Genomic DNA, 72,089 nt, shown 5'->3' on the forward strand with positions numbered 1-72,089 from the left:
TTGATTCTCTATGTATATCATTATAGCTTCTGAAATGAGTGATCATTTGGTTTCCTCATTATCTACTCTTAATTCCTTTAGTCTCTTTTTCTTCTCTTATTGGTAAAATTTACACTACTAATTCAGTATTGAATAATAATGGTGATAGTGGGAAACCTTGTTTCAGCCCTGACCTTATTGGGCATTGTTCTAGTTTATATGCATTACATATGATGATTGCTGATAGTTTTAAATAAATGCTACTGATCACTTTAAGCAAAGTTCCATTTATTCCTATATTCTCTAGTATTTTCAGTAGGAATGGGTGTTGGATTTTGTCAAATGGTTTTTCTGCATCTATCCAGATAATCATATGATTTCTCTTAGTTTGGTTATTGATGTAGTCAATTATGCTAATAGTTTTATAATGTTAAATCAACTCTGAATTCCTGTTATAAATCCTACTTGGTCATGATGTATTATCCTGGAGATGACTCTCTGCTAATATTTACTTGAGATTTTTGCAACAATATTCATTAGAGAAATTGGTCTATAATTTTCTTTCCTATTTTTACCTTACCTAGTTTATGTGTCAAAACCATATCTGTGTCATAAAAGGATTTGGTACATCATTTTATAAATATGTATACATATATTGAATTTAATATATATTTTAACATATTTAACATACATTGAATTACTTGCCTTTTAGAGGAGTGGGTGGGAGGAATGGGGGAAAATTTGGAACACAAGGTTTTGTCAATGTTGAAAAGTGTCAATGCTGAAAAATTATCCATGAATATGTTTTGAAAACAAAAAGCTTTAATAAAAAAGAATTAAGATAACTTCCCATATAGAAATGTGAACTTTTTCACTTTTAAAAGAAACAATTATCCTTTTTCTTTCCTTTTTACCTTTTTATGCTTCTCGAGTTCTGTATTTGAAGTTCAAATTTTCTGTTTAGTTCTGATCTTTTCATCAGATAGAAATGAAATTCATCTGTTTCCTTGAATGTTTATCTTTTTCTTTGAAATATAATGCTTAATTTTGCTTGATAGTTGATTCTTAATGGTAATCCAAGGTCCTTTGCCTCTCAGAATATCATATTCTTGGCTCTTTGATCCTTTAAACTGTAAGCTACTAAATCCTAGATAGTCCTGATTGTGACTCCTCAATATTTGAATTTTTTTTCTGGCTGCTTATATATTTTCTCCTTGATCTCATAATTTTGAAATTGAGCTATGATATTCCTTGGAGTTTTTATTTTGTAATCTTTTCCAGGAGATGATTGGTGAATTCTTCAAATGGCTATTTTACACTCTGGTTCTAGGACCTTGATGTTTTCCTGAAAGATTATATCTAGACTCTTTTTTTCACCATGGTTTTTAGGAAGTCCAATAATTCTTAGATCTCTCCTAGATCTATTTTTCCAGGTCAATTGTTTTTCCAATGAGATATTTTGCCTTTTTTCTATTTTTTCATTTTTTGTTTTGTTGGACTGATTCTTGATGTCATTGAGTCATTCACTTCTATTTGTTCAATTCTAATTTTTATTGAATTATTTTTTTCAGTTAACTTTTTTATCTTCTTTTGCCTTTGGACAATTGACCTTTTAAATGAGTTGCTTTATTTATTTATTTATTTTTTATATTTCATAAATTCTGTTTTTCAATGAGTTGATTTCTTTTTCCATTTCATCAAATCTATTTTGTAAGGGAGTTATATGCTTTTTTTCCATTTCTATTTTTAAATATTTTAAAGGATTTTTCTTCAGATAACATAGTTTCCAGTTCTTTGTTATCAGAAAAGAACAACTATAAATATCTTCATTTATATAAATCTCTTTTCCTTCTTTTTAATCACTTTTAGGATACAGACCTAGTAATGATATTGCTAGGTCAAAGGGTATGGATGGTTTTATAGTCCATTGGACTTATTTCAAATTGTTCTCCAGAATGGTTGAATCATTTCACAACTCCACTGGCAATGCTTTTGATGTCTTATTTTCCCCAATTGCCTACCTTCCTTCCTTCCTTTCTTCCTCCCTTTCTTTTTTCCTTCCTTCCTTCCTTCCTTTTTTTGTTTCTGTTCACATCATAGAATTCTCTATTAAGGACCATGCCTTAAACCCAAATCATTTTTACTCTCATGACCCTGTAGACCATAGCATTCTATTTCTCTTTTAGAAGATAGTTAATAAGATAATTTTAAAAATATATATATTGTATTCTAAGATTAAAACATTGTATGTCTCTAACTCTTATTATGAAATGTTTGAACATAAAGTGTTTCACAAGTCTTTGTTTAAATAGGTATTTTCAATACACATTTTAATATAGATTATAAAAAAGCTATGATTCCAAGAACATTCACATTTATATGACTAAAAACAGTCCTTGTGGAAAATCAAAAAGAATTTTTATCTTAGACAATTTTCCCTTTCAATACATTTTAGGGAAATCACATGTTTAGGATAATATTTCATATTTCAGAATAAAGAATCATCTAGGCTCAGGGTCAGGAATACCCATACTCCAATCTTGTTTCTGAAATATAATGACTGTCTGACTCTGAGAAAATTATTCACACTCTCCATGTCCTAGGCAATTCTCTAATCCTATATATTTCTATATAGTTACTGCCTTCACTGGTAGAGATAATTGCCTTACTAAGGAATGCCCTATGCCAGAGAAATTACAGGTGAAATCATTGTCCAGTTTGTTTGCTTTTTTTTTAATTAAATGAAATTTTATTAAATTTAAAATGTTAAGAAATCAAAACCAAGTTATTTTAGAGTTTGTATGGAGAGAAACAGGGTCAATATTGAAAAAGGAACAGGCAAACATTTCCAGAATTCAAGATTGGTGAACGCATGTCACAGCCAGAAAAATACAAAGTAAGAATAAAAGTAATTCAGGATAATTAAATAAAAATGTAAATTAGATTATTGGATTGGGTCCTGGTAGTAAGATAAATACTCTAGTAGACTCTCATGTCAACTTTGACAGTAATGGTGATTAGTGTGATTTGATAATTGAAGGGAGACAGCCAAGGCAAAATCTGAAATCTTCTACACCCAGGTCCTGTGACATATTGTTATTTGACTCAATTAACTTAAATTACTGAGACATAACTGAATAAAGTATAACATAAGCTATGACTCAACCAAGCACATGCCATTTGGTAGGGTAATTCAGAGTTTTGCTAACTATAAATTACAAGCTAATGGGAGTCTGTAAACAATTTTTGAGCCTAGGAAAACACATTTTTATTTTAAAGGAAGACTAATAGGCTTAAAACAGCACTCTCTTGTATTAAATATGCAGATACTAAGAGTTCTAATCCTGATAAATGTACCATGTCTATTTAGATAAAACAATTGACCTTGATTTCTTTAGATGAAAAATAGAACAAGTAATATATATCATGTATATACTGTGACAGTTTTTAAAATTATACACATATGTTACATCTAAAATAGTTGCAAATAATTTTTTGCATATAATTAATTGTAATCTATATTAGTTCCTTCATATTATCACATTAGAACAATTAAATACATGGAGATATCCTTATCTTTCTAGATAAGATGGATATTGTTGTTAATATTCAATCATTTCAGCCATATCCTACTCTTTGTGACTACATTTAGGGTTTTCTTGTCAAAAATATGAGAGTAGTTTGCCATTTTCTTCTCCAGCTCATATTACAGATAATGAAATAGAGGTAAGCTGGGTTAAATGACTTGCTGGGTCATACAGATAATAAGGCCAGATTTGTACTCAGTTTTCCCTGAGTCCAGATCTAATATGCTATTCACTGTGCCACATAGTTGCTCCAAGATGAATCTTGGACAACTAAAAATATTTTCTATTTTTTTATCTCAAAACCTTGACATCAGCATATTTTTAAAGGTTTTATTTACTTTTATGATTTTCTAATACTTATCCAAATATATTCTCCTATCCAACCTAACATACCCATCATTTCTTAAATTTGCTGTTAGTTTAGTCTTGCATCCACAAAGTACAGATTTAGTCAGTGTTGGGGAACTTTCATTATCCAGAAATATTCTGGATCTCTCTCTCTGCCAAAAGCAGAGCACTAATATTTATTTATTACAATAAGAGTTTCATCCTTCAGACATTAGAGGAATCCGTAAAGAAAATTATATTTTGGGATATAATGAGAATTCTAGGTTAGGGAGTTGGGGTTGGGGAGAGACTGCCTTTTGTGTTTTTAATTTTTGTTTTTTGTAAATTGAGAGTACAGCAGATCACAAAGGACTTAAAGGAAAGTTTTTGTGGCCTCAATTGCAAACAGAAGACTTTCAAAAGGGAAAGAATTAGTGGAAAGAGGTATATTAACATTTAATAGAAGTATAGTAATTGATCAATATAGATGAAATTAATGGAAAAAAACATAAACATTTAAGTAGAGAGAGAGATATCAATGGATTAGTATATTACCATATAAGTAACTGAGTATGTAATGCCAGAGAAACTGAGGCAAGATAAAGATTAGAGAGTATTTAATAATTTATTTAAAAATATATTTAAAATATTTACTGGAACCAAATGGATCCATGGTTTGGCCCCAGGCTGAATGAGACTATTGTCTCCAAGAATCCAGCAAACAATGTGACTTTTCAATGACATATATACACGTGGCTCAGCTACAGGGAGTATACTGAGGCAGGGGCGGAGTCAGGGTGCTGAGAGCAGGAATGGATCTCTGACAGGGTGGGGTGATCCACCAGAGAGGGGGATGACTTAATAAGGAGAGGCACCCTGGAGATGGGGAAAGGCATCTTGATAAGAGAGTATCCAATGTTCTGATAGCTTGGGATAGGGAGAGGCATTCTGATATTCTAAAACATAAGATCTTTTATCCTTATCAAATATTCTGATTAAGAGGGAGGGGTGATTTATCAGGATTGAGCAGAACAATTATAAACTGAGGCAGAACAATGAGGGAAACTGAGGCAGAGCAATTTAGGCAAACTGAGTCAGGACAATAAAAGAGAACTGTGGCATAAGTAAGGTAAATTTATTCCAATAGAAGTGTAAGATTCCCTGGAATGACAATGGAACAATTCAAAGAATTTCCTGAATTATTCAAAATGGGATTAATTGAAAATATTTTTTAAAAATGAAGTTATTTGAGCTCTTAAGAAATAAAGCATTGATAGAAGGGATGTAGAAAAAAATGAGACATTAATACATTGTTGGTGGAATTGTAAAGGGATTCACCCACTCTATAGAGCAATTTGAAACTATGCCCAAAAGAGCTAGAAAGCCAGCTCTGTATCCCAAAAGAGATAAAAACCAAAAAGCAAAAGGACCTATATATTTTAAAAAAATATTTATAGCACCTCTTTTCTGGGGGCAAAGAATTGGAAATTGAGGGGGTGCCCATCAATTGGGGAATGGCTGAATAAATTGTGGCATGTCATTTTGATAGAATACTATTGAGCTTTAAGAAATGATAAGCATCCTGCTCTCAGAAAAGCTTGGAAAGACTTCAGGGAGTTGATACTGAGGGAAATGTAACTGTGTACAAAATAACAGCAATCTTGAAAAATGACCAGCTATGAATGACATAACTATTCTCAGCAATCAATGATCCAAGACAAATCTGAAGAACTTATAGTGAAAAAAATGCTATCTGTTCCCAGAGAAACAACTAAGGATGTCTGAAAGCAAATGTAACCATATTGTTTTTTACTTTATTTTTCTTAAAGGCTTTTTATTTGTTTGTTTGTTTTGGGTTTTGTTCTTTTGTTTATTGTTGTTGTCTTTGCTTTTCTTTTTGGTCTATGTTTTCTTTTACAACATGACCATTATATGTATACTACATATACATACTACATGACCATTATATGTATACATATAGACTACATATGTATAACCTATTGAATTGTTTACATTCTAAGTGAGAGGGTGTGGGGAAAAAATTAGGGAAAGAATATTTAAAGTTTTAAAAATGAATGGTAAAATTTGTGATTACAAGTAATTGGAAGAAATTAAAATATTAAATAAAACAAATGCAAAAGGAATAAAACATTGCCTATCAAAAACTTAATTTGGGGGGGGGGATCTCCCTAACAATAGATTTTTTAAATAAAAAAATTAAAAGCTAAAATTTAGATGCAGAAAGGGAAAAAAAAAAACTTGTTTTTTAAAGTCCCCATGAAAGCAAAAAAACAAAAATGCAAACAAAACATTTAATTGCTTACTAATATTAAACATTATGATGTGTTCATTATATGAACATATGAATTATATGAATACAAAATCAAAGACATTCCTTATCCTAATTCTTGTTGTATAGCCATTTAGCCAGTCTGTCACGGCCAGCTCTTCACGACACTATTGAGTATAGCATTGCAGGCACTTCTATACTCCACTGCCTCTTGAAGTGTCTCCAAATTCATTTTCATTTTTTCCATGATACTTTCTATGAATCCCATCCTCTGCTGTCCCGGTCTCCTTTCATTTTCAACATCAGGGTCTTTCCCACTGAGTCCCATCTTTTTCATTAGCTGAGGAGTAGAGAATAAAGTAAAAAAGGGCCAGAGAATATCTGAAATAGTAGACCTTAAGTGGTAATCATCAATCAGGGCAGCAGTACAAGTCAAAATTTCCGAGAAGAAAGGATTAAATTTTCTAAGGCAATGTCTCCAATCTTGGAAGCAAAGGATGATATGCTCAACATGATATCTAGAATGTAGCAGGTCACTGGAAATAAAACCCACATCTGGACAGAGAACTCTGATACCTTCCTCTCAATTAGATAACCTTAATCAGTCTATAGCTGGTGTTATTTTGTAAAATGACAAAATTTTCCTTCTGTCAATGGGAAGGAAGAGGGTGCAGAAAATCTCAAAAGTGAGAATAGAACACATTTAGAAAGGAAGTATTACAACAGTATTGGAAGAAATTTGTAGAGATAATGATGACCAGCTGACACAGCAGCCAGAACAATTACCATGACAACCACTACCCACTATTGAAAGTTTACACCATGCAGAAGCTGATTAAGGAAAGAATCCGACTATTAAAGAAGAATAATCATGAAGTTTATCCTCCCATGTTCTCTTGCCCCTTATCGCCTCCCTCTGGGGAAAAGTGAGTTCCTGTTTTAAAATTCATCTCTATTTCTATAAAATTTATATTTTACACTGCTGTTCACCTATAAACCAGTGTTAAGATAGAAATTGGTAAACTAAGGATGCTTCTAGATTGTTTATATTTTAATTGTTCAAAGGAAGTAGTTGAGGGCAGATGGAGGAATATGTCAAGACTACTCACTACAAACCTGTCCCCTAAATACCATGAGCCTATGATCCACGATTTGAGGAAAATAGTCTTTGATAGAAAATGTCAAGAAAAATAAAATATGTTTTAGTTATTTGGCATTGTTTTAGAAAAGCTAGTTACAGCATGATGATGGGAGAACATACTCAATAATAATGATAATAACAATAATGATAGCTAGCATTATATAATATCTACTATGTGCCAGACACTGTTACACATTTTACAAATATCTTACCCTATCTTCCCAATTAAGGTATACATTATTACTATGCCCATTTTACTGTTGAACTGAGTCAAATACAAGTCATCTGCTCAAGGTCACATAGCTATTAAGTGTCTGAAATTGAAACTGAATTTGTCTTCCTAACTCCAAGTGGAGTATTCTGTTTACTCAACTACCTAGCTGCCCAATAGTATATAGAGGACATACTATATACTATATGCTATACATATACTATATACTATAGTATATGAAGGAAGGTGAAAATATAATTAACTCTATTTGTTCATAACAAATATACTTTTAAAAAACACCCAGAAAATTAGAGAAGTAATAGAAACAATTATTGCTTCAACTAGTAGTAAAATGCAAAATAAATCAACAAAAATAATTAACATTCTTACATAGCACTGGATAGTTACGTGATTCAGTGGATAGAATGCCAGTGGGCCTGGAATCAAAAAGATGGAAGTCCAAATCTGGATTTAGATTTTAGCTGCATGACTGAGCATTTAACACTGTTTGCTTCAATTATCTCATTTGTAAAATGAACTGGAGAGAGAAATGGCAAAAAAAATCCAGTATTTTTGTCAAGAAAACCTCAAATGGAGCCACAAAGACTCAGACACAACTACCACAACTGAAAAACAGAACATAGCATTAAAGAAAATCAGGAAGAAGCAATAATAAACATGGATAACTACAAAGTATGTGAAATACCTAAATATTCATCTAACAAGACACAAATAAGAGTTTACAGAAATAAAAGGAAAAAGCAAGTATTGTCTATATTTGGATTGTATCAATATAATAAGATTGTCAAAGATACCACCAAAAGTATTTTACAACTTTAGCATCAGAGTAATAAATTGCCAGAGAGATATGTGATCAGTCTACCCAATTACTAGTGCAATAGATATTTGACAAATGTTTATTTACTGATTCATTGATTGATAGAATCAGACTAATAATAAAATTCTTTTGTTTAAAGGATCAAGAATCTCAAGAAAATCATTTGGAAAAATAAAAGGGATGCAAGAACTGACCTCAACAACACTTTTCTCTTGTCACTATTTTCTGTGACATTTTAGACCTTTAGCTTTTCTACATGAATTATGTTATTAGTCTTATTTATCAATGAATAAATAAAAAAAAATTTATAAAATACTATACAACATGAAGTATACTGGGTCAAATATAGGATTAGTTATTTAGATACTACACACACATATACACATTCACACTATATATATATATATATATATATATATATATATATAAAATATGTATGTATATATTATACATGTTATATATAATGCACACACATATATATGCATGTATGCTTGAAAATGTATAGAATTGATGCATTATAGATGTTTTTTGTCTTTATGTCATATGCATGTTATTTCTTGCCATGGTCCATAAGGACTTCTATCACACAGGGTAGAGAAATAAGCAAAAAGATTTGATGTAGAGACCTTATCTGACAATGCACATAGTATTCTGTTCTAGTAGTTCCTAAACTTTCTTTGTCATAAAAATAAAGTATGTTTCATTATTCGAGTAACTTTACTGGTATTTCCATTACTCAGAATTTGGCTTTCTCTTAATATTTGCATTTGCCCTTCTATAATCATAGTGTATTTTTTTTCTTGGTTCAGATTAGCATATTTGATTGAAAACTATTTTGGCATGTATTTGAAAAAAATAAAAAGTACAAAAAAGAATTGTTGTAAAGGTTAAAAGAGATCTGTAGTAACAAAAAAAAATATGTATTTGATATCAGCTTATGTGAATCTTCCCATGTTTCTCAGATTTTTTTCTTATTTGGCATTTTTATTGTACAATAATATTCCACTACATTGTTTCATCATATCATGTTTAAGTATTTCTTGACTGATGGACATTCACTTTGTTTCTAGACTTTTGACAGAACAAAAAATGCTGCAATTAATATTTTGTGATATAATTGTCCTTTGTTTCTGCCTTTTACTTCCTTGCAAAAAGTCCTCAACAGTTACATTGCTAAATAAAATGATGTGGTTTCATCACATTTCTGAAATAGTTCCAAGTTCAAATTAAGAATTGTTAGGCTGACTCATAGCTCACCTAACAGTGCAATGATGTAACTGTCTTCTCCAAATTCCTCCAATATTAACTTTTCCCATCTTATCCCTATCTGCCTTCCCTCAATCTTGGCCAATTTGTAGTTTATATATTTCTTGGCGTGGAGGAATGATCAGGACTAAAAAAGCAATGAAACTGCTAGTGAAGATGAAGGTGATGATATATTAGCATATGACAGAGGGAATGTAGAGCCACTCCAAGGAAAACTTACTTTGTTTTCATTTTCTCAGGCAAGAAGAATGTTCTCTAGACTAGAATGGGCTAACAAAAATGATTAATAGGCACTTGATGCCCAGGATAAATGAGGTCACTGAAAAATGATGATGAAAGATGCTGCTGTCTTCCTAGTAAGAGGGACAAAGGATTTCCAAATTATCATATTTATATTGTCAAATCACTTCACCTGGATGAACTACAACTAAAGGTATTGAAAGAACTAGACAATGTGTTTGTTGGAATACATCATGGATCATGTGAAAGATCATAGTGAATTGGGGAGGCACTACAGGACTAGAAAAAGACAGAAAACCAAATTTTGAAAAATGGAAATGAGTGCTGGCAAATTTATCTTCTATTTCAAGCTAAACTCTAGGATGTGTTATTCAAGGAATTATTCATATGTATGACTTACCTCAAGAACTAGCCATGCTAAATTAAATTCATTTCCTTTTTTTAAAAGTGTTACTAGCCAAAGGGAATACTAGAACTACAGTTTTGCTAGTTTTTTAAATAAAGCATTTCACAAAGTTTTTAATGCTATTTTCATTAAAAAGATCAAAAGTTGTTAAATAGAAAAAAGCATGATCAAATGGGTTCAAAACTGGGAGGACAGCCAAATGGAAAAAATAGTCATTAATTGGTGATGTGGTGGAGCTTGGGGCTAGGAATCAGGACATCTCATCTGCCAGAATTCAAATCCAGCCTCAGGCACTTACTAAACCTGTGACCCAGGGGAAGTCACTTAATCCTGTTTGCCTCAATTCCACATTTGTAAAATAAACTGGAGAAAAAAATGACAAAACAGCATTTTTACCAAAAAAAATCCAAATGGGATCTATAGAGTTGAGCATGATTGAAAGCACAACCAGATCAATAGCAAAATGGCAAAAGATCTCTTATGAAGAGTACTAGGAACTTGTTCTTGGACATGTTTTCTGTTTAACAATTTAAATCAATAACTTGGAAAAACACATAGCTTGCCTACTTATCAAATTTGCAGATGACAAAGCTGAGAAGAATTAATAGAAGATTTGATAAGAATTAATATAAAGTCTCATGCTAGGTTCAAACACCAAATTCACCAGTAAAAGACTGAGATGGTATGCCTATTCACTCAATTTATCAACATATAAATAATAAATTCAAATTTAACAATAACAATAAAAATTTACTATTTTACCAAACTATAAACTCAATCTGATTTCAAGATTGTGATTTGAAATGAAAGCTAATTAAATAAGAAAGATAATCACTTACATTGGGATGAAAAGACATTATGATATAGTGGCTAGTGGCCTGATAATCAGGATGACCTGAAATCTAGATAGTCCTGCATTGAGTGAGAATTACCCATATAGCAATGATCATTTCACTTAACATTTTGATATCCTGCTATATAGATAAGTTGCTTAACATCATTATTAGAGTAAAGTGAACACTGGCTTCCACCAGAGGAATCTTTAATACTGATGAAATCACAGATATAGACTAAAACACAAACAAAACCAAAAAACAAAAAAAAAATTTTCTAGGATTAGAGCTTTTAGTCCTATTATACTTGGCCCTAATCAGAAATCCTAATACTGAGTTTAGTTCTATTAGGGGTATATATGGTAAAAGTATTACAGGCTAAATAACATTCATAGGGAGTTAATCAAGATATTAAAGGACCTTAAATTTCATGTCACATAATATCATTTGAAGGAATGTATGATCATTCTGAGAAAGAGAAAACTAAAGGTCATAATAGTTGTGCTCAAATATTTGAAATGGAAGGAGGAATATATTTATTTTCTTAATTCTCAGACAGTAGCTACAAAATAGAAAATTTAGACCTATCAGGAAAAAAAAAGCCAAACCTATAGGATTTGGAGCTGTTGAAAAGTAGAATGGACAGCCAAAGGAGTCAGTAGACTCCCTTGTATCAAAGGTCTTTGTATAAAAATTATATGAATGCCCATTGTGTTTAATGTATGTAAACAGAATGCTTGTTCAGCTCCAAGGTAGAATAAGTGGCCTCCAAAACAACTTCCAACTCTTGAGACTTTGTGAGATTTATTCATTGTGATTTTCTTTTGGACCAGATGAAATTACACTTATATAGGCAATATTAGTGAGATAACTACTTCTTATCAATGAAGATTGGTACTTGTTATGCAGTCTGTGCTTTCAAAAAGTGATCTAAGAATGCTTAGAAAAAATTCATATACTCAAGACCACAAGAAGTCAAGTGTGCAAAGTCAACTCAATGTATTACTCTGCTTTTTATAATTAAATGTATTGCTTCTTTTTCTGGTAGAAAAATCATATTTAATTCAAATTATCAAAACAATTCAAAACAGAAATGGATGTAGTGTTAAATTCTATTTCTTTTTGCATAATTAGTCCTAATATAATTTATCAGGCTAAGTGTTATAGCACTTTTTTAAAACTTTCATCTTTCTAATATTTTTGAAATGAGAATGTAAGGATTCTGGAACCCTTACAATGTCTCACTCCATCATGTTAGCTATTCCCCTATATCTTTTGTGTTTTATCAAGATTAACCAGTATTACTACATACTTTATAGTTCAAAAGAAAATAAATGATCTATAAAACAGCTTGGATTATAGGATTACATATTCAAAGCTAAAAAGGATCTTAGACATCACTAAGTCCAAACCCCTCTATTTTGTAAATTAGAAACTAAGAATAAAAGAGGTTATGACATGACCAAAGTTATGCTCTGGTTAAGTGTTTGAGGCACAGTTCAAACTCAAATCTTCCTAACTTGTGGTCTAGCACTTTCTTTATCACCTAGCATCTATAAAAATCCTTTCTTCATCAAGTCAAAATGATTAAGCCATTAACTATGTTCACTTGTCATTGAGAAACAGACTTGTTCATTTATCTGAGAATGTTTCAATGAAAATTTGCTTAAGTAAAATAATTTAAGGCTAAATAATGTGAGTAAAGAGTCCGCCACAAGCAATACATTGTAGTAGCATAAAATATATATGATTTGAGTATAATTTGTCTTTCACATAACATCTGTTGGGTCTTATGTATCTGAAAGCATATGATCTACATACTTATTCAGGACGATTTACACACTATTGCCATCTGAGCTGTTAGAGTAAGTCAGGATAGAAAGCCTTGAATTGCATATTTCTTCCTCAAACTTTATATTTCAAACTTCCACAGATAATTATACACCTGTAACAAAGTCATCAAATTATCATTTTAAAATATTAATATGTGCATAGAACTGTTTTGTTTCTTTCATACTAGAATAAGAGCTTTTCTTTTTCTAAGATGTCTATTTACAATTCTGTAAAGAGAACAACTTAATTCATAAAACTGAAATTTCTCAGATATAGAAGACTGGTTTATTTTTTGCATTACAAATCCCTTATCTAATATATATCTGAGAAGGCTGTTCTAATCAACTGCCAACTCCTTTCAATTATGCTTTTACTAGAATGGTCTAGGATCTGTTAGAGAGCTTTTTCATGGCATTCCAGACAAACATGGCAGGTCACCTTCCACTGATTTATTATTTTATCAGGAATTAAAATCATTACCATGGAAGAGTGCTTGCCAGGTTATCTTGATAAATCTAATTTTAACTTAGCCAGTGGCTATTACCTGGCTGATTCTTAATGTTCTAACTTCTCTTTATTCTTCACTTGATTTCTTTCTTTTCCACTTAGTACTTTAGGTTAGAGACCATTACTTTTATTTACCCTACACTCCCTATTAATTCTATCTTATTATTTATTCAATTGTGCATTTGAAGTAAGCTTCCTTGATTTTTTTGAAATCCAAAGAGGAATAGAAAATGTTGAAATATACCATAGAGGATATATACACTGTTATACGTATATATACTATAAATACATAGCTTTCTATATAATTTTATAGTATTTTTCCATCCAGGCTATTTTTAATTTTTATACATATCTATTTTTGTTTCTTTAGTTTAGTTTTTGTGTCTCATTGACCTTATAATCTTTTTGAAGGATATCTAGCCAAATTCTAGTGAAATCCTAAGAATCCCCTACACTCAACCATATGGGAAACTCACCAGTGGTGATTGAGAATAAGCATATATCTTCTTTTTAAAGGTATTTTTTCCCACTTCCATAAATGTTATTCCGTTCTCAAATATAGTTCTCTGTTAACAGATTATGCATTTCATATAAAAAAATAGGAGACATAACATTCAGATAATGGAAATCATGCTCCAAAAATAACATAGATATCCACTTAGTAGACCAAAAATCATGGAAGACTGGAAGACTTTGGAAAGAAAAGAGGGGAGGTACACAAAGAAAAGACCTGGTACTAACACTGAAAGAGAAATGACACAGAAAAAAGATACTATTATTCTAATCTTTTTATACTTTGTTTCTAACTGAACATTCTACAACCCAAGCTACACATTCTTCTTGTACTTTCTCATATATAACTTTCTTTTTCTTTTCTCCATGTCTTCAAAGTGGTTGTTCTTCATTCTTAAGATGTTCTACCTTCTCATTTTCACCTCTTAGAATCCTTGTTTTCCTCGAAGTTTCAAGTGAAGTCCCACTTTTTTTTCTAGAAGCCTTTTCTAGCTCTCCTTAATATCAGAGCCATCTTCCAAGACAAATTCAAAATATATACATCTATGTGAGTGTGTGTCTCTATGTGGATATATATGTTTATATATATATATATATATATATATATATATATATATATACATACATACATACATACATATATATAGGGGAGTTTTTGTATTTGTTTTTATATATATTTGCTTATTTGATTATATATATTTTTCATATATATACATACATAAACATATGCATATATATGTGATTCCATATGCATATGTATGTGCATGTATATATGTAAATATATATAAATATACATTATTGTAATGTATATGTGTATATCTGTATACTTGTTTTTATGGGGTACAGGGTATGTTTATGGAAAACTGGCACTTTGGGTATGAGAGGTGCTGAGCCATTTTCAGGGCTGTTTTCACCTTTGGTGTTCACTTGATTAATCTAACTTTCCTCTGTGGCTCTAAGAAGCTATAACATGCACAGTGGCTACAACCCAGGAAAACTCTTTTGACAGATGGGCTACAATAATTTGGGAATAAACCCTTAGGTCATTTAAGGGGCATGCCTACCTGAAGCATGTAAAGACTTCTCCCAGTGAAATGGTTAGATGAGAACAGTTTGTTGCAAATGCTATGAAAGCAGCTAAAGCAGAGACTAAAGAGTGTTCTTAAGGCTTGCTTAGACATGACAGATGTCAAAGTCATGCACTGCATCCTGAACAAGTCATCTTGACTTTGTCTTGCCAGTGGAAATCAATCACTCTGGGAGAGAAAATGAAGTCTATGACTTTGTATAATTGCCTCACTTAAATCCAATTTAGGTGTGCAACAAAAGACATAACCCATACCATTTTACCATTTTTATCTATCTCAGAGTTCTGTGGTGATAGACAAGTGTCAAAACAGTAATATATTCTAGTGAATATTCTAGGAGCTGTAGTCACCACCCTAACCAGGGATGACTTAAGCCACAAGGGCTTCTCACTGCAGCAGTGAAATTTGACAGTCCCATGGATATCTGAACAGTCCTTTGTGAAAGGACCACATTTAGCCTCCCAGCATGAGGAAGTCATTAGAAAAGGCACCCTAAAAATTGTCCACTTCCAGGGTTCCCATTCTGTGGTCAAAACATAAAAATAGGACCAAAAAAATGCAAAAATAACTGTACTCACCATGAAATTGTGGAATTTGTACATGCTTGTGGACACACAAAATTCAGTAGACCTGAAAGATGAACTGTTCTTATTGGGAGAAAGCTCAGCATGTACTCCTATCAAATAGCAGCTTTGGGTGAAAGAAGGCTGACAAATGAAGGCCAGCTTACCGAATCAAGGAAATATGTATTTTTCTGGAATGGTCACAGTAAAGAGGTAAGTTTTGTAAGGTTGTAGGTTTTGTAAAGTTTTGTAGATTGACCAAGCAAATCAACAATTCCTTTGCTTCCCAAAAGGAGTGACCACAAGTTCTTGATAATGCAGTTTGCCACTTGTGGGAAAATGACATGCTATTACCATCAGTGCACATGCTCCCATCATGACAAATCCTTTTGAGATTAAAGAAAAAACTTTATGAAATCCTGGAGATCCTCATTATCAATGTGCCTAAAAAAGACAAGCTTATAATTCTGGGTAATTTTAATGAAAGAGTAGGCACAAACTACTAGACATGGAAGAATGGAGTCAGAAATACCAAGAACAATAGCCACTTACTTCTGAAGACTTATGCATCTCACGACTTTTTCACCATCAACACTGTCTTCCATTTACCTAAATGCAAAATAAAACAAACCCAAAACAAATCCCTACTTTGATGTATCCTCACAGAAAACATTGGTATTTAATAGAATATGTTATTGTGCAGAGAAGAGATAAGCAGGATGTAAGAGTGACTAAGGAAATGTGTGGTGCAGAATGCTGTACTGATTGTAGACTTATCTTCTCAAAGTTAAATATTCACATTCAACAAAAACAGCCTCCCCAAGGCAAGACAATTAGCAGAAGATTTAATGTCAACAGATTGGAGTACTTCTCCCAACAAAAAAAGTTTGTTGGAGAGAAAGCTGAGCTAATATACTGTTGGCAATAGTGGAACAGAAAAGGAGTGGGCAGCTTTTAGAAATTTGTTGTACAATACTGCATTTACTCATCTGAGTCAGAACATTCACAAATATCAATATTATTTTGAAGAAAAGTCTGGGAAAATTCAGAAGCTGCTAAACAAAAAAATGAGAACTTCACAGGATTTACCAAAAGGATAGTTCAACTATCTTTAAGAAGAAAGTTTAACAAGTGCAAGGGTTGCTTAGAAAGCTGCAGGTCTTTTTGCTTAGTAAGAAGGAGTAAGAAGGAGGAAATTTTCAGTTTTATGATGATAATAAAAATCTGAAACACATTTATGGTGCCTTGAAGGATATTTATGTACTAAAGATCAATGGTACATCTCAACAACTCAATATTGAAGAAGCCACACTGATTAATGTTAATCCTAGAGAAAAAGAGTTCTCAACAGACCATCATCAACCAATGCTGAAGTCACTGACCACAACCCTCTAGCTGAAATTCCAATTGAAGTTTTAAAAACCTTTTGACTCCTCTTAAGTGGCAAGTGCCTGATGCTGATTCTGTTCTATTTGAGATTTACAAAACAAGTGATCATACAAAAGCTGACTGAAATTTTCCAGTTATTCCCCAGGAGATCAAGAATGCCTCCTCTGTCCATCTCTATAAAGGTAAAGGAAATCTTGTTCTGTGACAATTACAGTGGAGGAAAGAGAGGAGGAATTCTTTCTTAGTCACTGCTGTCAAGATTCTTGCCAGAGTACTCCTTAAAAAGGTTGATTTACTAGATAGCCAGAATGGTTTCAGAAAGTCCCAAAGAATGATCAATATGGTATTTGCTGACTAGACAGCTCCAGGAGAAATGCCAGTAACAGAATAGAGATAGGTACACAGTGTTTATTGATTTGATACTATCAGTTATGAGGACTTCAGGAAAATTATATAAAATTTGGTTGCTTGAAAAAAATTAATCAGTGTTGAATGCCAATTTCATGATGGCATGCTTGCCCAGGTTTTGGATAATGGATAATGCTCTTATACTTTACCAGTCACCAGTGGCGTAAAGCACAGAATTATGTTTGGATGCATGTTTTTTAACATGATGTTTTCAGCAATGTTGACAGAAACTTTCATTGAAGATGAAAATGATATCAAGATCAACTATCACACTAATAGTAAAGTGCATGCTTTAAAAAGTCTACAAGCCAATACTAGAGTAGAGGGAAAGCAGATTCATCACTTTTGTTCACAGACGATTGCACAGTCAGTGCAAATCAATGGAAGCTGAGATGGAACAAAGTATGGATTGATTCTCTGGGATTTGTGCTAATTTTGACCAACACACATACAAAAAAAGTTTTTCCATCAGCCAGCACCATACTACCCATAAGTGGAACCATCATTTACAGCAAATAAAGAGATTTTGAATAGTGTGGATAAGTTCATTTACCTTGGAACTTTACTTTCCAAGGATGATGAAGTGAATACATGCATGCCAGAGTTGGCTCAATGGTAAGAGGTTCCAAAAAAAAGCATGGGAGAAGAGATTTTTAGACTACCAAACTGAAGGTTTACAGAGCCATTATGCTAACCTCATTATTGTATGCTTATGAAGCCTGGACAGTATGCTAGTGCCATGCCAGGAAACTGAATCATTTCCATTTGAACTGTCTTAGGAAAATTTTGAAGATCACCTAGTAGGATAAGGTACAAGACAACAAGGTCATTTCTTTAGCTGAATTGCCAAGCATTCAAATTCTATTCATTCAGGGACAAATCAAAGGATGAAAATAGGGAAGATTATTTCCTATTATTTTGATATATCAAACACAAATCTGATGTTCTAATATCAATTATTTCATTGTTTTATATGTCTGTATATATAAAATACATGTATGAATATGCATATATACATGTCTTATGTATATATACATATATGTGAATATAGTTTTATGGCATCATAAAGTAAAGCCTAGATAAATATGTAAATGCTGGGACATGATTTTGTTTTAGGGAAAACCTTATGAAATGTTACTAAATTTCCTTCACAAAAATAAAACAAGGCTTTTTTCATTTTTCTAGTAATAATTTTTTTTAGCACATAACTCAAAACACTCCTCTCCTGCACAAATCAAGGGATTTAACATTTTTTCCATCACACTATGTTGGAGGCCCAGTGCTTTAAAAAATAGGAGTATATGTTTAAAAATTCAATTTCAATTCAATTCAACAAACATATATAAGCATCTATAGAGCACTGTTAGGAATTGTGAGAAATACTGTTTAATGACAACATGGTCTACTCTCACAAAATTTAGAGGCTAAGTGAACTGAAATATTGTCCAAATGAAATAAATTTACATGTCCAAAAGTGAAGTAGGTTAGGTAAAACATAGAAATTAGGTGCTCCTCCCATATGATCCAATATTGTTTAGGGATAATATGAAACGTAGCACTGTTTTTCTTTCTCACAAGCACAAAGTCAATACAGGGAGGATCACATAGACAAAGACACTACATTTCAGGAACATTTTCTGCTCTATATTCACAATTCACAGGCACACATTTCCATCGCTATCATGACTATATTTATTAAATGGAGAAAAGTAAAATTTTCAAGAATTTTGTTGCACTTGCCTTATTGCCTTCTAAGGTATTCCTGATTAGTCTCCCTCTTCTCTAGGAATAGTTTTCTGTAGGTCATGGAAGATATTAAGGAAAGGTTTGGGATCTGTCAAGGGCTCCTCTAGGAATCAGAAACTCTAAATAGTGAAAGCAGAAAAAACATAATAAGTTCTAAGAATTTGAAGTCATTTCCCAATTTCCTATAAACCACTGGATATTTTAGAAACCCTACTAGCTTTCATTCTAGACAATCTCAGCTCTCTATCCTTTTGAGAAGTAGCTTTTGTCTCCTAAATCAAATCTAAATAGGTACTGGTGGCTACTGCTGCTGCTATTGCTGAGGATGATGATGAGTCTCTGGTCTCAGTTGGCTGTAGGTAATTTCCAAGAAACAACGAAAGCCTAAAATTCTCTTGCTACTTATGTGTCTGGACATCTTCTTTGACAGCCAAATGTGTCTATAACCCCACATATTGAAGAATCAAATCAACTCTTAATCTCAGAAGCAAATGGGAGGATCATATCATTCAGTATGTCCAGATAGTCCATCCTGTATCTGTTTTTCCTCATAGCTCAAGACTCCAAGCTTCTGCTCTCACTCTCTTCTTTGTACTACCCCATCCACCCACCTTATCTTTTAATATTACTTCTGCCTGAGCAAGTAAGTCCCCATGTCTTTCTGTGAATAGAAACAATGGTGGTATATACCACACTTGGAATAAGAGAACTGAGGGTTGATCTCAGTTACTTTTGTGTCTATTCAGGCTTCTATTAATATCATCCTCTGAGCAGTCAGGAAGTTAGGATTTAGGGAAATTTTTCTTTATATGCTTGCCATAGTATTCCTCACAATATCTTCTTATGACTCTACTAACTCCTTGAAAGCTGGATCTTAGATTCCCTGACTTTGTTTCCATCTTCCATTCATTTATTTTTAAAATCTATATTGGTTGTTGAATTTGGTGGGAATTCCCATCAGTTCAAGACAAATACCATTTTTCCTTCCAAAGATACAGCTAAGGTTTCACTCTGATAAAATGTTGCATTTGGTGAAATTAAGGTGGAGATATGAATAAAAAAAGACAATTATAATAAAGAAAATTCAATGATCTAGAAAAATTCAGGTGAGAAGCTTTGAGTAAGAAAATAATTCCATAATCACTGTAAACGGAGTTTCAGCTAAAAATATATGTGGGCCACAAATTCTCCTGATATTTCAAAAAAATCTTTAAAGAGATTATAAATCTGCTTGACCTAACCTAATCCTACCTGCTTGCTGTAGCCGGCAGGGATCCTACCCTGCAGTTGAAATAAACCAACCAACAAACAAAATGCATATAAATTTTTGCAAAGATGATTCCACTCACCATTGGTACATGAAATGTGCACACACTTAAGAACAATATAAAATCCAATGGAACTTAAAGACAAACAATAGAAATCACATCCAAATAGCATCCCTAAATGAAAAAAGGCTGGCAAATGAAGGCTAGCTTATAAAAGTTGTAGCTAGATAACCGTTTTCTAGTGTGGTATAATAATAGGGAGAACCTTGAAACTAGAATAGCTTTTGCAACCAAAACTAATTTAGTTAACAAAATTATATGCTTCCCAAAAAGTGAGAGGTTCATGACAATATGATTGTGATTTGTAGGAAAGTTCCATGCCACCATAATTGGTAAGTATGCTTCCATCAATGAGAAAACTTGATGAGGTCAAAGAAAATTTTATGAAGACCTGGAGACCTTTATCATCAATGCACCAATAAAGGACAAGCTTATAATTCCGGGTGACTTTTTTTTTCAGAGTAGGCACAGACCATCAGGTATGGCTAAGGGGAAGAAGAGACAGAAACAGCAACAACAACTGTCACTACTGAAGACTTGTAGCTCTCATGATCTTTTCACCACCAACACTGTTTTACAGTTAGCTAAAAATAATGTTTGTCCTTTGATTTTTCTAAAAGGATCGATGACATAATGAGTGATATTTTGACTTGTGTGTAAATTGGATTTAAGAGAAGCAGAGTTGCAAAAATTGTCAGCCTCATTCTCTATTCCTGAGTCATTGTCATGGCACGACAACCATCAGAACAACTGCAGTGGACCAAGATGCAGTGGATGACCTTATTATCTTGATTTCTGACCAAGCTCTTAGCATTCCACATTTCCTGCTTCAGCCACCTTCATAGTCACTGGAACGAATTGTTCTCAACCAACCATTCTGGTGGGGAAAGCCTGTTACATGACAGCATACTTGCAGGGGTTCTGGATAATAGATTATGTTCTTGCACTTTGCTCACAGGGGTTCTGGATAATGGATGATGTTCTTGCACTTTGCTCCCATGCTTTTTAGTATGATGTTTTAAGTGATGTTGTCAGCCACCTTCATCAAGGACAAAAACGACTTCAGGGTCAGCTACTACACTGACTGTAAATTATTTAAATTGAAAAAGCTCCAATTCAAGATTAAAGTGGAGACAGAGTTGTGACCTCATTCTTGCATGGTTGTGAAACCTGGACAAAATATCAGTACCATGCCAGGAAACAAAATCACTTTCATTTGGATTATTTTAGGAAGCTTCTGAAGATCACCTGGCAAAATAAGGTACCAAAATTTGAAGTCCTTTTGGAGCTCAATTGTCAAGTATTCAGATTCTATGTGCAGAGAGCACAACTGGAACGGGTGGGTCACATTGTTTGAACTCATGCAAAGCAAGTACACACAGGAAAATCAGAAGTAATATAATATTCTCAAGGTCTCTCTGAAGATCTTTGGAATCTATTGTAAGACATATGAGACACTGACAAAGGACCATCCAGTGTGGTGTGCCTGAATCTTAAGAATTTCCTATCCTCTATGAACAAAGCAGAACGGCAGTAGCTCAAAAGAAACATGAGATGTGAAAATGTGCAGATATCACCTCTTAAATGTTTATATGAACTATTTATGACTAACCTATGGTAAAGACCTTCTGAATTCTTATTGATTTTATCAAATCATAGTCAGATATGCTATATCTTGATTCTGACATGGTAAAATTATTTTGTTCCTAATCAAAACCAAAAAAACCAAAATCTAACTTGATTCTGTTATGTTTAACATTTTTATCACTGATCTGAGTAAAGGTTCACATGGCATGTTCATCAAATTTTAGTTGATGCAAAGCTTAAAAGGAAAGCTTACACAGTGCTTGAAAAAAATCAGTATGCAAAATGATTTTGCAAGTTAGAGTATGAACTAAATTTAAGAAACAAATGGAGATTCTTGTATTTGAGAGAAAAAAAATAAGAGTCACAAATAAAGATGGGGAGAGATGAATAGACCTCGATTTTCAGAAAAGGATCTGAAGATTTTAGTAGGTTACAAGCTCAAAATGAGTCAGTATTGTGAGATATTCCCAAAAGCTATGCAGTTCTGAGCTATCTTAAGTGAAACCTATTTTCCAGGAATAAGGAAGCAATAATCGCATTATACTTTGTCCTTGGCAAGCTTCTTCTGGAGAATTGACTTTATTTCTGTGCACTATAGTCTAAGAGGAACATTGATAACATCAAAAGCATTCAAATATGGTTAAATAAGATGGTGAACAGTCCATGCTTCATAAAGATTAGCTGAAGGAATTAGGTATATTTAATTTTGAGAAAATAATTCTCAGCAGCAACATGATCTCTGTTTTTAAGTTTGAGAGCTGTCATTTGGAAGAAAAGATTTACTTGCTCTGTTTGGTCCCAGAAGGAAGAGCCAGGAGCAATGGAGAGAAAATTTTTACAGGAAACTTTAAAAATTAGAGCTGTCAAAAAATTGAATGAACTGCCTAGAAAGAGAAATGACTTTTTTTCTTGGAGGTTCTCAACCACACACTGGACATATCCCCTACAACATTTATCCCTTTCCCCTTCAATCATTTTGACCAATTTGATATATTAAAATCTCAAGGTTGTTTTAATTTGCATTTCTCTAATCAATAATATGGAGCATTTTTTTCATATGACTATAAACTATTTGATTTCTTCATCAAAAAAAAAAAAACTGCCTGTCCTCTTTTCAACAATGAGGTGATCAAGGCAATTCCAATAGACTTGTGATGGAAAGAGCCATCTGCATCCCAAGAGAGAACTATGGAGACTGAATGTAGATAGTATTTTTACTTTTTGTTGTTTGATCAGTTGGTTACGTTTTTTCTTTCTTGTATTTTTCCCCTTTTGATATTATTTCTTATGCAGCATGATGACTGTGGAAATGCCCTATATTGGATTTCTCACTATCTATGGGAGGGGAAAAAAGGGAAGGAAGGGATAAAAATTTGGAACACAAGGTTTTACAAAGGTGTATTTGGAAAAATAAAAAGTTATACTAAAAAAAAACTGCCTCTTCATATCTATGATTTCAGATCCCTTCCACTATTCCTTTAAGCACAACTGACATGCTTCTCATTAACAGTCAACAGCCATTTGTTATTGTTGTTCAGTTGTTTTTGACTTTTCATAACCTCATTTGGAGTTTTCTTGATAAAGAAACTGAATTGATTTGCCATTTCCTTGTCATTTTATAGATGAGGAAACTGAGGCAAACCGAGTTAACAGACTTGCCCAGGATCATACAGCAGTAAGTATCTGAAGCCAAATTTGAACTAGGTTCTTCTTTGGCCAAGCAATCTATCCAGGGTGCCACCTAATTACCATCTGCAGACATATTTAGTTCTTCAAAAGGAAAAAATAGTAAAAAAAAATACTATTTTGTAACTTATAATAGCAAATGGTATAACTAAAATATAATATCCCTCATAATTCTTGGGCACACTTTCTCAGAAATACCAACAGCACAGGGAACACAAATTTAAGAGATCTTGGGGAGTAAAACATGTAAGTTATAAACATGCGGCTGAAACTAATCAATCTGGGATAGGCTAAACCTAATGCCTTTTTTTTCCAGGATTTGATAGCATTTCTCTCCTTTAGAATTAGTATTTTCATCAGTTCTTTGCTAACTAGTGAATGCAAAGTCTCTGCTGGGCTGTTTACTCAATGAGGCTCTCCTTGTTTATTCTTCAGGACATTACAAATCAATCCACTGAGCTAGCTCTTTTCTAGGGCTAAAAGTCCTCTACTTGAAGCTGTTTTGACCCTGATGTGATTGCCTTTTTGTATTTAGATCTCTCTGGAGTGGGTATCTCTGATCTTCTAACTGTTCTGTGAACTCTCTCAAATTGATTCTCCAGCCAACAAATGGGGCATCTCCTTGGAAGCTCCACCACTAGAAATGGGCTTGTTCCAATTTGGAACTATGCCCAAATGGCTATAAAACTGTGCCTACTCGTTGATCCAGCAGTGCTAGTACTGGGTCTATATACCAAAGAAATTATAAAAAGAAAAAAAAAAGAGAAAAGAACCCACAGGTGCAAAGATGTTTGTAACAGCCCTTTTTGGTTTTTGTTTTTCTTTTTTTTTCTTAAAGCTTTTTATTTTCAAAACATATGCATAGAAAAATTTTCAGCGTTCACTCTTGCAAAACCTTGTGTTCCAAAATTTTTCCCTCCCTTCTCCCCATGTACTCCCCTAGATAGCAAGTAATACAATATATGTTAAACATGGGCAATTCTTCTATTCATATTTCCACAAGTATCATGTAGCAGCCCTTTTTGTAGTGGCAAGGAACTGGATACTGAAGATGCCCATCAGTTATGGAATGGTTGAATAGGTTAAGGTATGTGAATGTAATGGAATATTACTATACTATAAGAAATAATTATGCAGATTTGAGAAAATCCTGGAAAAAATTTGCATGAACTGATGCTAAGTGAAATTAGCAGAACCAAAACAACATTATACGTAGTAACAATAAAATTATGTGATAATCAACTACGATGGATTTGGCTCTTTTCAATAATGAGGTGAATCAAGGCAATTCCAATAGACTTGTGATAGAGAAAGCCATCTACATCCAGAAAACTATGAGAACTAATTGTGGGTCAAAGAATAGTATTTTCATTTTTTGCTGTTATTGTTGTTTGCTTGCTTGTTCAATTTTTTTTCAGGTTTTTTTCTCTTTTGATCTTATTTTTCTTGTACAGCATGATGAAAATAGAAAAATGTTTAGAAGAATTGAACATGTTTAACATATTATAGTGCTTATTGTCTAGGGGAGGGGGCAAAGAGTGAAGGGGGAAAATTTGGAACATCAGATTTTGCAAAAGTGAATATTGAAAACTATCTCTGCATGTATTTGGCAACATAAAATACTATTTTCAAAACAAAAAAAAAAAAAAAAAAAGGGGGGGAAGAAGAAATTGGCTCTTTCTCTCAAAAGCATTGCCCTATGGAAGAATCTTTTACAACTATTGGCTCCAAGTCTGAATAGGTTGCATAACTAGTAACTCAGCTTTTTAGGATGCCTCAGAATTGTGTCTAATTTCTATTCCAAACAATCTATTTTCCCTTCAGATTCAGTCAGAAAGAGGAACTTCACAAGAGGTTCATTGAGTGTTAACACAATTATGATATCTGTATTTGTGTTTAAATCCTGTATCTAATTAACCAAGTTGGAGAAAGGTGGGAATAAAATCCTCAACCCCCTGTTATCTTTTCTGTTAAATGTATGCAAAGCCTAGATGATAAGAGATCCCAATCTGGAAATTAGCATTTCCCTACATAACCACAGGTCAACTATAATAGCTGGTAGATTAGAAATCATATTCACTTCAAAATTCATGGTTATATAATTTGAATAAACAGGTATAATTTTACAAAATTCTTACAGGTTGCCTCTTATGTTGAAGCTTGTAACTTTTCTTACTCAAAAACAATAAAGAAAAGGGAAAAGCATATCAAGTGTTCTCATTCAAATGGAAAATCTGACCTTGAAAAGAGTTCTGAAACATTCAGAGTTCCCTACACAGGGATTAGAAATTGACCACAATTACTTTTCCCATCGTCTTTCATCTTTACATGAAAAAGCCAGGTAGTTTGAACCTTTTTGGTTCATGGGAAGAGTATTTTTCTTTCCTCCCTCTATTACTGTGAATTCAAATGCACAAAATGTGTTTAAACATGGAATGATGGGATTTGGGATTTCTCTGTCCTCCCAAATTACTCCAGGCATCCCTATAACATGGGAATCTAAAAAAGAAATTTAAACTCATCTCTTACCAGGACAAGCTGTTTATTTTAAAAAGGAAAACAGAACTCAGAGCACTTACCACACCACTTACCACACCTCAACAATTAGGTGGGACTGTTAAAATAAATTTAGAATTTAGTGTTGATTATTCAGAGTTTCTAGGCTATCTGGTCAACTTTTCCTCTCTGCTTCAAATCAATAAAACTCTTAATAATGTTGTCTAGACTGATGATAAACATGACAAGCAGTTTTTCCTAGACAATAAGACAAGCAGTCTTTTTTTTTTTCCAAAAGAAAAACAAATATGATGTATTCATAGTGTGCTCCAGACAAATTGCTAATCACAAGCATTCTAACTGTGCAACATCTTTGTGTTTATGTAAACTTCTACACTTCTAAAATGTGTAATAAAAGAACACATAGCTTTGGGGAGCAAACCTGTAATTTTATTGATATAAAACAGATTAGGATGAGGAAACTCACCCTAACCAATGCGTATCAGTATTTGCATTTTATAACATTTCCCCAAAAAAGAAGGGGCTTCTCCATGTGTGATATATCTCCAGTTCAGGATTGGGAACCTCTACCACTAATCTATATTTACTGACAAAACACAAATTCATTTCTTGTCTTTCCTACCATTTAATAGACAACAAATTGTTATGGTTTACCAGCATCACAGGTCCCTGGAGAGTGAAATTCCCATAGCAGCTCTGTTTTCAAAATGAAAATTCTCTCTCCTCTTCTCCCACTCTTCCCAAATTCCTAGTCTTGTTTTATTCTAAAATGTTCTTGGGTCTCCACCCTTAAAATATTTCATTTGACCCATCTCCTCAAACTATTATTCTATATCTTTCCATCTTTTCACCACTAATGTCTTAGGGGGGAAAATAGACTACACAGATTTCCTTAATGAAATCACATCTTATTCATCTTCATAATTTGATTCCATTATTTTTCTGAATTTTCTCAAGGATTAAAAAATCCTTCTGAGATTCTTGTTTGAGGACCATTTTTTCCCCTATTTGCTGCTTTAAACACTGATGACCTCCCCCTTTTGTCATCTGGCTTTCATGATATTGATGTCTCCTGATTCTCTGCTCCCTAATTATAGTTGTTCTTGAAGACTGTGCCCTAGGCTTTCCCAGGTCTTCCCTTGCTCTTCATCCTGCTTTTTGTCCATCTCTTCAGCTCCCAAGGATTCCATTCTTCATTCTTAGCAGATGACCCCCATATCTAAATTTCAGTCTTCAACTATATCCCAAGTTTTAGTCCTGAACAGCTGTCTGATGGACATACCAACAACATAACTCATTACCTTTTCCCCCTAAGTTTGACCATATTAACATTCTTATTTGTGTGGCAAGTACTGGCATCCTTCTGGCCAAAGAGATTAATGACCTTTTAGTGATTTACCTGTTATTTATCCTCACTCTTGCCCTGCCCCATTTAATTTTTTAACAAGTCAAATTAATGCATTTTCTATTAAAGATGGCTTACCTTTCCTATTCTAAACATTAACATAAGTTATACTCTCAGTTAAGAAATCATTACCTTTCACCTGAACTATTATAGCTATATCCTAATTGGTATCTCTTCTTCCAGTTTTTCTCCTCTCTGATCTATTCTTCTTAGAGATGCCTCAAATCATTTCCCTGAAGTATAAATCTAAGAATGTAACTCTTCTGTTCAAGAACCATTACGTTGTCTCAAAGATAAAATACAAAATGCTGGATTTTGGTATTTAAAACCCTTTCCCAATCTGCTTCCAGACTTACTTACTTATTTCACATTATTCTATGTTATACATTCTACATTCCAAACTTATTTCATCACTGTGCCTCAGGCTCTGAAATCCATTGCCCATCTTTGTTTACACAGGTTGTCTGACATCTATGTATCTGATGAACGTCTAGCTTTTCAATTTTTTAGATTCCTTTGGGATTTCACTCAGGTGCCATCTAAAATTTAGGAAGCCTTTTCTTATTACCTACTTTTTATTCCATCCCACCTCAAAATATCATATATTCACTTGATATATTTGCATATTTTGGTTGAATGTAAGTTTCTTGAGGGCAGGAACTTTTTTATATCTTTTTTCATCTTTTTCTTTCCAATGCCTTGCTTAGTCTCTTATATATAGTCAATGTTGGATAAATAAGATGGAGTTGTTGAACTGAAATATTAATTTGTTTCTCCTTTTATTAATTTTTTGTTTTCCAGATTGTTCTCTCTCAACTTCACACTTAAACTGGAAAACTGGGAAGATCATGAGTTTCACATATTTGAGCATAAGTGTAATTTAGGAAGTTGTCTTGTATTGTCTGGCCCATCCCTCCAATTGACCACCTGCAAGGTCAAAGGCAGCAAGCTGTAAGCTATTTGTTTTCTAAATTGCCTTGTTTTTGAAAAAGGAACAGAGAAGTTCATGAGTGGACTGCTAGTAGGTATCTTTTCAAGGTGAATTCAGACTGATTTGTAGCATTATCTGGGAATACCATACAAGGGTTGTCTGGTCTGAAAAAGGAGCAGACGTATCAACATTTTGAATAACTAGAATTTTGCCCTGGCTGATTGACACTCCATTTATATAAAATGCTGATGCATCTGCTACTTTTTGAGATAGCAAATGGAGAATTCTCTTTGTCCCTTCTTCCTTTCTTATGACCCTTGTATGGTTAACTGGTTCAATTCACTTCCTTATTTCTTCTGATTGAAAGGTCAGTGAGTTAGAGTTGACCTTGACTCTTAAGTAGAGTCAAATAATAGTAGTGCAGAGTTTTCAATGCTTAACTACTTGTACAATTTCAAACACTCTTTCCCTTCAAATTCAGTTATATTTTTTTCTTTTTTCTAAATCTTACTTTGAACTCATTTCTCTTACATTTCTCTTCTTGTTAGCACAGGGAAGGCACTCTCAGCTAAAGAGTTCTTTGCTCATTCCTACATAAGAATGAAACAAATGAAACACCTTTAAGTGTTATAGGTGCAATTTACTCTTCTGCTTCACATGCCCCTGAAGACTCAGCTCCCCTTAGTCCTTCCTCTCATCTGTTCAAAGTGTACTTGTCAAGATGGAGGCTTTGACATTGACAATTCGGTCTGTCAATTGGAATTTCTGTGCCAAGCATTGGGCCAAACTGTGAGAATAAAAAGAAAGGTTAAAAAACAAGTTTCTGAACCTAAGAAGCTCACAATATAATGAAGTAATAGTGAACACACCTGTAGACAAACAGGAAAAATCAGATATGGTCAAATAAAAAGGTACTAAGATTAAAAAGGAGTGGCACAAATGATATGAACAGACAATTTTCAGACAAAGAAGTTAAAGTCATTTTAATCATATAGAAAAAAATGCTCTACATCACTCTCGATTAAAGAAATGCAAATTAAGACAACTCTGAGGTATCATCTCACAGATTTGTTAAGACAGCAAAAAAAAAAAAAGATAAATGTTGGCGGGATGTAGGGAAATTGGGACACTAATGCATTAGTTTTTTGTTTGATTTTAAGGAAACTTCCCCTTATTCCTACATTTTTAGCTGTTCTTCTTGTTGCTCTTTTATAATAGCTTTTTCTAAGTTTTTTTTTAGTTGTATGCACAATTAATTAATTTTCTCTTCCTTTATTTTATTCATGTAAGCATTGAGCAAGATAAAATTTCTCTTAAAAAATTCTTTGGCTGCATCCCATAAGATTTGGTATGTTGACTCATTATTGTCATTCTATTGAATACACTTTTCAATTGCTTCTATGAGTTGTTTGACCCATTCATTTTTTAGGATTAGATTATTTAGCTTTCAATTGGTTTTTAATATATCTTTTCCTTATACTTTATTGAATGTAATTTTTATTGCATCATCTGAAAAGAATGCATTTTTTTTTTGCATTCGATTTTGAGACTTCTTTAATACCCTTATAGGTGGCCAATTTTTGTGTAGGTGCAACATACCACTGGAAAAAAGGTATATTCCTTTCTATCCCCATTCATTTTTTTCCAAAGTTCTATCATATCTAATTTTTATCAAATTCTCTTCTTAACATCTTTCTTTTTTTGATGGTTTGATTTATCTAGTTCTGATAGAGCAAGGTTGAAATCCCCCACTAGCACAGCTTTGCTGTCTGTTTCTTCCTGCAGCTCTCAACTTCTCCTCTAGAAATTTGGATGCTGTATTATTCAATGCATTTATGTTTAGTATTGATATTACTTCATTATCTATGGTACCCTTTAGAAAGAAATAGTTTTCTTCCTTATATCTTTTAATTAGATCTAAGTTTGTCTTTTCAAGCATTTGCTTGATCGGAGATATCAATATCACTAACCCTGACTTTTTTTTTTAAGTTCAGCTGAATTATAGTAGGTTCTGCTACAGCCTTTTACTTTTACCCTTTATTTATCACTATGCTTTAAATGTGTTTCTTGTACACAATGTTGTAAGATTCTGGCTTTTTATGGGAGAGTTTATCCCATTCGCATTTACAGTCAAAATTACTACCACCTTATTTTCTATCATTCTACTTTACCCAGATTATACTTTGCTTTTTCCTTTTACCCTTTTTCTCATCTCCAGTATTTTCCTTCTTACCATCATCTCCCTCAATCTACCTTCTCTTTTTTCAATCCCCTCCCCTTTCTTATCCCATTCTCCTTCTACTTTTGGCAATCCTTCAACTGGCTTCCATCTTTCTTTTTCCCCTTCCCTTTCTACTTTCCTATAGGTTGAGATCAATTTGTATACCAAATTAAGTATATATGTTATCCTTTCTTTGAGCCAAATCCAATGAGATTAAGGTTCAAATGATGTTCATCGTGCTTCCTTCTTTCCTTCAAATGGTAATATTTCTTTTGTGCATCCTCCTGTGGTGTAATGTATTCTATTTTATCTCCCCTTTTCTCTTACCAGTAAAATTTCTTTTAGACAATTTCTTTTTAATTTCATCACATTAAATTCAACTTATACCTACACCCTCTAAGTATACCACTTATACCTGCCTTAACAAAAACAGTTTTCAAAAGCTACAAATATCATCTTCCCATGTAGGGATGTAAATGTTTTAATCTTTAAAAACATCATTTTTTCTTTCCTCTTTAACTGTTTATGCTTTCCTTGAGACTTGTTTTTGAATTTTCTGTTCAGTTCTAGTATTTTCATCAATAATAATAAAAAATTCCCTGTTTCATTAAAAGTCCATCTTTTCCTTTGAAAGATAATGCTAAGTTTTGCTTGGTAGTTAATTCTTGGTTATAGTCCAAGTTCTTTTGTCTTCTGAAATGTCATATTCCAGGCCTTTCAAACCCTAAAGTAGAAAATGCTAGGTTATGCTGATTGTGGCTCCTTGATATTTGAATTATTTCTTTCTGGCTGCTTACAATATTTTCTCCTTGGTTTGATAATTCTGGCATTTAGCTACAATATTCCTTGGAGTTTTCATTTTGGGGTGTCTTTCAGGAAGTATCAGTGGATTCATTCAATGACTATTTTACTTTCTAGTTCTAGAATATCAGGGCAGTTCCTTGATAATTTCTTGAAAAATGTTTCCAAGTTTTTTTTAATTATTATTATGGTTGTCAAGTAGTCCAGTAATTCTTAAATTGTCTCTCCTAGATCTATTTCCAGGTCAATTGTTTTACCAATGAGATATTTTACATTTTCTTTTCTTTTTCCTTTTTTTGTTGTTTGACTAATTCTTGATGTCTCATTGAGTATTTCCCTTCCATTTGTCCAATTATAATTTTTAGTGATTTTTTTTAATTTAGCTTATTTATTTCCTTTTATATTTGACCAATTGTACTTTTAAAGGAGGTTTTTCCCCATTTCACCTATTCTAATTTTTAAACAGTAGCTCTCTTTTTCCATTTCACCAATTCTGTTTTTCAAGTTATTTTCTTTTTTCCATTTTGTTAAATTTATTATTGAAGGAGTTGTTTTCTTCAGTTGATTTTTGTTTCCTTTTCTAAGCTCTTTCCCCAGTCTTTCTCCTCTCTAACATTATTTCTTTTTCCCCTAATTTTCTTCTCTCTTTTAAGATCTTTTAAAAAAAAAAGATCCTTTTTGAACTCTTCCAAGAGAGCTTTTTGTTCTGTAGACTAGTTCATATCCCCTTTAAGGTTTCATCTGAAGATATTTTTCCCTTGTTCTTCTCTTCTGGGTTCCTGTTCTCATGATCTTCTCTGTCTCCATAGCAGCTTTCTATGATGAGGGCTCTTTTTGCTTTTTTGCTCATTTTTAAAAATTGAGTTCAGCTTCTCGGGCACAGGAGAAATTGTCCCAAATTCTTTTGTAGGGGGAAAAAGGCCTCTCAATTCCTGTGCAGTCTTGGAGCTAAGATTGAAGTTGGGATTGGGGCTGTGGAGGCTTGTTGTGCTAGGTGAGTCTGGTCAAGTATCATCTGTTGTGCTGTGTTTTGAGGTTCACAATTTACTTTCTGTTATTGGGTTGAGATCTTACAACTGGTCTGTGGATCCACTGGATTTCTAAAGCAGGACAGTGTAACCAATGATGCTGGAATTTGGCACACCAGGCCTCCCTGCACTGAACCTCCCCATGCTGTGCCTGCTATAGGTCGTGTTTCTCCCTGCCCAGTGAGAAAAAGCTTTCCTGAAGTCCTTCTAAGATATCTTAAACTGGAAAATTATTATGCTCTGAATGTTTAGGGTCTGTTACTCCAAAATCCATTCAGAGACTTGATCTAGCATTGATTTGAAGGAAGCTGAGGAAAAGGAGAACTCGAACAATATATTGGCTACAGGCAAAACTAATGCTTTATTGGTGGAATTGAGAACTGATTCAACTTTTCGGACTTGAAACTATGCCCAAATGGTTTAAAAACTGTGCATATCATTTGGAACTATTTAAAAGTTCTCTCGAGTTCCTGTGGCTACTATTGGTTTTTTGCAATGCACCATTTTGTTCAAAATACTGTAATAACTTCTAAATTGAAATTATGCTGTTGATTGCTATAGTAGGATGATTCCTTTGGATAGAACTGCAAGGGACCTCAGGAATTATCAGTCCAAAACACTAAGTTTAGGTATGAATTTTTTCATTCTGCATTTTCAAAAAGGACCAATATTTGGGTTAAAATAATAGAAGATCAGTGTTATCTTGACTTGTACATGAATTAAATTTAAGTGAGCCAGAGTTGCACAAAATCATCAGTCTCATTCTATCTTCCAGAGTTATCCAAGCCAAGTGAAAAGGCAAAAGTCAAGATGACTGGTATTTGTTGTGTCTTGTTTTCTAGGGTCCCCAAGCTGGGGTGACAAAACATACTGTGCTTTCTAGATCCCCCATGCCAGGGTGAAAAAATATACTGTCTTAATGGAGGAATGATGAGGCAAGATTCCCGAGGATGGTTAAAACATGGAGTCTGTTTATTCCAAATTCTCTCACCCTTATATACCCTAGTACCCGTATATCACCAAAGCAACATTGCACATGCACTAAGTGGGACCACATGAACAACTTGCTATTGTATGTAGTTTGTCACCTGCTATCACTCTGCTTCAATCTCAACACAGGTTGTCACTGTCCCTGACTTCTCAGAAAATCAGAAAGCCCTTAGGGGAGATCGGGAGCCAAACCAGACATTGTTAGCAGGTTCCCTCTGGGCTGAAGGGTCTTATACCTTACCCAGAGTTCCCCCACTATCTGTGGCCTTCTACAGGTATTGGTCAGGCATGTAGTATCTGACCTTGGCCTCTGTGATATCTGACCAAGCTTTAAGCACTGCTTACTTCATCTATTTTCATGCCATTGGAACAAATTGTTCTCATCCATCTATTCCTCAGTATTCACATACTTGGGATAGATTCCCCCCTAATTCACCAATGGGTTTCAGACCTCCTGGTTACCCTCAATCTGGTTTAGTCCATATGCCAAAAGAATGTATAATGGGGTGTGTTTGCTGTGCATATGAGAATTTTTTGGAGTCACAGGTGAGAGTTGGGTGATAGGTGAACTCCAAAGTTTCTGAGCAGTTCTGAAAATTACTCCTTATACCAAAGGTATTGATTTCTCTGAAACACCTCATATACCCTGGAAATTAAGGTAAAATGAAGTTAAGTGGCTACCCAAAGACATACAGATAGTAAGCATTGGGGCTAAGATCAAGTTTAAGCTCCTATTCTTCCACAGTAGCTGACAAAATCTCTGATGAGGTAAAATCCTATATGAAACAATACTAGAGAAATTTAATACTGAGAGCACACTCAAAATCCCAATCTCCCACCAGATCCAAGTGCTTAGAACAATCAAATACATAAGACTGAACCTAGGGATTTTATCACTTCTGTAAAGTAAGAAATAGCAGGCATTGATAATGTCCAACCAAAAAAAAAAAAAAAAAAAAAGAAAGGAAGAGAGTATAGTCATATTTGTAGAATATGGGAAAGGCGCCAACAGGGATACTGATGACAGTATCTTGACCCAAAGACAAGCTTAATGAAATGAAAAAAGTAGAAGGGTCTAAAAAGATATAGAAGTTAAGGAGATGAAAAATATATATATATACATATACATATTTGGAATAAGTGAATTCTGGAACAAGAGGATTTCATCAATCTGTAATGCATTTGCAATATGTCCCTTAAGTTTGAGCCAATTTTTTTGTACTTTGTATATACTAGTAGAAGTATATGTTGCAGATTTTTAGAGGGAAGTTTTATATCAAGTGCTATTACTATACCACCTTATTTAATACCACTTTCTAAAAAGCTAATGTATGAAGTGTGGGCCCCACATGTGTAGTAAGGTCCACCTATGTCATGGAGACTATTGTATGACTAGAAGGGAGGCTAAAGAGACATCTTTCATCTCTTTCCCTCACCCTTTTCCAAGGAAGACTTGCATTCAAGCCTGAAGAAGAAGCAATTTGGGACCTGAAGTTACCACTTTCCTCAGAGAAAAGGGGTAGGCACTAGGCTTGAAGAATATCCATCTTTTTAATATATTATTAGTCTGAGAGATATGCTTGGGATTTCAAGGTAACCTTTGATTGTTTTGTTATTTCTGGGGAGAAGAGGGAATCCAAGCTCTAAATCTAAGATTTAATTACCACCAATTACCAGTTCCACAGTGAATACCCACAGAGAATAGTAAAGAAACACATTTATCCAAATCTTAGAAAAATAGGAATCAAAGGCACACATAAAAGAATATATACCAGACAACACAGAGTAAAGGTACTATCCTAATGGTAGTGACATAATTCAATCAAGACTGTCCAAGATCCTCACGCAAGTGGAACTCTCCAAAATCTCAATAATAGGAAGCCAGATATAATATTATAAAGACTGTCTACTGCACTCATGCCTTCCCAGAATCTTTTCCTTCAGTAACCCCAAGAGCAGTTGGTCTCTTCCTTCATTCCTAAAGCTGGAAGCTGACTAGCACTCAAAGAGAACTTAAAACTTGATTATTTGGAGGTAGGAATAAAGAGGGACTTGTCTCTCCCCAAGTCCATTCCATTCCACATAGAGCAAGGTCTTCATTTCTACCAATAAGGAGAAAGTCCCATTACATTAATTAAATGTGTTAAACTAATTGAATTGAAGTTAGCTGATTGATATCTGATAATCATGGCAGAAAGCACTTCTGGTCAGGATTGGTGAGTTAATAAATTAGAAATTTAGTCCCACCTCCCATTGTCCCCTCTTAGTTGGCCCTGGAACCTTGGGGAAACAGAGCATCTGATTGGTTGTTATTGTGCATCTAATACAATGAATCACTCAGAACCAAAAATTAGAGAGTTTAAAGTCTGTCCTTTTACTAAAATCAAATTCCAATACTCTCAGGTAAATATAATTTTTAAGGAAGTTTAAAATCAGTCCAAATGATAACAAAATATAAAAACAGACAAGATTGTTTTTGTTTGTTTATTTCCCCCCTGGTCAACGAGGAGGTTCCCTATAGTCTCAGTAATTACCTAGCAAAAATTTTTAAACTACTTTCATATTCTTGGGCTCAAAGAACCCATATCTAGGTCACAAATCAAATCTACCTGGGAGCAAACCAAAACATTCTGTTCTTTATTACGAGTTCAATGTTTCAAAAAATCCTGTCTAGTATTAAAGAGTTGGAGGGAGAGGTCAGGGAGGGATGCTAACTCACTCTTCAGTAGCTCTTAGCTCATAAAAGCAGTTGAATTCTGGAAAGTCAATCCATTAAAGGAAATAGGAGTCAGGAAAGCAGTCCAAAAGCAGGAGCTAAAATTGTAATAGTATAATGTGAGGGGAACTTAAAGAAATGGAAGTACATTAGAAATAACGACAAAATAAAACATTTGACATTTAATCTAAAGACCTGCATAAGTATACGTACAAAATGTTCCTTAAATATATAAACTTAAATGTAAGAAATTAAATAACCAGAGAACTTCTCAATGCCCTGGCTGACTCATAACAATATTATAAAACTGAAAAGGCTATCTAAATTAACTCACAGGTCTACTGCAATACCAATCAAATTTCTAGAGGGATACTTGACAGAACTATACAGTTATATAAATTTGGAGAAACAAAAGTTCCATAATCTCAAGGGTAATTATGAAAAAAAAAGTCAGGATTGAAAGTGAAAATAGCTAGCACTTTTAATACTATAAAGTAGAAATCATATTTGGTACTAGTTAAAAAAATAAATGTAACTCAATAGAATAGGCTGGACAAGAAGGAAACAGATAAAATGGAACTCAATGAACTTAAGAACATAAATTACTTGGGGAATAGCAGCCTAAGTAATAAAATATAATGGGAAAACTTTAAACTTCAAAACTTTGTTTGGCTGAAAAATTGTTTCAGAACAATTTTAGATAATTATACCATATATCATAATAAGCTACAAGTGGATATGTAATATGAATTTCAAAAATATTACTACTGAGAAGAGAGAATGAAAGAAGAGTATGTATATGAAAGAGGGAGAGAGAAGGAGAGACAGACAGACACAGATAGAGAGACAGAGAGACAAAGAACCAGATAAGGAACCATTCACGACTATGGCTAGGGAAAGAATTCTTAACCAAAGGAGGAAGAAAATTTTTCACAAATATACAGTTACAAATATTTAAAAATCATTTGCAGAAACAAAATCAATTATTTGAAGGGAAGCATTTAATTAGAAAAAAAATTGTGAGTATCAAATACTTCTGACAAGGATTAACTTTTTTATATTAATATTAACGCTTTGCAAGAGAAGAGAAGATGTATTAGGAAATACTGACAATGTGGAAAGATATGAATAAAATTCAAAAATTAAAAAAATGTTACACTACATTATGATTCTATATGTGGCATGATAGACATGGTACCTGACCACAATTCTTCTTTCTATTTTTTCTCTGGAGTAACTTGTTCACTTAAACTGCCCTCATCTTGGCAGTTTGGAGAATTCCCAGGAGGAGGAAGCTTCATTGCTTGTTCATCCTTTCATGATGCATCCATCTGTATGTCATAATTTCATCAAAAGGTATTCACTTTTTTATTTGTTTTCTTTTCCTGCTTAGATAGTTAAGTTGGGCTCTTTTCAATGTTCTGGAGCTTGAAGCAATCACTACAAAGTCATCTGTAAAGAGTAGCATCTGGAGGTTATAAATAGATAGTTCTTCTTTATTATGTAGGAAAAGGATTATAAAGAATGTCATCAAAAGAATATGAGGGAAAATGGGCTCATCATGTATGAAAAGCATAATAGAAATCCTGCATACTTCCTTGGCATAAATTCAATGTCAAAAAATACCAGAAATTCCACCAAATATTACATGAGATCATCTATGGTAAATGTATGGGAAGTTATAAATACCATTTGTACAAAGATATGGATTATGATCTGTATCACTGGAAAAGGAAATGAGGATGCCTAAATTTGTTGAGATCAAAGATTTACTGGAATATTGGAATATTAGAATATATATAATATATATATTATATATAGAATATATATAAAAAATAAAAAAAGAAAAATGTAGTAGAAAGACTTCAAAAATTAAAAGCAAGAAACTTGTATTCTTGTTTTTATTTCACTAGGGTTTTCCTATATTTTTTAAATAATTCTTTTCCTTTCTTCCCTTTTATTTTCCTCTTTCCTTCTCCCTTACTTCCTTACTCTTCCTTTCTTCCTTATTCTTTCTTCTATTATTAAGCGTGGGAAACTCTACCATTGCAAATTAGCCCTTGTTCTGTAAGTCTTTTTATTGGTTTCTTAAGTTTTTAAGCATAGAAATTTTTATTCTTCTTAGTTACCAATTCTCTTTTTCCTACCCCTTCTTTAAAACAAGAAAAATAAAACCTATTACAAATATATATTATTAAGCAAAATACATTTATTTTATTAGTTACATTTAAGAAAGAAAGACATAAGAGGAATTGGGAGAAAAATGAAAGACATGAGAAGAGTGAATGAGGGAGAGTGGAAGAGAAAGGGAGGAAAGAAAAGAGGAAAGAGAAGGAAGAAAGGAGAGGGGAGGGAGACACTGAAAAAGTAAGGATGGAGGAAAAGGAGGGATGAAGGGAGAGAAAGAGAAAGAAAAAAAGTCTTAATCTGTCCTAAGAGTTGATCATTTCTCTGGAGATAACATGTTTTATCTTAAATCCTTTAGGATTGTGGTGGGTCACTATAGTGATCAATAAATAAGCTTTTTAAAATGGATTAGCTTTACCAGATTGCTGTTGCTACATACAAATCTATGTAGATTGTTCTGCTGGATTTGCTCACTTCACTTTGCATCAGTTCACTAAGGTTTTCTCAGGTTTTTATAAAACCACACCCCTTGTTTCTTACAGCACAATAGAATTGCATCATATTCATAGTCAATAACTTGGTCAACCATTCCCCAATTTGTAAGTATCTCTTAACTTTTCAATTCTTTGCCACCACAAAAAGAGCTGTGGTATGGATACATACACACAAAAGTGTATATATGTACACAGATATACATGCACTATATATGTATGTGGGTATGTATGTCTCTATATATAGACATACATACATATACACATACATATAAATCTATATTTGTGCATGTGGGTCATTTTCTTTCATCTCTTTGGAGATCATAGTTTTAGAGCTGAAATTGACCTTACAGGTAATAATGCTCAGCTTCTTCATTTTTAATTATGAGGAAAATGAGACCAAAAGTAATTAAGTGACTCATCTTTGGTCACACAGCTAGAAGTGTCAGAGGCAGGAATCATATGCAGATGCTCCAGCTCCAAAAAGAGCCGCCTTGTCACTGAACCTTGCTGTGTGGTAAAAACCTCAAGGGAGTATTCTAAATCCTTCCCCACCCTATTGTGAGGGTAAATGGCAAATGAGAGTTTGGAGGAAAGCTGGGAAACCGCAAGAACTGAAGTGGGGTTGAAGCTGTGAGAAAGAGGACAAAAGTAATATGACAATACTGATTCATTGATCTGTTTAACTTCTCTATAGCTCCAAGAGGAGAGAACAACTGAAGGAAGAAAAAATGAAAACGTACTTGCCCTCTATTACCAGGAAAAAGTTTAGTAGTAGGATTCCATCCCTTTTGGGCGGGAATAGCTCACAGAACTAGAACTGACAAGTCCAAGGTCATCAATTCCAACTTCTTCATTTTACAGATGAAGAAACTGAAGCTTCCTAAATTAAGTGACAAGCACAAAAAGCTCACATTTTGCCAGAAGCGGGATTTGAACCTCAGAAATCAACTCCACAACCAATGCACTTTCTCCTGTACCTTGTTGCCTCTTTCAGCGATGAGGTTGCTCTGTCCCTTCCCGTTAGTTCCCGCTCTTCAAAGCAGTAATTCAGCTCCCTGAGAGAAAGGAGCTTGGATTCATACCTTAGAGACTTATGGGGAATAAAAGGACAAGCCTGCTAGAGAAGCTCTATAATGGTTCCCCAGTGCCAGACTGTTCAAGACCACAGGTCCTCATTGTGATTTGGTTTAAGTTTTATTGTGATGCACCAATCATTCCAGTTAAGGTGGAAGACCCAACTAGGGGTCTGGACCGGGGAAAGAAGGTGTGAAGTAAAACTGGTAAGAGGGTGATGAAATATTGGCAGGCTGACCCTGGTGCTGGCAATTGGGCGGCTAGTGGCCCCGAGCAGTGGCAGAGAAGCGCCACACCTGCCTTCCTCCCATCCCCCCTCCGTCACCAGGTTCCTTTTTAGCCCGGGTCATTGCCCGCAGGGGCCGCAGGGGCAGCTGTAGCTCCTGGATGGGGCACTGGGAGCCTGCCGTGTGGACTTAAAAAGTGGGACCTCTGGGAACTCTTCCTCCGCGTACTGGTAATTCGGAGAAAGAGTTCCATTTTTTTTTAAAATCAATTTTCCGGCCCCAAGAAGCCTTCCGAAATACCACACACCTCTTGTGAGTGAGCCCTAGTTCATACCATCCCCCATCTCCACGTAGCCCCGAGGAACCTCTCTCTTCTCCCATTTCCAGGATGAATATCAGCAAAAGCTCCGAGTCCCAATTAATTTTTGGAGGAAAATATAAACTGGTGCGGAAAATCGGGAATGGCTCCTTCGGGGACATCTTCCTGGCAGTCAACATCAACAATGGCGAGGAAGTGGCTGTGAAGCTTGAATCACAGACGTCCAAGCATCCTCAACTGTTCTTTGAAGCCAAGCTGTATAAGATTCTCCAAGGGGGGTCGGGCATTGCCCACATGAGATGGTATGGTCGGGAAAGGGGTCACAATGTTCTAGTCATGGACTTACTGGGGCCCAGTCTTGAAGAATTGTTTAATATATGCTCCCGCAGGTTTACAATGAAAACAGTACTTATGTTAGCTGACCAGATGATCAGTAGAGTCCAATACCTGCATGCAAAGAATTTTATACATAGAGATATTAAACCTGATAACTTCCTTATTGGCACTGGTCGTCACTGTAACAAATTATTCATTATTGACTTTGGTTTAGCCAAAAAGTACAGAGACAGCAAAACAAAGGAACACATACCATACAGAAAAGATAAAAATCTCACTGGCACTGCCCGTTATGCCAGCATCAATGCCCACCTTGGCATTGAGCAGAGTCGAGGGGATGATATGGAATCTCTAGGCTATGTATTAATGTATTTTAACAGAACCAGCCTGCCCTGGCAAGGACTAAGAGCTGCAACAAGGAAGCAAAAGTATGAAAAGATTATAGAAAAAAAGATGTCCACTTCCGTGGATTCTTTATGTGGTGGCTTTCCTCCTGAATTTGCAACATATCTAACCTATTGTAGGGGACTCCACTTTGAGGAAGCCCCAGATTATTTTTATCTAAGACAGTTATTCCGGACTCTTTTCAAGTCTCTGAACTATCAATATGACTACTTATATGATTGGACAATACTGAAGCAGAAAGAGACTCAGGAACCAGCCTCTTCTAGTGGTCAAAATCAGCAGCCACACAATTCCACAGTTTTCCAAGCATGAAGAGGAGCAGATTAAGGGGAAGAGATGATCCAAGTAGGCCTTATTACACACCAAACATAGACATTTTATTTCCTATGTACACGCTTGCAAGTGGTTGTGGACAACCATTTACTGGGTATAAAGAACTGTTCTTCGTAGCACTGGTAATGCTGCATCACCAGTTGTAGCTATTATAACTGGGAATATTAACAGATAGTAAAACAATACTCAGCTTTTGATTCAAATTTTTTTCAAGATGGAAAAGGTAACTAAGCAGTTGGCATACAAGTGCTAACTCAGAAGAAATTGTGCCTGTGCTGATTTTTGTTTCTTTTTGAACTCCACTACTTTGAGATTTCACTTCAGAAGAAAGGCACGGACATCTGTAGCCACAGTTGTGAAAATTGTCAATGCTCAAAATGGGGCATTCTTGGTTTATTTCCTTCTTGGGGTCTGCAAGCTGTAAACGTAATATTCTTAACATTTTGGAGGCTTTTGTGTGTAATCCAAGATTCTGGTTTTCAAATATGCAAAAGACTCTGCCTGTTTATTATTATAGAAATAACAACAATTAAAGGGAAGTCTTAAGAAAAACTGGGTTTTTAGTAGATTGTCTTTAGGATTCTGCATTAACTAAAATTCTTGGTGTTAAAAACAAGAACATAATTTGTTTAAAAAAATTGTAGTTAGGTTCTTACTAGTAAACCCATGTACAATACAAAAACAGTTAATTATTATTGTGTTATTTATATTAATAACATTTATATTATTTCTGCAATATTTTAAACTCACATTTCTTAATGTACATTATTTACAAGTTATAATACATAATTTATATTAACTATTTTATAATGTTTATATTTTATAAATGTATTATTTATATACAATGCACTTTTATTAAATTCTTATTTTATGTCAATCACTGTGCAAAGCACTGGGGATACAAATAAGAAAATTACATATGTAAGCTGCTGAGATAAATGTAATCATTATAGAAGAATAAATAACTGACAAGAGAATGATATGGTTAAATAGCAATCTGCAGTTGTCAAATAGCAATCTGCTGTTGTCATAAGGATCAATTAAAAATATGCCATAGTTATGGATCAAGAATACATCTAAAAATATTTTCTAAATTTTGTTTCATAGAATGCAATTCTTGTTCCTATCTCTACCTACCTTCAGTTTTAACTCTTTCAGATCAGAGACATGGTGATGATGTCTTATCTTTATATCTACATGATGACCAGCATATTTAATAAATACAGAGGCAGTGTAGAAAATAGGCTAAGCTTGGAATCAAGTGATACCTTTGTTTATGTTTTGCCTCCAACATCTAGCTGTATGGCTACTGGCAAATTCTTTTACCACTTGAAACCTTAATAATTTCCATAAATAAAATAAGTATAATTAGTCAATCAATCAACATTTATTAAACCTTAACTTTGTGCCTCATGAATTCTGCTAAGCCCTGGAGATATAAACACAAATAATATAAAACGAATAACAAATACATATGAACTAATTTAATACATTATAGATTCAGAGAGAGAGTTTTATGATTTAGGGGATATAAGAGATATGTCTTTAAAAATGAGAAATGAGTAAGGGGTATATTCTACTTATAGGGGATCCCAGTGCAAAGGCATAGAGAGAAATGGAGAAAAACAAACAGAAAGAACATCAATTTGGCTGGATCCCTTAGACGGATAAGTAATTGAGTACATAAAGAAAGAATGGGATGAAAATCATGAATGAACAAAGGATGAATGAGAAAAAAATTATCTAGGGACAGATATTGACTGCTCTGGCAATAAAATGTAGGCCCACATGATAGGTCTACTTTAAGACAAGTACCCTAAATAGTACCGAGGTTAAAAATTAAAAAAGGTTGAAGATGGCATTTTCTTATATGTTCTCTGTGAACTATATGGTAGAAGTATATAATAGCTAGCATTCAAATGAAGAGCAATAGAGGATGGTGGGGAAGAAGCATTTTTTTTTCATCATAATATATTACAGACCAGTTAGAAAGATAAATAAATAAATAAATATGCCAGAAATAATAGAAGTGAGAATCGTCAGCTCTCTTAAGTTTCTGTCTCTCCAGAAGCAGGAAAACTAAAATTTTGCCTTCCCTTAATGACAATTGTATCTCTCAAAAAGTTGATAAATAAACAAGGGAAAAGTCTGTGCTGGACCTGATTCTCATTAATAGGGAAGATGCTACTGGGTGTAGAAATGATAAGGACATTGTGGGAAAATGACTATTATTTCTGTAATTTGTTGTAAACAAGAAAGGGGAAATTGCACATTGTCCAATGCACCTTACATTTTGAAAAACATATTTCAAAAGATTCACTGGAAATTTACATATGATCTTATGGATTAAAATTTTTCAGTGAAAATCACCCAAGTAAGAGACTTATGAAGAATGAAATTATAAAGAAATAAAGGGAAACAGTTCCAGTGAGTAAGAGGGGAAATGAATTTAGTTGAAAAGAGCTGGATAAATACTCAGGAAAGCGTGAGGAAGAAGATCCCAGGATCATAGGATCCTGGAGGAGACTTTAGATATTGTATAACCCAGATCTGTCATATTAGAAATGAGTAAATCAAACTCCAGAGTGGTTAAGGGTGACATGAATCATAAGGGACAGTACTGAAATTGTCATCCAATTTAGATTCTGAAAGGGTATACACAGATGATGGAAGTCCAGGGAAAATAATAGAGGCTAGATATAATAAGAATATAATATGATGCCATCATAGTTTCAGAAGGACTGAGCTGAGATTGGTAAAGTAAGCTAATGACAACGACAAGCTTTTTTTTTTCTTGCTTGCTTGGGAAATGAGCAAAATAAAGGCACAGTCCTATTTCTTGGGCAAGAGAAGAAATTATGATCACTGACAACAGAAAGAAAGCAGAGTGGATTGAATATTATTTACATATTTTCTCTACCAAGGAGAATGACTTCTTCCCTGACAACTGTATAACAGAAATGGTTATGAGAGATTGCTACCAAAGATAAATAAAGATCAAGTACCTAATATTCTATGGTGGCCGAAATAAATCCTCTGATCCTTTATCCTTTTAGTCTGTATATTAGTTTAGACAGTATCAGTATTCAACATAACATTGATTAAAACAAAAGAAAACATTGTTTTTAAATGTCTGTAAATTCGTGTTATGTCCTTTAAAAAAATTGGTAACCCCATCACTAGTGTACCCTCTATCTCCTCCCTAACTCTTCCCATCCAATTGAAAAAAGTCTCCCTGCTTCTTACAATCTTAGATATATTGATATATTTAGGTATATCCTTTCTATTAACATTGTGGTTATCTATATTTAACAAAAGGGTAAATTGAAGCACATCTTTGAGCAAGATAAAAATTTATTTGTAGGGTTATGCTGCCTCTCAGCAAATGGGTCAGTGGCATGTCTCCACTTATGTCAAAGACCCAGAACAAAAACAGTTTCGCTTTTATAGGTTTTGTAGTTATAGAAAAAAAAAAAACAGTAAATGATATCAGTAAATGATATCATTGTTTCAGTGATTCAGGAAATATGATTGATTGGAAATTTGGTAATAGGTGCTAAGAGACACCCCTTCACTTTATATAAGGAGACTAAAAAATGCTTCAGATGCTAAATAACAGTCCAGACTTTTGGACAGAAATCAAGACAACTTTGAAGGAAAGTACAGTGGTATAAAGATATTAGGCCTGCTTTTGTGCTGCCATATATCCTCCAAGGTTAATTAAATTCCTTAAAGTAAGAGATCAGAGAGTTGGATTTCTATAATTAACCCATTACAGGTCAGCTGAATTCTGAACTAAGTTCAGAGATAAAATATTGGAAAACACTCTGGAATATCTGAAAGACTATGGAAAACAGGAGAGGTATTGAAATCTGGAAAAGTCTAAATGTCCTAAGTTTCAAAAAAAAAAAAAAACAGTCTATAACCTATATCAGTGACCTGCATTTCCATGCCTAGGAAAATTCTAGAGTTAATTATTAAAGATATGGGTAGTAAACATGTAGAAAAGGAAACAATCTTTAGCAAAAGTCAATATAATTTCATTTAAAAAAAAACTTCTCTGATGCTTGTACAAATACTGTCCTAACCCCATCGAGAAAATATAGGTACCCCATCAGTCAAGACCCTATCACCCATATGTGGACCCATCACTTACAGCAAATGGAGAAGTTTTGAATACTGTGGATAAGTTCACTTACCTTGGCAGTATACTTTCCAGGGATGTTCACTATGATAATGAGGTTGACACATGCATTACTAGAGCTGACTCAATGGTTGGGAAGCTCTAAAGGAAAATATGGGAGAGGAGAAGTATTAGACTATCAAACTGAAGGTCTACAGAGCCATTGTGCTGACCTCATTGTTGTATGCCTGGACTGTATACCAGTTCCATGTCAGGAAACTGAATCACTTTCATTTGATTTGTCTTTGGAAGATTTTGAAGATCATCTGGAAAGAAAAAATGACAGAAACTGAGATCCTTTCTTGAATTAAACTACTAAGCATTCCAACTCTACTGAAGAGAGCACAAGTCCATTGGACTGGCCACATGGTTCAAATGCCAAACGTTTACCAAAAAGATCATTTTTATGGAGAATTCACACAGGACAAACGCTCACAAGGTGGTCAGAAAAAACACATTCTCAAGGTCTCTCAGGAACTTTTGGATTGATTAGATGACAAAGGGGACACTGGTACAGGACTTTTCAGGGTGGGGTGCCCTCATCAGAGAAGGTGCTGTGCTCTGTGAGAAAAACAGAATTGAATTCGTTCAGAAGAAACACAAAATGCACAAAGTTAGAAAATCCACCCCAAATGTTCATAATAGCCATTCGTGTCTGACCTGTGGTATTAGAACATTACTAGTTTATGTTGATCTGTTCAACCACAGTTAGGCACATTATAACTTGATTCTAACCCAGTGATATCTCTTTGTGTTATCTCTTTTGTGTTATATTACTAATATAGAGTAATACCCTTTTTTTGTGTTCGATGACTCTTAACACAGTGATTTGGTCCTCTTTGAGAAGGAAATCATCCAATCAAGCATTAGAGAATAACCTTACTTGCTTTTTGAAAAGGCTTACTAAATCAATAGATTCACAAGAATGTTGTAAATAAATTTTACCTAGATTTGAACAAGACATTTTGGGGGAAAAAAGGTATATCATTATTCCTTTAGAAAAGATATTTGGATATGAAATATATGAGCATAAATTTCATTGGATTAACAATCAAAGAATGATCACTAATTGTTCAATGTCAATATGGCAGGTTTCCATTAGAAAATCTTGCTTGGTCCTGCCGTGTTTAACATTTTTGCAAGGTAACACAATCCCCGAATCCAATCAGATATGGATAGGCTCAAATATAGGATTGAATTTAGATAGATGAAATTCAAAAGGATAATTATAAAGTTTTACATGTCAATTTAAGAAAAATTGAATATGCAGGTACCAGAATAGTGAAGCATAGTTAGGTTACAGTTTGTCTGGAAAAAAAAAAAAGTTCTGGAGCTTTTAAATCCCCCAAAATCACAATATGAGATCACTGTTAAAAACAAAACAAAACAAAACAGTTACCCAGTGTATATAATCTTAAACTGCAGAAGCAAAATTCCCAGGAATAAGGAATTGATGTTTTTCTTTATTATGCCTTTGTCAAAAGCTACCTGGAATTTTGTGTTCAATTCTGGATGCCACAATTTAAGAAAGATATTGATAGGCTGGAGGACAATTAGAATATAACACAAAGATAATGAAAATTCAAGTTATATGAGAAATAGGAGAAAGGAACTGGGATTATTTATTATGAAGCAGTATCTAAGTGACAAAATGGATAGAGGACCTGGAATCAGGGAGACCTGAGTTCAAATCTAGCTTCAGTCACTTAATCAAGGCTGGGCAAATCATTTACCCCCAATTGCCTCAGAAAGGGAGATAGACAGACAGATCGACAGAGAAATAGACAGAAACAGATAACTAGATAGATAACTATTGATGGAGCTCATGAAAGTGGCCCCAGTCTTCTTGAGATAATCTATTAAAATGGGCAAGAATTTAGTTGATCATTGCAAAAGAAAACAGTTCAGAAAATCTGAAGATTGTGATCATTACCCCCCCCAATTCTTATTCTCCTTAACTTATTTATTGTATCAAACATTTCCTACTGTATCAAATATTTGACCATCCTTTTCTCCTAGATACTCTTTCCAGCTTTTCATTACTACTATCTCTTCATTCTCCTTCTAAGAGAACTCCGTAATCTCTTTTGCTGCCTCATATTCCATACCCCTTAACCAGAATTACTACTTGTGGCTTTTTCCTGGACCCATATTTTTTTCATTCCTTATATTTTCTCTCTCTCTCTCTCATCATATACCATGTGTTCAGATATACAAATCCAGTTCTGGTCTCTTTCTTAAATTCTACTTTACCAAATTGGTTTTACCAAATGATGCTTCAAACTAGATGCTCCAGAATAGGGTATCTTTAAATATCTCCTGACGCATAATCCAGACTAAATTTTTTCATTCTGATTACAAACTCCATGTTCCACACCAGCCTGAATGAAGCCCAGTTCACCACATGGAAACATCTCTATTTCAACATGCCCAAAAATAATTTATTTTTTACTTCCCAGACCCCCTCTTATACTGAAATCTTCTATTTCCATGATTAATAGTTATTTCTGTATTCTTCCATTTCAAAAATCTAAATATCCTTTACTGTTCAGTATCATTTGCCTTCTAAATATAATCATTTGCTACAGCTTTTCCTTGTATATTCTTGTATATCACCCCTTTCCTTCTTTTATATAGCTCTCACTCTAGTTCAGGGACATGGATCATCCCTAATCTTGGCTATTGGAATAGTTCACTAACTGGTTTCTCTGCCTAAAGTCTTTCCCCATTTCTATGTATCCTGAGTTGCTAATGTGGTTTTTATTTAGTGACAATCTGACTGTGTCATTAACCTACTCAATAAGTTTAAGATATTCCTCATTCAGTCTAAGATTAAATAGGAACCCCTCTGTTTGGCTTTTCAGCTGGGATTCAGTTTATTTTTGTAGCCTCATACATTATTATTTTCCCCTATATTTCACTGCTCAACCAAATTACTACATCTCTGTTTCTTTTATATTATGCCCAATTTATATATATATATATATATATATAGATATAGATATAGATATATGTGTGTGTATGTGTGTGTATATATATATGTATATATATATACATATATATATATATGTATATATATATATATATATATATATATATATATATCTTTTCACTGATATCCACCAAGCCCAGAATGCACTTTCTCCTCACTTTTGTTTTGTGGATTATTGTCACTTTCTTCAAAACATAGAACAAGATTGAGGGATGGGATAACTAAGAATACTCAATGATTTTCCATTCCATTAGGGTCTATAGAGTCATCATGGGTTCAAGCAGAATAAGAAAAAAATTTAGCCAGAAGACAAGAAGAGGAAAAATTGGTGATATAGGAGTGAGGGTGGAGGGAAAATGTGCAGAACCTTATGAGAGGGAAGTTTTCAGAGCTCATAATTTGGAGATGAAAAAGGTTTGAATGATGATATGATCACTACTCTTTGTGGCCATGGAAGAATGGATGCAGAATTGTAACGGTCAAATAATTTAGAGGATTGTCAATGTGAATAATTCATCAAGGAAGATTGTAATCCAAATACCAATTGAAAAATATTTGGGTGATAGCAAATTAGAAGTTGACAAATAAGAGCAAAAAGGACTAAAAGAGAAGTAAATAGCCTGGCAATAAGGCATCCAAAGAAGAAGAGATTGTTTACTGAATGATAGAGTGAGCAGCATCATTTAGAAGAGACAAGGTTGAGCACTATGAGACTAGGGCATAAGAGGAGGACTTCCCAGTGTGGAAGAGTTACAAACAAGGGGTTTTTCAGAGAAAAGGCAGTTTCCATGTAATGGTAGAAGATGTCAGATAGGTAGATAAAATGCAAAGCAGTCTGTGAATAATATAGCAGAAATTCTAGAGGGTCCACTGGACAGAGTCTGTGGAGAGGCACAAATACTATGGAGAAACAGGACTGGGATTTTTAGTGATGTATTTGGGAACACTCAGTAGGAAGAAAGGGGGATTTTACCTAGTTAGAAACCATTTTTGAAACTCAGAATTAGCAAAAAAAAAAAATACAAAGTAAGAATTTGCTGGTCATGGGATAGATAAAGCACTTATTAAGTTCTTCCTATTGGCACTCTGCTAAGCTCTGAACAAAAAGATAAGATATTTCCTGTCTTGAAGGATCTTATTCTGAACCTTAGCAACTGGTGCTAATGGCAGTCAGGAAGGGCAATGAGGTCAAAGGAAGCATCTTCTAATCACTTCTCTCTGGTGGAAGCAGCACAAGTATGTAAGTTCATATTTTAAATTTCATACCATTAGGGTTTAGAGTTTCTCACAGAATACCAATTCCTATGGTGTGGTTCCACAGGATAAAGTCTGGAAAACAGTGTTGCTCTGCTTTTACAGGCTCTTCAGGAATAAATAAAGAAGAAAAGAGAATATGCACATATTTGAGTTAATTATATTGGAGTTAAGTGGAAATATATTCATGCTAGAATTTTTGTGATTTTTCCTGGTTGGTGGTTGGTTGAGCAAAAATGTAATAAACACTTTTTAAAATAATAAAAAAAAGGATTGTAAGAATCTCAGAATCAAAAAATCATAGAATTCAGAGAGAAAAAAGGCTTCAGTGGTCATTTATTCCAGCCTATTAATAATAATTCTATGACAGCAGCCTCTGCTTGACATTCTCCTGTCACAGTGATGCCATCATTGCTTGAATCAGTCTATTTCATTTCTGACCAGCTCTAGTTGCAAGGAAAAAAAATTTCCCTGACATCAAGCAGAAATCTGTCTGTAGCTTCCAACCACTGCTCCTAGTTGGGGGAACAAAGAAAAGTCTAATCACATAACTGCTCTTCAAATAATTCAAGAGTTATCTTCTTTTCCTTGAGTCTTTTCCAGTCTACCATTAGTGCTTCAACCAATTTTCATATGGCTGAACTTCAAGACACTTCACCATCCTAGTTGACCGCCTGTGAATTGGTTCCCACCTTATTAGCGTCTTTACTGTATGATGGTGCTTAGAATTGAATGAATTATCAGAACTTAGTCTGAAAAGAGCAGACACATAAGATAATCAAACCCTTATGTCTAGAATCTATACCTTTCTTAACACAGACAAAAATTTCATTACCTTTTTTTGGTAGCCATATGTAACATACCTAAAATTGAATTCAATTCACTAACACCCCAATATCTTTTCCTTCCCATTTGTTGTTTGTAGAACAGATTTACTAATTTATAACTACTGTGGCACTGTAATTTAGTGTTTTAAAAGCAGGTTCGAGTTGCATCTGTGACACTTACCAGTCTGTGTGATCCTGGATAAATCTTTCAGTCTCTAACTACCTAAACAAAGTTCATAGAATTGTTATGAGAATTGTGTGATATAAATATGTAAATTGCTTTACAAAATTTTAAATACTATGTAAATGCTAAGTGCTATTACATTATTAATAATTATTATTATCATTGCTACTATTACAACCACCACTACTATCACAGCCTGGCCATTGGCTCTACTATTACTACTAAATACTATGTAAAGAGTAGTTGAAAAGTTACTGGTCTACTTTGACAAAGAGAGTTTTCTCTTCCCTACATTAGAGAATATATGAGGCTGGGAAATGAAAGAATATATTTGATTTTAATAGATTCAGCCAGTTAAGATAATTCTGCATATTATAATTCAATATATAGCTTATCTTTTCAACTTGGAATTATTTATGAATTTGACAAATGATAATTTCACAAGTGTGATTCTATGTCTATATCCAAATTAGTGCACAAAATGTTAACAGTACAAGTCCTTGGGAAGCTCCACTGGACATCTTTTGACTTGGTATTAGTCCATTAATGACTTCACAATCTTTAAATCGTGTCATTCAATTCCAAATCTATTTAATTCAAACCCATATTAATTCATCTTTTCTGCAGAAATAGTATAAGATATTTCATTCAACAATACTAAAATGTAAGTTTACTATAACCATAACATCCTCCTAATTTGACAGTTAAGTGATCTGTCAAGAAAAGAAATAAAGCTTATTTCCTATAATCTACTTTAGATGAAACTATGCTGACTTTTTGTGCTAACTTCTGTTTTCCATATGTTTTTCAGCCATCCTTTAAATAATACTTGAAAGAATTTTGATAGAAATTTTAGTTTCCTGTCTCATATTTTGCCATTTCTATTCCTTTTAATTTTTAAAAAATTTGGGGTTCTTGATCCAACCATTCTGGAAAGCAACATAGAACTATTTCCAAAGGTTTATAAAACTGTGCATACCCTCTGATCTAGTGTCTCTTCTGGGCCTGTATCCCAAAGATATCATAAAAAATGAGAAGAAACCACATGCACAAAAAATGTTTATAGGAGCCCTTTTTGTACTGGCAAGAAACTGGAAACTGAGTGGATACCCATTAATTGGAGAGTGACAGAATAAGTTATGGAATATGACTGTTATGGAATATTGTTCTATAAGGAACAATCAGCAGGATTATTTCACAGAGGTCTGGAGAGACTTATATGAATTGACGCTAACTGAAGTGAATAGAACCAGGAAAGCAATGTGCACATTAAGAACAAGATTATAATATAACCTTTAAATAAAAGGCTATTAAAATAAAAAAAAATTAAAAAAAAGAACAAGATTATATGTTGATCAATTCTGACTGCTGTGGCTCTTACAGTGGGGTGATTCAGGCTAGTTCCAATGGTCTTGTGATGAAGCAAGTCATTCCTTTTTCATCTGATTTTTCCTGTGCAGCATGGTAATTGTGGAAATATGTATAGAAGTGTACATGTTTAACCTATATTGAATTATTTGCCATCTGCTGAGGAGATGAGAGAGTGAGGGAGAAAAAAAATTGAAACACAAGGTTTTGCAAGAGTGAATGTTGAAAACTATGCATATGTTTTGAAAATAAAAAGCTTACTAAAATTTGGGTTTCTATTTCTCTGCTCAAATACTGCCTTAGTTCTTCCAGTTCTCTTAGTACACCTGGGTCCAGTGATTTGAATTTATCTATTCTCTTTTGTATTAATTCCTTATTAGCCATTTTACCCTGTCTTTTAAAAGAAAAACAATATTCCCTTTGACATAAAAAGAGAAACAAAATAAGTCAAACAACACTATTTTTATTACCCATTCCAACCAGCATTTCCATTACTTCTTTGATCTTTTTTCCAATGTTTTATTTTAATAATAGCCTTTTATTTTAAAAATATATGCAAAGATAGTTTTCAACAATCGCACTTATAAATTTTGTTACAATTTTTTCTTCCTCCTCCCATCCTCTTCCTAGATAGCAAGTAACACAATATATATTAAACATGTGCAATACTTCTATATGTATTTCCACAATTATCATGCTGCATAAGAAAAATCATATCAAAAAGGGAAAAAAATAAAAGAAGAAGCAAGCAAACAACAACAAGGACTTTTCTTAGTCCTCTTTCTGAGGGTATATGGTTTTCTCCATCTCAAGTCTCTTCAATTTGACCTGAATCATCTCATTGTTAAAAAGGGCCATGTCCATCAGAATTGATCATCACATAATTTTGTTACTGCTGTGTAGAATGGTCTCTTGGTTCTACTCACTTCAGTTAGCAGCAGTTGATCTAAGTCTCTCCAGGTCTTTCTGAAATCATTCTGCTGATCATTTCTTACAGAATAATAATCATCCATTACATTCATATATCTTGACTTATTTAGCCATTCTCCAACTTATGGGTATCCACTCAGTTTCCAATTCCTTGCCAGTACAAGTAAAATTTGGAAATAATATTCATGTGTATGTTTCACAAAGGATCTCTTTGAGATGGCCATTGGTGGATTTTTTTCTATTTCTACTTTAGCCTCATACTCTATTATTGGTGGAGTTGTGAAGTGATCTAACCATTCTGAAGAGCAATTTAGAAGTATGCCCAAAGGGCTATCAAACTGTGCATACCCTTTGATCCAGCAGTGTTTCTACTGGGCTTATGTCACAAAGAGATCTTAAAGAGGGGAAAAGGACCCACATGTGCAAAAATATTTGTGGCACCCTTTTTGTAGTGGCAAGAAACTGGAAACTGAGTGGATGCCCATCAATTGGAGAATGGCTGAATAAATTATGGTATATGAATAATAAGAAATATTGCTCTAGAAGAAACAATCAGCAGGATGATTTCAGAGAGGCCTGGAAAGACTTACATGAACTGATGCTGAGTGAAAGGAGCAGAACTAGGAAATCATTGTTCATGGCAACAAGATTATATGATGATCAATTCTGATGTACATGGCTTTCTTCAACAATGACATGATCCAGACCAATTCCAATGATCTTGTGAGATCCATCTACACCCAGAGAGAGGATTGTGGGAATTGAGTGTGGATCACAATATTTTCACTCTTTTTGTTGTTGTTTGCTTGCATTTTAATTTCTTTCATTTTTTTTCTTTTTGATTTGATTGATTTGTATTGTGCAGCAATATAATTGTATAAATATGTATGAATATATTGAATTTAACATATATATTTTACCATGTATTGGATTACTTGCCATCTAAGGGAGGGGTTGAGTGAGAAGGAGGGGGGAATTGGAACACAAATTTTGCAAGAGTTAATGTTGAAAAATTATCCATGCATATGTTTTGAAAATTAAAAATCTTTAGTAAACAAAACAAAACAAAAAGAATGTTTTGTAGAATTCACATGTAAATCCATCTGTCCCTGGAGAGTTTTTTTTCTTATGGAGTTGATTAATAGCTTGCTCAATTTCTTTTTCTAAAATGAGACTATTTAAATAATGTATTTCTCCTTCTATCAATCTGGGCAATCTATATTTTTGTAAGTCAATTTCTTTTTCTAAAATGGGACTATTTAAGTAATGTATTTCCTTCTCTGTTTATCTGGGCAATCTATATTTTTGTAAGTACTCATATACTTCACTTAGATTATCAGATTTATTGATATGCAGTTGGGCAAAATACCTCCTAATTATTGTTCTAATTTCCTCTTCATTGATATAAAGTTCTCCCTTTTCATTTTTGATACTAACAATGTTTTTCTTATTTACTTTTTTCTCATCAAATCAACTAAACATTTGTCTATTTTGTCAGCTTTTGCATAAAACCAACTCTTACTTTTGTTTATTAGTTCAATAGTTTTACTTTCAATTTTATTAATCTCCCCTTTATTTTCACAATTTCAAATTTGATATTTAAATGGGGTTTTTTAATTTATATTTTAATAGTTTTTTTAATTGCATGCCCAATTCATTGACCTTTTCTTTCTCTATTTTATTCAAGTAAGCTTCTAGAATTATAAAATTTCTATCTAAGAACTGCTCTGGCTGCATAAATTTTGGTAGGTTGTCTCCTATCTATCATTATCTAAGATGAAATTAGCAATTGATATTAGCAAATAGTTGCTATTTTTACCCACTCATTCTTTAGGATTACATTATTTAGTTTTCAATGGTTTTTTTGGTCTATTTTCCTCTGACCCTTTATTACATCATGATCTGAAAACAGTATATTTACTATTTCTGCTTTTTTTTTTCCATTTGATTTTGAGGTTTCTATATCCCTAATACATGTCCAAATTTTGTGTAAGTTCTATGTATTTCCAAGGAAAAAGTAAATTCCTTTCTATCTCCATTCAATATTCTTCAAAGGCCTATCATACCTAACTTTTCTAAAATTCTATTTATCTCTTTCATTTCTGTCTCATTTTATTTTTTGCTTAGATTTATCTATTTCTGACAGAGTGAGGTAGGAATCCTTCACTAGTATAGTTTTACAGTCTAATTCTTTTTTGCTGTCTAATCCTCTCAACTTCTGGGAATTTGAAAGTTATTATCACTTGGTGCATATATGTTTATTATTGATATTGCTTCATTATCTAGGGTATAGATAGATACTTTAGCCAAATGTGGTTTCCTTTCTTATCTCTTTTAATTAAATCTATTTTTGCTTTTGTTTGATATAAGATCAGAATTGCTAATCCTGTTTTTTGTTTTGTTTTGTTTTTACTTCAATTGAAGCATAACAGATTCTGCTCCAGCCTTTTATCTTTACTCTGTATGTATCACTCTGCTTTAAATGTGTTTCTTGCAAACAACATATGTAGGATTGTGGCTTTTAATCCAGTCTGCAATTCTGACTTTTAATTCAGCCTGCTATCTGCTTCCATTTTTTGGGAGAAGTCATCCTATTCAACATTCATAGTTAAAAGTCCTAGTTCTGTATTTCCTGCCATCTTATTTTCCCCAAATTATACTTTTCTCTTTCCTTTCCCCTTTCCCTTTTCACCAGTGTTTTGCTTCTGACCCAACATCCCTCAATCTGTCCTCCCCTTGTACAACTCCTCACTTGTTTCTCATGTCTTCCATTCCTGTTGTCCTTTTTTTAGTCTCCCCCTTTCCATTTCCCTTTCCCCTCCTACTTCCTTTAGGATGCAAAAGTTTGTATGTTAAACTAAATATATTTAATATTCTCTCTTTGAATCAATCCAATGAGATTAAGATTCACGTAAGGCTTACTTGTCCCCCTCCCTTCTTTCCCTCAACTGTAATAGGTCTTTTTTGATGCTCCAAGTCATTATTAATCAGAGAAATGCAAATTAAGACAACTCTAAGATACCACTACACACCTGTCAGATTGACTAAGATGACAGGAAAAAATAATGCTGTTTGTTGGAGGGGATGTGGGAAAACTGGGACATTGATGCATTGTCGGTGGAGTTGTGAACGAATCCAACCATTTTGGAGACTAGTTTGGAACTATGCTCAAAAAGTTATCAAACTGTGCATACCCTTTGATCCAGCAGTGTTACTACTGGGCTTATATCCCAAAGTTATAAAAGAAGGAAAGGGACCTGTATGTCACGAATGTTTGTGGTAGCCCTTTTGTAGTGGCTAGAAACTGGAAACTGAATGGATGCCCATCAGTTGGAGAATGGCTGAATAAATTGTGGTATATGAATATTATGGAATATTATTGTTCTGTAAGAAATGACCAACAGGATGATTTCAGAAAGGCCTGGAGAGACTTACACGAACTGATGCTGAGTGAAATGAGCAGGACCAGGAGATCATTATATACTTCAACAACAATACTATATGATGACCAGTTCTGATGGACCTGGCCATCCTCACAACAGGATCAACAAATCATTTCCAATGGAGCAGTAATGAACTGAACCAACTACGCCCAGAGAAAGAACTTTGGGAGATGACTAAAAACCATTACATTAAATTCCCAATCCCTATATTTATGCCCACCTGCATTTTTGATTTCCTTCACAAGCTAATTGTACAATATTTCAGAGTCTGATTCTTTTTATACAGCAAAATAATGTTTTGGTCATGTATACTTATTGTGTATCTAATTTATATTTTAATATATTTAACATCTACTGGTCATCCTGCCATCTAGGGGAGGGGGTGGGGAGTAAGAGGTGAAAAATTGGAACAAGAGGTTTGGCAATTGTTAATGCTGTAAAGTTATCCATGCATATAACCTGTAAATAAAAGGCTATTAAATAAAAAAATAGTTATTTTTTGCCTCTTTATGTGATATAACTTATCACATTTTACATATACTTTCCTCTTCTTCCAATACAGTCCTTTTCCCACCTCTAGTCTCTTTTTGTATCGTTACAATAAAATAAAAGTATGCCTACACTCTCTAAATATACCCATAACAAAGATAGAGGTCTCAAGAGTAAAATATAACATCTTCCTGTAAAAGTATGTGAACAATTTAACCTTTAAAAATATAGGGTTTTTCTTCCTCCCTTTTTATCTTTTTGATGCTTCTCTTGAGTTTTATATTTGAAGATAAAATTTTCTGTTCAACTCTGGTCTTTTCATCTAAAATAAATGAAAATCCCCTATTACATTGAATGTCCATCTTTCCCCCTGAAAAACAATGCTTAATTTTGCAAGATAGATGATTTTTAGATGCAGTTTAAGTTTCTGTGCCCTTTATGATATCATATTCCAGGCCCTTCAGTCCTTTAAAGTAGAAGTTGTCAAGTCTTGGATAATTCTGATTGTGACTCCTCAATATCTGAATTGCTTATTTCTGTATGCTTGCAATATTTTCTCCTTTATTTGATAATTCTGAAATTTGGCTATAATACTCTTTAAATTTTCGTTTGGGGTCTTTTTTGGGAGATCATTGTTGTATTCCTTTAATGGCTATTTTATCCTCTTGTTCCAGAACATCTGGGCAGTTTTCTTCAATAATATTTTGAAAGATGTCTATTCTCTTTTTTATTTCATTGTGTTTTTTGGGGAGTTCAATAAGTCTTGGATCTATTTTTCAAATATTTTCCCGTGATGAAATATTTTATATTTTCTTCTATTTTTCATTTTTCGTTTGAATGATTCTTTTTTAAAATTTTTAACAAAAAATTTTATTATTTTTCCTTGATTCCTGAAAATGAACAGTCTTCCTGTGGTTAAGGTGTGCAATTGTTAACCATTTTATTATAATGTCATAAAGAATTGAATGTACTTGTTTTTTTTTTAAATTTTTAAATTTTTATTTTAAATAGCTTTTTATTTACAAGTTATATGCATGGGTAATTTTACAGCATTGACAATTGCCAAACCTTTTTTTCCAATTTTTCCCCTCCTTGTTAAATATATTAAAGTATAAATTACATACAAAATAAATATACATGTCCAAATCATTATTTTGCTGTACAAAAAGAATCGGACTTTGAAATATTGTACAATTAGCCTGTGAAGGACATCAAAAATGCAGTTGGGCAAAAATATAGGGATTGGGAATTCTATGTAATGGTTTTTAGTCATCTCCCATAATTCTTTCGCTGGGTGTAGCTGGTTCAGTTCATTACTGCTCCATTGGAACTGATTTGGTTCAGGTTCATCAGAATTGGTCATCATATAGTATTGTTGTTGAAATATATAATGATCTTCTGGTCCTGCTCATTTCACTCAGCATCACTTGATGTAAGTCTCTCCAGGCCTTTCTGAAATCATCCTGCTGGTCATTTCTTACAGAACAATAATATTCTATATTATTCATATACCACAATTTATTCATCCATTCTCCAATTGATGGGCACCCACTAAGTTTCTGGTTTCTGGCCACTACAAAGAGGGCCACAAGCAAACATTTTTGCACATGTGGGTCCTTTTCCCTCCTTTAAAATCTCTTTGAGATATAAGCCCAGTAGTAACATTGCTGGATCAAAGGGTATGCACAGTTTGATAACTTTTTGAGCATAGTTCCAAATCGCTTCCAGAATGGCTGGGTGTATTCACAATTCCACCAGCAATGCATCAGTAACCCAGTTTTCCCACATCCTCTCCAACATTCCGCGTTATCTTTCCCTGTCATTCTAGCCAGTCTGACAGGTGTGTAGAGGTATCTCAGAGTTTGTTTGACTGATTCTTGATGTCTCATTAAGTGGTTCACTTCCATTTCTTCAGTTCTAATGTTTCTTGAATTATTTTCTTCAATTAGCTTTTTTTTTTAACCTTCTTTTGTCTTTGGCCCATTGAACTTTTAAATGAATGGTTTTGTGCATTTTTTTGTTGTTGTTGTTGTTGTGGTTGTTGTTTTCATTTTTCCTATTCTGTTTTTCAAGGATTTGTTTTCTTCTTCCATTTAACCCTTTTTTTTTTCTTTTTTCTTTTTGCTGAGACAATTGGAGTTAAGTGACTTGCCCAGTGTCACACAGCCAGGAAATGTTAAGTGTCTGAGACCAGATTTTAACGCAAGTCCTCCTGATTTCAGGGCTGGTGCTCTATCTACTGCTATGTGGGACCACCTAGCTGCCACAGCCAAATGTATTTTTAAGGAGTTTTCTTCAGATATTTTCTTTATTTCCTTTTCCAAACTCTCCTGCAAAGTTCTCATTTCCTTTCTCCATTTTTGTTTTCTCTTTTAAGATGCTTTTTAAATTCTTCTAGGAGAGTCTTTTGAGTTGAAGTTCAGATCATATCAGCCTTTGAGGCCTGCTCTGGAGACATATTGCCTTTATTATTCTTAGGATTTGAGGTCTGTTCTTCCCTGTCTCCATAATAGCTATCTATACTCAGAGCTCTTTTTTGCTTTTTTTCCTCCTTTCAAAGATTGAGGTCTGCTCTTAGGCAAAGGGGAGATTGTCCCAAACTTCCTCTATAGGCAACAATGGCTTCACACTGTCCTGGCTCCAATGCTGATGACTTCCTTCCTCTTCTGAGTGGCTGTGACCTAATCCCACTCATTATGCTAGTGTTCAGGGGCTCACTGTTTGCTTCTGTAGTTATGGAGATCTCATAGCTGATTTACTTATACACTGAGTGGCTTCTGATCCAGGACAGAGTAGCCAATACGGGAGTATTTTTGCTAAGAGCCTTTCAGTAGATTCCCTTAGAATGGATGCTTTTTCACCCAGGGTCTCCCTGCGCTGCACCTGCACTAGGCCGCATCCCCCCTGCCCAACTAAGACATAACTTTCTTGAAGTTATTCCAAAATATCTTCTGCTAGAAATTTGTTTTACTGTAAACATTTGTGGATTCTGTCACTCCAACACCTGCTCAGAGGTTTGATCTGGTGTTGTTTCTGAGAGGAGCCTGGAAGGGCTCAGACAAAAACCTGTCTTCTCTCTGGCATGTTAGCTCCACTTCTCCATATGTATTTTTTTTATTATATTTTTCTTTAGCTTTATTTGACCTTTAGCATATCTGAAATTTCTTGCCATCTTCTTTTTCTTCTTCTGTTTACATTTCTAGCTTCCATCTTCTATTCATCACTTTAAAATATAAATTATTTTGTGAATTTTTGGTGTAACTAAACATAGAATCAGTGTAGTTTGGAGAAAAGTGGCCTGGGATTAGAGACAAAGGATTTCACATGGAATTCTGATTACCTCTTACTTGGGTAGATAGGGACTTATTTTCTCTAGAAAGCTGCAAAGTTATCTTTAGGTCTTATTGGTCAATCTACCTCCTTTGACCCCGAGATGAAGGGAGCAGTGTTTATAGAAGCTGAGTACCACTATATTTTGTTGTGTATCCTTGCTCACCAATGCAAAGTAAGTCTACTTTTGCTTACTGTTCATTCACTAGGAAATGCCTCATTTTGCCACAACAGTGACCCTAAAGTAGCAGGTTACTGGTATCAGTACTGCCTCTAAAAAATAGTATAGGATAAATACTCTTTAATTAAGGTTACTTTAGTTGAAACTGTCTAAGATCTTAATGAAAAAAGGTGTTTCACATATCAATGATTAAAAAGGAGGCCCTGACACTGTAAGGGGATAAGTCAGATTCATCCCTCATTTCCCCCACCTTTGCCTACATTTATGTGCAAGTTTTTAAGATCAATATAAAATGGCAGGTTTATTAATTTTATCTGAACTGAATGTTTTGTAGATTAATCTAAAATTTCCTGTTATGAAAATAACTCCCCAAATATTTAGTACAAGTTTCCCTCCCCATAAAACAAAGATTATTGCATAATAATGTTGTATTACTCAGGCTTTTTTCTTTTCCAAATTTTCAATGTTTTTTAAGAAACTAAAGAAGAAGAATATAGAAAAAACAATAAAATTACTTGAAAATTCTGCTAGATTATTTAACCAATATATTTTCTCCTCTCTTCTCCATCTCTCCATCTAATTTGCACTTGCACACACAGTCACACACTCATCAATCTTTTTTGGACAATAGTCCAAGCATTCCCCCAATCACTTTGGTATTCCTCCCTTGTTTCCATGCTTCATTTCATTTGACTATTTTGCAGAAAGCAATGACTCAAAATTTAAACAACATTTTTTTTTTATTCTCAAAAAGTTTCTATTGTTAAATTAAAACCTTCCTAAAAGCCATTCAAAGCCTATAAGCTTAAGTCTTTTTGCTTAACATAGTCAAAGTGTATCCATTATTTTCTTACATAATCTAAGAGCACTAAATCACTTCACATATGGAAATGGGACTTTGAGGGCCACTGATCTGTGAATTTAACCAATGTATCACCATTATTGAAACACCTGGACCATTCCTTTGTGGTGATGCACTGTGATAACACTGCAGAGTATTAAATAGCTTTCAGGATCTCTTGTTTCTTGTTGGGAATGTGATTTTCTAGTAATGCAACACTGGATTGGAATTTAGGAATTTCACCAACCCTGATTTTACACTACCTGATTTGATTTTAAGTACCATTTACAGGATAATCCCTCTGTGCATCAGCATTTATCAGTAGTATTTTTGATGTTTTTCTTCATTTATTTAGAAGGCTGTATATCTTGGTTCTAAAATGTATATTTAAAATACTGGTTATTGATTCCATTCTGGAATATACACACAAATCCACATATGTGTATTCATATGGGGAAACATAAGGACACCATATATATTGTTTCCTCAGTAGCTTATAAAGTCCTTCAAGGTAGGGATGCCTAATTGACAAAACAATTCATTAAAAAAAGGGACCTCTGGGATGGTATTTTCTTCCCTGTTCTGTCTTCCTCTAACTAAACCTTTCTTTTTAGACATCTAAGTGTGATATAGAAGCTCTAATGGAGTGGGTGGGGACAGATATGCTTTTGCCAAATGACAGCTGTTACAAAGTGATGCTAAAGAACGTAAGATTTAAATAGCCTAACAATTGATCCTTGTCCCTTTTTTTTTTCTTGATGGCCAGTATGAAAATTCAACAATATGTCAGTCCTAAACAATCTCATTAATAAAAAACTTGGGAACTATTCTCTACTACCTTTTTTAAGGGCTTTGAGATTCAGAGCCTTCAAAGTTTTCCCATCTTAATTCCCCTTAAGGATATGAAGTTCAATGTCATATCATTCCATAAACCCCTTTTATTTTTACATTTCTTTATTATTAATAAGATTTTTATTTTTTTAAATGTTTCCATGCTTTCAAGTTTTTTCATAGGTGATAAATAATGCATGTTCCTTTGAAGTCTTCTTTAAATGGAGCGACTTACTCATCTTTTCGATCAGTACAAAACAGCTGGTGCGAAATGTACTTTTGAATGACAAGGCCAAATTTCAACTGAGGAATTATAAAATTGAGTGTATGCATGGTCATTTCTCTGAACTGTTTGATTATTGAGACCTAGACAAAAGATTAAAATGGGATAAAAACACACACATACAACATACACCCCCACACACACACACTCACACCCCCACTTTCTCTTCCTAATATTTTCTAAAGAAAGCAAAACATCAGAAAATGTTGAACACAAAGGAGACTTGTTAGCATGTGAAAAAGTCATCTGTTATTTTTCTGTAATAAGATTCACTCATGTATTGAAGTGGTGTGTTATGCATTGTCTAGAAAAACAAGCCTTGTAAATTGCTGTATTACTTAAATTCAAAAGACACATTTATATGAGAGATTCTGAAAAAAAAATTTATAAATGCCTACACCCTGACCTACATGCTGATAAAATAGTTTATCAGTAGATATTGTAAACCAGGAAAAAAAAATAAAAATGTGTGAAGCTAAGTCTTAGAATGAACATTACTTCCTGAAACTAGGTCTAAGAGATGGAGAAAATTGTACTCTTGCTTTTCAAAATAATTTCTGAAATATATTAATTTCTACTCTAGCCAATGATCAAGAAATTAATAGATCAGAAATAACTCCTTCCAACAATAACTAGTTCATATTAATTAATACATTTTAATTTAATTTATTTCAATGAAGGAAATTCCACTAGGGAAAAAAAAGAAAAACAAAATCATTGGGTCAAACATACATGGCTAAACAAAGCAAATATTTTCCCACATTTGTTACACGCAAAAATGGCCTCAATCTCAATGTCAATTTAAAGCATGGGAAAGGAGATTAAATTAGAGATTAAAAAATATTAGATAGATAGAAAGAGCTGTCTATATATGTTCAGCTCTAACATCCACCTACCTAATTATCATCTATCATGTATCTATCATCTATTTCCTATTAACATATATCTGTCATCTATCATCTATCTATCTATCTTTCTATGTTGCAACTTCTTTTTCTAGTCTAATATCTCTTTAATGAAATCCTTTATAACACATCACTCACAATTATTGGGATGTGCTATAATATACTCACACTTGTCTATATTCCTTTGGGTAATCTATAAATTTAATTATACCATACCACCATAAGTATCATTGCATAAAAAGTGATGTTAAAAAGATGGGGCTTTCATACACACACACACACACACACACACACGCAAAAAAAAAAAAAAAAAAAAAAAAAAAAAAACACTCTCTGAGAGGGAAATTCTGAGTTACTAAAAAGAACCCATGCTTTCCCAAAGGATAGAGATATGGAGCTTCCTCCTTTCTCCTGTTTAATTTGGATCCAGGTATAAACAACTTTGGAGAAAATATATAATAAGAAAATGTGAGTTATTCATATAGCAAGAATTTATTAGTAGTTGAACAATCTGAATTCTCCACTGGTACCCAATCAATATTAAAAAATTCCAAGCGGAGGCCTGAAGGGTATATTTTCTTCAGAGGCTAATGGGAGAACATGGACAAGACTGACAAAGGAAAAGAATAAATGGATGAGTTATATTCAGCCCTATTAGAATGTCCATATTGGTTAGATCAGCACTTCTTAAACTTTTCCCCCTTGTAATCACTTTTCACCCAAGAAAATTTTACATGAACCTAGGTATATAGGTATATAAAATAGGTATAAGATTAAACATTTACTGATAATACATCATAATTTCATGGCCCCCACATTCAGTTATGAGATTCCGTATGGCATTGTAAACCCCATTTTATAAAGCTTGGGGCTAGATCATAGATCTATTTAAGTTTATGTATTAAGGTAATTATTTTGTAACATGTGTTGTACTTTTTAGAATGACCGTTTTTCTTTTTCACTTACTCAAGAAAAAAGGACATTGGAATTTGGGTTAAACAAGAAAAAGTTATTTGCCATAATAATAGTAGTTTTGGTGGTGATGTTGGTGGTGTTGGTACTTAAATTTATATATTGATTTAAGGTTTGCAAAGTTATATATGTGTTCATGTGTGTATGTTATGTGTAAATATTTATAAATATGTGTATATATGTTATATACATATGAAATTAAAGCTATATGAATATGAAAGCAACATATTTATCTACAAATATGTACAGGAATATAATATATACAAACACTATTATTTAGATATAGCTTTACTTTTGTATGAATATAATATATGTGTGTGTGTGTGTGTGTATCACTTTGAAAACCTTAAAACACTACATAAATGCTAGTAATTACTATACTTACATTTCTATAACTGTATGTTAAACATCCTTCTAAGCTGACATGGATCATTAATTATTATTATTTAGATCAGTAATTTCACCATTCCAAATTTTCTCAAGTACATTGTCATTTAGGTCATATTTGTCCATTGTATTCATAGGCATAGCTTGAGAAATTTTTTCACCTACTTAGCTAAAAATCCAATCTACTATATTCCTCAGATCTTCCACTTTAGTTGTCTTGTTCAAAGCACATAAAGCAAATATGGTTAAGTTGTGATGATTTGCTTTTGATAAAACCATGGTGTTTTTTAATGATCATTACTTCAATTTAAAAACTGTCATTTTAATAATATATTCTATAATCTTTCCAGGAAACAAATTCAAAATCATAACTTGATTTAGAGTAAAAAAATTTTAGTGCCAACAACATGCAAAGTAATATATAACAACAAACAAACAAACAGAAATAGTTCTTATATAAAATCCAAAGAACTTATTTTCTATTAGGATCAGTTAGGAAGTAAATTAGCATTTATAATTGACTATTATAAGCTAGACATTGTGCTAAGAGATCCTGCTTTCAAAGAGTTTACAATCTGCTGGGAGATACAACACATTAAAAAGAGATATAAATAAAATGCAACATAATTTGAAGAGGGAATGAGCATTAATAGATTGGAGAATTTAAAAAAAAGAAAAGACTTCCCAGAAGAGGTGACAATTTAAATGAGTACTAAAAGAAGCTAGGAGCAAAGCTAGCTGGCAGAGGCATTTGACTGGTAAATGTGTATTCCTAGTATATAGGAATAATCTTTAAAAGGGACTGGGGAAGGAGAAGAAATGCATCAGAATTAGGGAGTCTTGATTTCAACTACCACACTTGGTTGTACGACAAATGTTTATCTCTTAGTATTACCAGACTGTAGTGTTCTCTTTTCTCAAATATAGTGGTTCTCTGGGAGCAGGTTTCTTGGGGGGCTTCTGGAGGCAGCCTTAGTTTCAGTTCATATCAATAATCACCTCAAATGCAGCCAGCTGTTAAAAGTTTAAATCCTTTATTGTCTCCTTCAAAATAGCCCAGTTCAGCTTTCTTAGAGACCTATCTCCCTCCTTGTTTCCAAGAGCTCTTGCAGCTTGTCCTTTACCTCTGCCAGCTTCAGCCTCCAGCTCCCTCTGAATCTCTAGTTCTGAATCTCCCGACTAAATTCTGGCTCTGTCAATCTCCCGAACTGACTTCTCACTGACTCCTGACTGAGGTTTTAAGAACTTTTTATATATGATCTCTTAAAGTTGTGAACTCAAAAGTTGACTCCTCCTGTGAGAGAGTGGGATTGTAGGTTTCTGACTTGTGAATCTCCTGAACTTGTGTACTCTAACATGTGAGCTAATGTGTGAACTCTCAAAAGTATAAACTTAAGTATACAGAAGCAGAATAGTTTGGATGTCTGCCTGGATGAATTTTACATTTTACTATGAAACAGAAAAAAAAATAAACAGTTAAGAACATTAGACTCCAGAGTACTCTATTCTGAAGATTATACTAATTGATACTAAAGGAAATGTACCAAATTTGATATATTTTATTACTCTCTTGAAGAAAAATGCACTAAAATTGTCTGGCTTCCTTTCATCTAATTTATTTTGGCTTCCATGATTATTTTTACCTGTTTTAAAATGATTATGAGATTTTAAAAATACCTTTTCTTCATTAACTTTTTCCTCTGCTAAAAATGCAGGCAGTTAAAAGATCTTTTTCTGATCAGCAAACAAACTAATTACTCAAATGACTGCTAAATTCAAGGCTTATTGATTACAAACCAGCATATATACCCAGATTTTATGACATCCACATTACACATATCAGACATACTTCTTCAATAGTCCTATGTTGATGCATCATGGGCATTCTATTTATTCTATTCCACAAGCAAAAGCACCAGCTTCTCTCATGATATATACCCCACTGTCTACTTCATCTTTCCATTATGACTTCCACTAAAACTTGACTAAGTTCTTCAGCTAACTCAAGATTAACAAATAACAACAACAACAATGTTGCTTCATTTCTTCCCTCATTAATTTTTTCCTTATTTTCTAACACAATGAATCTTGCTCCAGGATGACTTCTTGTATTGGCTTTCAATATGTACTATAGTCTTAATTGATCCCCTATTTTTACAACACTCAAAAATTATGTAATTTCATCTAGAAAAAGTGTCAAAAATATTTGATTCTATCAATATCTAAAAAGCAATTCCTTGTACTACATATTCAAATAATTATTTGGCCATTTATGCAGACCCTCTTGAAGAGAGCAACCTATTGCTTCCTACAATAACTGAGTCTACTTTGAAATAGTTTCATTTTTTAGGGAATAACATTTCCTTTTTTTTCAACATAAAACAATTTTGCATTTTTTGCAATTTCTAACTTAAAATTCATTTCTTCCTAGTTATATCCCCTGGGACCAAACCAAATAAATTTACCCCCTCTTCCATATGATTTCCTATAAATATTTGAAGATGACTTTCATAGTCTCTCAGAATCTTTTCTTCTCTAGGATAAGTACTCCCAGTTCCTATCATCAGTCTTTATGTGACACAAGTATGAAGCCCTTCATCATGTTGGTTTCCCTCCTTGGGGTGCTATTGTTCCTAAACTCTGGTGCCTTGAACTGAATACAATAACCCCAAAGAGGTTGGACCAAGGTAAAGTACAACAAGAATATCACCTACTTTTTCCAGGTTACCATGGTTACTAGTGGTTACTATACTGTGCAATGCAATCTAAGATTTCTTTACTGCCAAGGTAAGAGAATTAATCCACAGCATTTAAAACTTCACCATTTACTTTAACTGATGGTTTCATGTCTGGGTGGTGTGGTGCTGACTGATAGAGGACCTGTGTTTTCTTGGGTTAATTGTTTGGCCACAATTGGCATAAGCAGCAGAGAATCGGTACATATTTTGTTACATTTCATCTTTGGAGGCTGCATTGAGCACACAATAATCTACAAATAAAAAACCATGCACCAACACTCAGTGCACTTTGGTTTTGTCTTGTAGCATTTTCAAGTGGAAGAATTTATCATTGGTGCAGTAGCTACTTTAATTCCACATTTGTCCTTATTGAAGGTATTTGGCAACATAGTGTTAAACATCATGCTAAAAAGCATTGGGAGCAAGCAATATGTGGGCATCAGGTCAACTATCTTCTATTTACCTGATACAAAATTTGAACAAGAATGTAACATCTTTTGAAAATTGATTCTACCCTTAAAAAGAAATAGGAAACTGTTCCTTGAACAAAGACAGAAAATATTACTTAGTTAAAAAATGATAACTAAGAAAATGTTAGAAAAAAAGAACCAGAATTTAGCATTGCTCTTGATACCAACTATATAAGTAATTGTTGCCCGAACTTTAAGACTAATTATTTAAAATTAATTATAATAACATAGGGAATAAAGGAAGAAAGTTGGACCAATTGGCTCCATTTTACAGATAATAGTGATAAAATGGGAAGTTATAACTATGCATTCAATATTAATAAGAATGGCTCATATTTCTATAGTCTTTCTCAGATTGAGAAAGTGATATCTGTACTACTCTGAGAGGTTTGTAGGCTAATTATTATCATCTTTACTTTTCACGTAAGGAAATTGAATCTCAGAATTGGGTGGTAGATGAATTGACTAAGCTCTTTCAAAAGATGTTTCTTACCATATTTTTTTTTCATACTGCCTTTCCTTTAATGGATGGTATATAGTTAAGCACAACAAAATCATAGAGTTCACTTGAGTTTGAGGAAAGGAATGTGACGTTAGGAAATTTCAACAGAGCATAAATAATTGAATATCAAATAAGGTTAAGTATAGCAAAATCCTGTTCCCAAAGGGCTTATGTAAATGTACTGAAAATAATCTTCATTAACCAACTATTGATAATTATGTATAATTATGCTAAGGTATTGATTTCTAGTCACCATTAATTCAATTAAATTTTAACAGGTAACTTTTCAGAAAAACACAAGATACTAATTTCATCTAAATCATGCTATTTTTTAGCAACTCATTTTTTTTTTTTTTTTTGGTAAAGGCAGGACAGTTGGTACAGTTGAAAGAGTGATGGATCTAAAATTAGGAATACATGAATTCAAATCTTGACTGCCTTGTCAGAACAAGGCAGTTCTTAAGCAAATCACTCTCAGCCTCAATTTTTTAATCTGTAAAATGAATATAGCTATAGTTCCTACCTCTTAGGCGTATAATGATCACTTGTAAAGCACTTTATTATTAATTGTTTAGCTCTTCCCTCTTAATCAATCAATCAAGTATCTAATATGCACCTACTATCTGCCAGACTATGCCAGGCATTAAAACTATGAAGACAAAGTCTTCATCTTTAAAAAGAGTAGATTCTAATGGAAAAGACACTGCATGTATGAGGAAAGACATGTAGCATAAGTGTAATAAAAATATATACAAAAATACAAAAGTGTTTAAACAAAGGTAGTTAGAATGGAAGGCACAGGCAGTTGTTAGAATCAGAAAGCTTAATATAGTAGGTGGTGGTTGAGCTACATTTTTTGAGCCGCATTTAAAAAAAATAAAAGGCATTCTGGAAGATGGAGATGGAGATGAAATGCAGTCCAGCCATGGGGCAAACCACCGTAAAATTGTGGAGATGGCAGATAGCATGTCACATGTGAAGAACAAAGAAAAGAACAGTTTAGCTGAATCCCAGAGTAGAGGAAGGAAAATGATAGATAATAAGATTGTTAAGATGGCTTGGGCCCCAGTTACATGTACCATTAAATCTAAACAAAATTTATATTCTGTTAGTTGAATTAGAGTTGAATGAATAAAGGATACACATAGATCCTCACTTAAGGAAAATTACTTGGGAAGCAATGTCTTGGAAGGGATGCAATATTTGAGACAGAGAAACCAATTAGAAAGATATTGCAATGATATAGAAGAGAAATAATAAAGGCCTAAACTTTGATGGTAATTGTGAGTGGAGAGAAGGTCATATTTGAGAAATATTGTAAAGATGGAAATATGAAGATTTGGCAACTGCTTCAATATGTAGAATGAAGAAAAGTGACGCATCTAGTAAAATATATGAACCCTAGAAAGTGGGGAGGTGATAATGTAAGGTAAAGTAATAGGGAAGTTGGGAAAGAGAGCACAGTTTGGGGGAAAGAGGAATTCAATTTTATAGCCAATTTAAAATTGAATATTAATGAAATGCTGAAGCTCCAAGGAGAATCTGGACATGGATAAATGAATACAAATATAGATAATAGATTTAGTAGAGAAAAGGTTTAGAATAAGTCTGTGAAGAAAATATAAAGCATAAAGAGACTTTGTTGAGGTTTCATTTGTAATGCACTCTATCAACATGATTTTAAGGTGAAACAAATAGATGAATAAATGGATGAATAGATAGATAAATAGTTGGAAATTTAGAGAGACTTAGAAAGAAATGTGTGCAAGTGTATTGCAAACTATTTTTAAAAAGTTAGATAAAATCATGAGAGAGATAGGCATAATGTGTATGAATATGAGTTTTGTGTGTGACCATGTATTCAGTAACATTATAATTTAAACCATGGAAGCTAATTAAGTTACCAAGAGAATTTGTTGAAGAAAAAAGAGGACTTAGGACAGAACTTGGGGAACATCTATAGTTTAGGAAAATTAATATGGATGACTCTGTAAAACTACCCTATTCATACAGAAAGGATAGAAAGGAAAGAGTAGATTTACAAAAAGCAATGGAGAAAAAAATCATTCTGGAGGAAAAAGTGGCCAAAGATGTCAAATAAAACAGATAGATTAAGGAGGATAATGACTGAGAAAAGATAATCAGATGGGACAATTAAAGAGATAATTAGCAACTTTTTAGAGAGCTTTTTCAGTTTAGAAATAATGCCAGAAGTCAGGAAGTGATTATAGATAGTACATGAGTCAGGCTGAGAAAAGGAGGAAAGGATAATAGCTTGAAAAGACTATAATATCTAATGTAATTTTTAAAGATTGGAAAATGGAAATTTTTCAAAATAGTTACAAAGTGGAAGTGAGAAGGTCAAGATTTTAGGGGGAGAAGTAAAGCCAGAAAGAGTTCTCAAAAAATGAAAGAAAAAGGTCTTTTTAGTTGATAATGAACAAAATACTTTAGTGTAAAGTTGAAAATTTCAACTTGAGCCAAATTGACTTCAATGATTATCAATCATTCAGGATCATTCATCCTACACTAATAGCTATGGAGTTCTGCTATGCAAAAGATCAGATTAGGCCCTTCTTTGATTTTACAGAGCTTTATTTCACACAATATAGTGCAATCCCATAAATCTCTGAAAAAAAAAAAAAGCTAAAAAAACAAAAAAGGACAAAAAAACCTTTCCTTCCTCTCTCCATAATGGGAAACAAAATCCTGTAAATCACTTCAAACTAGAGAGATTCAAATAGGTGTGAATAATCCATCCTAAAAAACACCAACAGTTTGAAAATTAAGATGCTGGGCAGGAATAAATTTTCAAGACACCTGTTCATTCTATATACTGACTAGTAATTCTATTATAGCTGAAAATTGTTGGTGTATGTAGGGTATTGGCAGGGCACATGGTATGTTTTTTTTTTTTTTTAATTATTGGGAGAGTATGGTAGAATGTCACTTTTTTATTTAAATAGCAAGCTTTGGCTCCATATTATACAAAACCATTAAAGCATGACCATTTTTATTCATCTTTTATAGAGTCATTAGATCAACAAATTAGATTATTTATATATCCAGTCCAAATGATATCAAAAGCAGAGCCATATTTATAAAATTTTAAATGAATGGCAAGAAATAGAGAAGATGGGAATAATAAAAAGGTACTTTAGTCATGCTTATTTTTCTTTTTTTAAGGAAGCTACCATAATGGTGAATAAAGTACTTTAAGCATGATTGCAGTCGAATTTTTATTTTTTTGTTTTTGTTTTTTTTCTGGTTCCTTGGGTATCCCTTAATA

At 33.5% G+C, this 72,089-nt stretch overlaps 1 protein-coding gene and 1 long non-coding RNA gene across 3 annotated transcripts; one reads left to right on the forward strand and one right to left on the reverse strand.

Annotated features, from left to right (window-relative positions):
- Window positions 1–19,136: 19,136 nt before the first annotated feature.
- On the reverse strand, window positions 19,137–39,137 carry LOC116419897. Of its 2 annotated transcripts, none has more exons than XR_004230226.1 (4): window positions 38,921–39,137; window positions 37,574–37,827; window positions 36,379–36,473; window positions 19,137–19,284 (listed from the first exon to the last, which is right to left on the reverse strand). It is a non-coding gene; the product is annotated as an uncharacterized LOC116419897 (long non-coding RNA). The 2 variants fall into 2 exon arrangements; XR_004230225.1 differs by having other exon boundaries at window positions 37,574–37,843.
- A 290-nt stretch (window positions 39,138–39,427) lies between these two features.
- LOC100919354 (casein kinase I-like) lies at window positions 39,428–42,342 on the forward strand. The gene is made up of 2 exons (XM_003772863.2): window positions 39,428–40,276; window positions 40,685–42,342. The coding sequence occupies exon 2, from the start codon at window positions 40,686–40,688 to the stop codon at window positions 41,667–41,669; it is 984 nt and encodes a 327-aa protein (XP_003772911.1). The 5' UTR covers window positions 39,428–40,276; window position 40,685; the 3' UTR covers window positions 41,670–42,342.
- The last annotated feature ends 29,747 nt before the right edge of the window (window positions 42,343–72,089 follow it).

This window comes from Sarcophilus harrisii, chromosome 6 (genome assembly GCF_902635505.1).
Source record: "Sarcophilus harrisii chromosome 6, mSarHar1.11, whole genome shotgun sequence".
NCBI classification, from domain to species: domain Eukaryota; kingdom Metazoa; phylum Chordata; class Mammalia; order Dasyuromorphia; family Dasyuridae; genus Sarcophilus; species Sarcophilus harrisii.

Coding starts and splice junctions, on each gene's coding strand:
- LOC100919354 (XM_003772863.2), top strand. CDS start 40,686: ATGAATATCAGCAAAAGCTCCGAGTCCCAATTAATTTTTGGAGGAAAA.